At 38.2% G+C, this 72,089-nt stretch overlaps 1 protein-coding gene across 1 annotated transcript; it reads left to right on the forward strand.

Moving 5' to 3' along the window:
• The first annotated feature begins 3,653 nt into the window (after nucleotides 1-3,653).
• On the forward strand, nucleotides 3,654-52,169 carry LOC122801297 (vomeronasal type-2 receptor 26-like). Its single transcript, XM_044070843.1, has 3 exons — nucleotides 3,654-3,695; nucleotides 38,338-38,461; nucleotides 51,247-52,169. Exons 1-3 carry the CDS (start codon nucleotides 3,654-3,656, stop codon nucleotides 52,167-52,169), a joined length of 1,089 nt encoding a protein of 362 aa, XP_043926778.1.
• Nucleotides 52,170-72,089: the final 19,920 nt, after the last annotated feature.

Consider the following 72,089-nt stretch of genomic DNA (forward strand, 5'->3'; position numbering starts at 1 on the left):
TCCCACAGGGCTCAGTCCTGGGCCCACTCTTGTTTGGCATCTACTTTTCTGAAGTACAAGCAAACACAGGAGGGTTATGGCTGACAAAGTTTGCAGATGACTGCAAACTGGCGCCGTAGTTGAAAACACATCCGACACAGATATCCTTCAGAAGGGTCTCACAGAAACGGATAACTGGTGCCAGAGCCATGGCCTAAAGTTAAATGCCAAGAAATGCATAGTCATACCCTTCGGGAAAAATAAGGTTACCCCTAGCTACCATATAGGTGGCAATCCCTGAACACAGAAGAAGTTATTAGGGACCTGGGAACCCAGGTTGACAGTAGCCTTTCATTCGACACTCATATTGCTAAAGTAGTTAGGAAGACCTTCTACATTGCCCACCTTATCATGAAGGGATTCACATCTAGATCAAGGGAGGTCATAGTCTCCCTATACTCATCACTCATCAGACCAATGATCGAGTACAATGCCCCATTCGGAATGTATCTGACCCGACACTTGCAGCAGCTGGAGAGGCCACAAAAGTTCCTCACCAAAAGGATAAAGGGTCTCAAAAATCTGTCTTATGCTGCCCGACTGAAAGAACTCCAGTTATATTCAGTTGCTTACCGCTTGCTCAGAGGTGACCTATGCCTGACATACAAGGCCATGTCAAACCCAGATTTGATGAACATGCTTCATCTCAAAAAATCTAGATCCCTCAGAGCCACAAGGGCGGAGACTTAAACCTCGACACTGTTATTAATAGGACGTGCTGGAGGGATAGATTCATCACCCAAAGACTCCCTATGCTGTGGAACAAAATCCCGGTTTATGTGAGGCAGAGCACCTCGCTGGCCTTGTTCAAGAGGAATCTTGACCAATGGATGGGAGATCGCAGATACACCCCAGGGGCTACCTCAGTGTCACTGCTCGACAGAGGCACAGCAAAATAATGGGCATAGTTTCTCCAAACTAAAGGGGTGGCGTAAGCCACAAAACTATGGGCTAGGCTTATAAATGCCCTCGGGCAGATAGCCTAGTATGAACCTATGAACCTATGAACCTATGATTCTAAAGGGACACCCAAGATGACATTTATACTAACTAGGTGAAATATTACCACTAGGTGGCACCAGAGGGCTGCCACTTTTGTTTGAAGTATACCAAGATTGAAGAAAGAGTAAACATAGCTGCTGTTGGAGAAATTTTGGGGAGATGAAATCCTAGTTACAGACTTTGAGAGTAGAGGTTTGGATACAGAGATATTGGAGAACTTAATGAAGAAAAGAAAACCAAATGAAGCTGAGGAGATGAGCTGGAGTGCTGTGATAGGTCAAGTGCTGTAGGAACAGTCTGATGATGTTGCGGTACAGAAGCAGATTACAGTGGCTGAAAATTCAGTTTTAGAATATGCCTCCATAACTGTGTACTGTGGATGTCAGAAATAAAGAAAAAAACATATTCCAGTGCTGTAAGATGAGGAACAGAAAGCTCTCTACAGCATGAAGAGATGTATTTGTCAGCAGCAGAAGTGTAGCATCTTCTGAAAAAAAGGACCAGTGATAAGAATATAAAACAAAACCACTGTTAGTATTGCCAGGTATGACATTGTGGTCAGTAGTATATTTTATTCTGATTTACTTTGAAAGACTTAAGAGTTTTGATACATTTGGGATCAAAAGAATTTTGTGAAGAAACTTTTGAGTGTTTTCATGTGCAAAAAAATTTTGAGTGAAATAGAAAAAATAAAATAACATATCACTTTGGAATGACTTATTTTTCAGAACTTTTGCTTACATTTAAAAAGAAAACTAACTGTGCAGTTCAGAACTTCAGACATAAAAGAATTTGAACTTAAAACCTTTTTTTTTATTCTCACAATATGTGATAAAGTACATGACATAAATAAAATGTATAATATAAATGTATGGATGTGGTGGACAAAGTGTGAATTGCACAGGATATGTATGATGGAAAATGACAATATAATAGCAAATGAAGCAGAGTGACAAGGTATTGGACTCAACCAAACACTGATTTTATTCAGGGAATGAAACCTATTTGGTTCAGGGCTGTACCAAAAGAAGATGTGGGCAATGTGAGGAGCATGGTCATACTGCTAGCAACTGTAAGCCATTTTGTAAACAAGTAAGTAATGTCATGAGGTTTGACTGTGCTGTGCTGGAAAAAGAACAGGCACATGAAAAATAAACTGAGATGGAGAAAAGATTATAGGCTGGATTCTTGAATGCCTACACTAAGTGCAGACTAAGTGTAAACATCTTGTATTCAAGAACATCCCTACAACATTTTTGTGTTGTCTATTCACTCAGAAAGATTACATTAAATGTTGACATAGACGACACTTCTTGGTAACCTTTATGAATCCCCCACAATATTTAAGACTCAAGAGAATCAGTAGGAAAACTAAAATTAGGAGGAAGAAGGTGAGAGTTATGCTTGTGTTATCTAGTCACTCAGAATGGTGTACACTTAGTGTATACTTAGTGTATGGATTTGTGACTCTGGCCTAATATGTAGGGAACAATATTCAGGAAGAAAGTGAAATGGCTGATGTAAGTGAGGAAGATAATGGAAGAAAAATAACTGAGAAAGGAGGAGGACTAATGGTAGAAGAGATTCAGCTATAAACAGAAAAACAAGTATGTTGGGTTAGCAAGTGAAGAACAGGAAGGTGGTGACTCAGAAACAAGAGAAGTATAAGAACAGAAAAAAAAGTTAAATTGATTAGAGGGAGAATTTGAAGGAGAAAAAGAAGAACACAAGGAAAAAAAGATGCAAAAAGAGGAAGGAGTGGTTTAGGTATTTTTGGACTAAATGTGAATATTATAAGAAATTAAGTAAGAGGTTTAATGGATGCTAAATGGAGCAAAAGGAAATTTTATGTGTGCTGGATACAGGATGCGCTCAAAAGGAAAAAATTGAAGCTGCACAAGGAAAAAAAGATTATATGGCCAATAGAATATGAAAAGTGTTTAAAGTTAGGGGGGGGGTCAATAAGAAAATATGAAAATATTAGGTGTAAAAAATATGATACCATGAAGGATGATGACATGTGACTTGAAAAAAGGCATTATGTGAACCTAATAGTACTATATGCATTTTCAAATGTCAGAAAGAAAATAAATATTTGAAGAATTAAAAAAAAATGTGATAGTGAACATGTCAATAGTAGTGATTGGGGACTTTAACTGTAACATAAGACAAGGAAATGGAAATATGACACAAGATGTAAAGGTGATAAAAGAATTGATGCAATGTTGAAACTTGAGAAAAGGGAAAAAGTAGATGGATGTATGAAAGGGGAATTTTTAAAACAAGATAATTTGTGTTATGACTCAAGTAACAGGAAGTGGCAAGTGAGGTAGGCAAAATAGAGTTTTCAGAACGTAGGACAATATGGGCTGTATTAGGTGATAAAGAAAAAATAAGAAAATAAGGAAATTAATAAAATAATTAACAGGGATTATAAGTAAAAAGAAAGAAATGAAGTGGAAGGTAGTACAGTATGAGAAGAACATGTGGCAGTGAAGTTATTTTATAAAACCTGGACAGAATGGTGGGCAGTGTTTAAACAGAAATATAAAAACACTTTTTTGGAAGCAGAGAGAATAATAAAAAGAAGTAAAGTGGAATATGAAAACACAATGAAAGAGTTTGAGAAAAGAATGGGAGACGGAAGTGACAGAGTAAGAGAAATAAAAAATATATAGGAAAAACAAAGGAAAAATAAGACAATGCTGTGTAGACAGAAGTATTTTTAAAGAGAAATAAGGAAGTTTACCCTTCTTAGGTTCATAGGCTCATAGAAGGTTACATGGCTAACGGCCCTAGAACCCTTACAAGCCTAGACATATTTATTCTGAGTTGCTCCAATTGTTAGAGGTTAGGTGAGTGAAGTTCACAGAGGTAAAGGTCTATGGTAGTTAATACTGACTTCCTCTGTCCAGGAGGGACATAGACACCACCCCAGGAGTGAATTTCCCATCCGTTGCTCTAGGTTGCATTTGATGAGGGTCAGGGAGGGGTTCTGTTTCATGTGAACTGAAAGCTTGCTCCAGAGAGGTAGCAGTCTCTGGGAGATGTATCTATCTCTCCAGCATGACCTGTTCATGTAAGAAGGTAGGTTAACATCCCTGGAATGAGTGAGTGAGTGACCTTTGTGCAGTTTGATTTATGAATGTGAAGCATTTCCATCAGGGCCGGGTCAGAAACTGCCCTGTAAACCAGGCACCAGTTACCCTTTAGCAACCTGTAGGAGACAGAATACAGTGACAGGGCTTTCAGTTTTTTCTGTGTAAGACTTGTTTTGTGTACCCTGTATTTTTTTTTATGAGAAACCTCTGTGGTCTTTCCAGTTGTTGCAGGTGTTTGGTAAGGTACATGCAAAAGGGGACATTATACAAAATTACTGGCCTGATGAGAGCTGAGTATAATGGAATTATAACATCCTTAGATCTAGATGCAATGCCTTTACTTATAAGATGTGCCACATAGGATTTCCTTACTACTGTGGATATATGGTAGTCAAAGTTCAGATTGCTATTAACCTGAGTGCCCAGATCACGTACCACTGGGTCTACATTTAGAGGAGTGCTTTCTATAATGTAATTTTCAGGGATGCCAGCTTTCCAAAGGGAATAATAATGCATTAGTGATTGCTCCCAATTTGCAATCGTCAATAAACTTGGTAAGCCACAGGCCATCCAAGTTTGCCTGGATGTTTGAAAAATAAGGGCTCCAACAAAGAACCCTGTGATATGCCACTGGTGACTGGCTTTTGGGAGAGTTTCTGTATAATACCTGAGTGTGGGATTGTGTCAAATGCCTTGGCTACATCAAGATAGGTGGTATGCACTGCCTTTCCCTCATCCAAGGCCTTGGTGACTTTCAAAGAATTCAGCCATGTTTAACAGGCAAGATCAACCTTTAATGAATCCAAACTGGGTTGGGTGCAAAGTTCGGAGATTACCTATATCCTTGTTAATAAGGTCCATAATGATTCTTTCCATGGCCTTGCAGATGAGACTAGTCTATAATTCCCAGGTTCAGTTGATGGTTCCCCTTTGTGCAGAGGGATTACTGTTGTCCTCTATTCCTCCCAAACATAGCCAGTTTGCAGGCTGTGATTAAACAGGGATCCAAGTGGGTGGTCTGCTAGGTCATGCATTAAGTTGCTGAAAAGGCAACCTGTGATGTTGTCTGGTCATATTGATGCTGTGTTTTTGGCCTTAGAGAGCACCAAGGTGACCTGCTCTCATGAGATAATAGGCTGAGAAATGGTGGCAGGTATACTTTGAGGATGACTGGAGGGAACAGGGAGATGAAGTCTGCTCCAAATCTGTCAGCTAGCAAGTTGGCTATTACCTCCAGTTCAGTATGGATGGTGCCATCCGCAACCAGTTCAGTGCATAGCTGGCTGTTGCCTTTTAGATTTTGGATATAATTAAAGAATTCCTTGTGATTATCCTTAGCTAGGGAGGCTGTTCTTGCTTCATAATTAGCTTTGGAGGACTTGACAAGCTCTCTAATTTAAGCTAGAGAGGGAATTCTTCCTTTGCTGAGCCAGTTTCCTCTTGTTCTTGCACATTAGTTTTGTTATCTTGTTGTATAGCGCATTTGTACTAGGGGTCCAGCAGGGTGGCTTATTTGTTTGGCAAGACCTTGTTTTAATCTGGTCATATACAGCCAATTCTACACAACTGCTTAAGTGGTTGTACATGGCATTGCTGTACATCGCTGCATAGGAGTCCATGTTATCTGCATTTGAAATGGCTTTGATACTTCTTGTACTATCACTTAGTAGGAAATAATTTGTCTCAGAAAAGTTCTTAAGCATTTTTGAGCTTGATGGGGTATCTGGTCTTAGAATTACATCAAATGAAACTGATTTATGGTCTGATCTTACCAGGAAGGACTTCACATGGCGGGGGGTGCAGTGCTCTCTCATGTTAGTGAGTACTATGTCCAGGACATTTGAGACTCTTGTGGGTGTGCTGACTAGATGTTCCAGAGCATTTGCACTGACAAAGTCCAAGAACCTCTGTTTGTGGTTGTGTATGTTTCCCAGTCGATGGTAGGATAATTAAAATCATCCATGAGTAAGCTGTTGGGCAGTATAGCAAGTGACTCCAGTAAGTCCAGGTATGCTGTATGCTTTTCCTGTTTCATGGTGGGGGACTTATAGCTAGCTATGATGTGATAGCGGGCTTTACCTATAGTTAATTGGACATGGAGTAGCTTTAGAGAGTCATACTGTTTGACCAGTCTCGAGTTGTACTTGCTCTTAGTGAACATGGATGCACCTCCTCCTTTGGTTCTTTCACTCTCAGTTTGTGGTCTGAGTGCATGGAAGGCATTGTAGCCCTGCACATCCGGGGTGTTTTCCTCAACTTTGAACCACATCTCGGTGACTGCACAGATGTTAGCATCTTCCAAAGTGAGGAGTGCTTTCAAAGAGTGCAGTTTCTTGTTTAGACTCCTTGCATTAAGCAGCAGTACCTTGAGTTTATCTAGAGAGGATTTTGTTATGTTGGGAGGTTGATTATTTTGACACTGCTTAAAAAAGGCACAGTATGGGTGGCTAATGCCTTTGCCAGTATCCAAAAGCCTAACAGGTGTAAACCATGTTTGGCAAAGCAGTGTGGCCAGTCAACCATATCTTCCCACGCTGACAGATATTTGGTTCCCCTTGGACAGAAACTAGAAACTAAGTCAATTGTTAAAGTCAATCATTTTTTGTTGGTATTGTGGCATAATACATAGAAAAGGTAAAATGCCGTTTAAGGCTGCCTGTAACACATTATTTGGTAGCTCGGTCATGTCTCTCTTCAGTCCAGTGAGGTACAGGTGTAAGTGGTTGTCAGTATACATGAGACAATTGCTACATTACCTGAGGATGCCCGTGAATATCAAACTGACCAGAGAGATGATGGGAAACTGCCCATCCATGATAGCAGGCTCTTACTTTATGTTTTATTAGGGAAGGGAATGGATTAATTTGACAGGACTGTGCTGGTAGCTCTGAGACTACAAGAGGGACCTATATTTTGTATAGGCTAAGGTTAATCAATAAGCGCAAAAGAGTTGCTCCTTGAGCAGCAGAAAAGTTTGGAAGTGTTTCAGTAACAGCTGTTTAGGGAAAAACTAAGCTTCTACGCTTTTGTATCTATACAAGGGTACTACTAACCGCTACTGAGCAAAGAGTAGCATCATGCAAATGTGAGGCTTAAATACGAGCTTAAATATGGGCAAAGAGAAACAAGTTTTAAGCTAACTACCAATCAGGAAAGCACACAATAAGCCTTCCACCAGCAATCTCCAACTCATATAGGTTAGATCAGCGCAGTTCTGCCTCAAAGATGCAGAAAAACACCATCTTAATGTAGAATAGCTGGTTTGGAGCCCGTGTGTAACAAAACCACACAAACTACAAACAGCAGCCCTACAACTAACAGATACAATGTAATACAGTGCAATTAACTGCTTAATGCTGCAGCGGATAGTACAGTTTTTTTAACTACTAAAGTACAGTCACAAGATATAAGAGAAATACAAAATATACTTAGAACCCTTTTGTGTGTATTCCAGCTCACACAGACCAGATAAATGCCTACTATCACTAAATGAATAATCCCAGTCCTCCTAATGTAAAAGGAGTGTCCAGAGTGAAACACTACCACAAGCAAACTTCTGGATACAGATATGTAGTGTACTTTAAGCAGCATATAAAAGTGTGATTATTCAATAAAAGTACTTCACTTTGTATAAATGAGCAAAGAGTCACTCAATTGTACAGAATTTGTAAAGGCACTAAAAGCAGGATAAGTTGATTAATAAGCCCTCCAGCCAATAAAGCTACATACAGAATTTTCAAGTGTTTTCCCAACCTAAACATACCAGGCTACCTCCCAATGCACTAGATGGAAAATCCACTGACCACTTGATGTAAAAACAAGTGCTTACTAGAGTGTAAAAATATAGTACTTTATCCAGAAGCTAGCTAGATAATAAATTCAAAGCAAGTAAATCAGTAGAACAGACAAGAGGCAAAATGGACTTTTTTGATATAAGTACAAGGAAAGGTAAATAAATGATTCAAGATAACAACAGCAGTTAGGAAACAAAAGAAAGCGAAGGGAAGGTAAGATGGAAGGAATGTTAGATGCATATGGGTAGTAGAATGTAACAATAAGACATTATGAAGATAGTAGAAAAACATGTAAAAACAATGTATAAGAAAGAAGTATTTGAAAAGGGAAGTTGGAAAATAAAGAAAATTTTAGGGCAAAATTAAAGCTAGAAGAAAGAATTGGAAGATGTTATAAAAAAGGAAGGATCAGCATCATAGATAGGTTGATGCATGGATAGTATAAGGGGATGAATGTAAGCCAAAAAGAACTGTTTTGTAAATACTGAATGAATGGTTAGAAGAAGGAATAGAAGATGAAAGAAAGATAACAAAATGGCTAAGACCTGGGGGCCAATAACACTTCAAAATGCTGATTATAAATCTTTAATTAAATAATACACAAGTCTAGCTGTAATAATCCTAAATGAGGAGATGTGGTTAAAAACAGGCATTATGACTGGGGTAAGTCTATGGTTCCTGACTGGCTTATAGTTCTTGCTGGGTGAAGGGAAGGTCATGACCCTAATTAGAATGAGAGTCATAGATTGGATAATATTCATGCCAGCTGATTGGTAGGGAGGCCAAGTCCCTAATTAGAATAAGAGTTATGGATTGGCTAATAGTTCTGACAGCTGATTTGGAGGGAGGCTGAATACCTAATTAGAATATGGGTCATAGACTGGTTAGGCTGTTATTCACCTCCATCTCCTTGTTAAGGAAAATGATGATGTATGCCAAAGTACACTGGACCAGCACAAATGGGTGTAGGCTCTGACTTGACAGACTGTTTTGTTAGTGGAGTAAATATTTGTTGGCACTCTATAAGTGGTTTCCTACAAAAATAGTGTATCCCATTCTAAATCTTATAGCAAACGTATGACCTAAGCCAACACCTTTATACAGAAAATGGTACCAAGAGATGGCGCTGAGACATTCCTGCTGACATTTGTGTGAAGATAACCAGTGACTGACTGAGCCACCTGATGGTTCTAATCCATATCACAGAATTACAGAAGGCATCTAGATCTGCCATCTGACCTTGTTGATGACTATATGGCAGGGAAGACAGAAATCCTGGCTGCTAAGATAAGCATCACTATTAGGGCTCAGAATCTCCATGCATGAACATTTACAACTGGGAATTTAATACAATCGCAAATGTGTGATAACCTATACCTGGATGAAAAGTGTTTACAGTCTGAGAGCAACTGACTCATGCTGCACGGAGATACTAGTAATGAAAACCATTCTGTAGAAACTACTCTGTATTATCTAAAGATAGATGAGCCAGATATTTTCCATAACCATGGCACACTTGATAATCCTGATGAAAAGGCATTTTTCCCACACCAGCTTAGCCCCTCCAAAATCATTAAGCCATGGAGATAGTCTGCAAGACTGTTTTTTTTTTCACTGAAACAAAAAATAAATAAATACATCTAAGTTAGGCATTTATAATCCAGAACCACTACAAGTACTACCTATACATGAGGTGTAAAACTATGGTATCTACTTCTCAAGTATTATAAATGCAGTGAAGAGGGAAATTTATATAACACCTACTCCCTGCAATAACATTCCATGAGTTGCAATGTAAACTGAATTGTGGTGATATATCTAATATGAAAAGACCAGCAAATCAGTTTATCTGTAAGTCTGAATGTGACATATTAAACATTATGAATCAAGTGACAGTGCAGAAATAAAAAGGTTTGTAAGTGGAATAGATGAAAAAGTCTAGGCTGCCCAGGAATTTGGCAATATGGTGACTCTAGTTTAGAGAGTGATTATTAGTGAGAACATGCCCAGTTACTGAATCAAATTGTGCATAATATGTGTGTGCATAGGACATTTTAGGATTAGCCATCTGCCAAGCTTATGTTTTATACAAAGTATGGAGAACTCAAGCACTGTAGAGGCACAATAGCTTGACAGATGCAAAAAGCAATAACAGAAAATTACTTCCCTACATTAAGAATATGTTGCACCAGAAACTGCCAGTGTTCGATTAAAAAAATAAATAAAAATAGAAGGCAAAGTATGGTCTAATGGTGAAAATGTTTTTGCTCTCCTACATGCACTGGAAACCCAGAAGAATAACAGAAAAGAACCATAGGTGCTGATGGAAAGTTACCTGGGAGAGGAAGCTCTACAGTCATTATGATGAGATGGTGGACAAACAAAGATAGTCTGCAATGACAGAGCTTTTTTTTTTTTTTTGCTGCATTAAGAGGATGTCTTTCTTTCAAATGTATATTGATTTGTGTGGAATAAAAGAAGAGCCAAATGGCAGATTTCTTGCAGGAAGATTTTTGTAGAATGGACACAGGGATCAACAACATTAGGTTGTGTGTAAACAGAACTATTTTGACTTTGCACAGCAGCATTAGGGATGAAGGTATGTGAGTGTATGTAATGGGGCACAGTTTAGTTAAATGGCTTACTCAGAGTCAAATCCTGTATCTTAGATATAGGGGGCAAGATGTTTCATCCCTGCACCAACTACTAGACCTCCATTAGCTTTTTCTTTTTTTTTTTACTTTGGTACATCACTGAGGATTACAGCCAGTCAATGTCAGTCATTACATTTTCATGGTTCTTGTGATTCCAAAATAAACATGTTTATACAAAACCTTTTGTTCTGTTAATTTTTTAAGTGATTTAGATTATTCTGCTCTTATCTGTGTATAGTTTGGCAGAACACCTCTGATTTTGCATCATATTTATATCCTGTCCATAAGCAAGTCACATAACCAGACAGTGCTTTGTTGAAACTGGAAACTTGAGCTAAGTTCCTCAATGGTCCCCTGGACTGCAAGCATAGTAACTATCTATGAACTAGCACTGTTATGGTACAAAGGAAGGAAACTGACTGTAGTGAACATGAGCATCATCATATGAGCCATATTCTTTGGAAGTGGTCAGTGGTTTCCTTAATGTTGACAATGCATTTATTTAGCTGCAGATGTGATCCTTCCTTTCCTTAATGTTATAGTCTGTTTATTTATCATAAAATAAATTTCACTGCATGAAGTCTATGAGTTTAATGTTAATAGTTTAACTATGAAAACATTTTTAATTTAGTTTGTTTTTTTGCAGGCATACAGATGTGAAATGCACTGTGTTTGGGCTACATTAGTTTGTGTAAGACGTAGTGCAGATGAGTATGGTTATTAGCAGTTAAAGAGCTTCTTTCTATAGTACATGAGCCAACACCTTTATGGAGAAAATGGTACCAAGAGCATTCATGTGATTCCACCAAGTTACTTCACAAAACAGTCCCCCTTGGCTGCTCCTGAAAAGAGACACTTGTGTCCAGTGGGTTGTTCCAGGCTGTTAACAAATGTGTTATTTATTTGTGTTTTGAATTCCTGCACCCTTAGCATAGATGCTAATTAGTACTTCACCATATGCTCTTTTAGTATGAATCCCTTTAATGGGTTGCCAGATGCACCTTCACTAAATGTGAGTTTCAAGGCAATAGAAGCTCATTGTTTCTAATGCTGTCTATTTTCAATGTTTTTTTATTTAGAAACTGTCTGTCTTTGTTTTTTTTTTTTTTTTTTTTGCAAATTTTTAAATAAAAGTTTTAAATGAAATCTAAATCTTTGTGGTAATTGAGGCAAAGTGAGATACTGCCAGCCCAGCTATCTGGAATTTTGTAAATAATTATATGTCATTTGTGAATATCAACATGGTTCATATAAGATACTTGTGTTACAATTGTATTAAAACTGTATGTCATGTGTATATCAAGCTAGGTTTGTAGAGACATGTATGTTGAAAAGATATTTTATAAATTGTTTGTGCTTAAAATATAACCACAACATGCCCTACTGCAATAGAACAGAAATGTACATGCACTATTGTAACTGTTTAAATGTATATATTTTAACAGTGGAAACTGAAACACATGAGGTTAACTTCAGTGTTGCAAACTTCAGAAAAACAGCTGAAATTAAATTACTTTATGGCAGCAAGAGACACAATGTCTAAAACTAGGGAGCTTTCTGTATTGTCTTGGAAGTGTTTTGTTGTTTTATGACTTCCGCCATCTGCCTAAGATCTGAGGTCTATGTATTTTCACAGGTGGATGCTAAATGCTACCAGCTGCCATCAATGGTTGTTTTGAGCCTAGGAACTTGGAGTCAGATGGCAGACAATGATGTCATTCTGGAAATTATCCCAGCAGTAATATTTGAGATATTAATTTGAGATCTCTCTGAGAGAGCCAGCATTCTGTATTCTGTCTTGGACCTGACAAGATCCATCCACCACACATCTGCCTTGCTCTGAGTAAGTAAGTCTAGGGAACAGTATAATTATCTTAGATACTTGCATAGTCAGGAATATAGCAACACTTAGTTTAAATATTTTTTCTTTATTTGAAACTGTCCTACAATATTGTTATAATATTTCCTGTGGCTTTGAACTCTGATGTCAGTGTAAATATATACTGAGTATGTTCTTGTTTTTTTATTATTTATTATTAAAAACATTTAAACTTTACATTGTGGCTGATATGCCTAGAGATATTTAAGTTCTGAGAGTACTTGCATATTTATTTGGTGACACTGTGTACTCCATTCCTAATAGCCTTGCTCTTGGTCAAACTACCATTTGTACTAATGGTAACATTACACAGTAAGCTTGGACACCCTTTGTTAAGGGCCTTAAAGTAGCTGATAAGGAGTAAATGGTGGCAGTGAAAACTACTTTGAAGTCTGGGCAGAAGGGGGCATAGCTAGTAAATCTGTGCCAACATTTCCCAGGTGTGAGTGTGTGTGTATGTGTGTGTGTGTGTGTGTGTGTGTGTGTGTGTGTGTGTGTGTGTGTGTGTGTGCGTGTGTGCGTGTGTGCGTGTGTGTGTGTGTGTGTGTGTAAATCAAACCTCAAAAAGTGTGTGTGTTACCTACTTGGGCAGAGACATAAGGCACCAGTTGGACAGAGAGGGTGCTGGAGGTCTTGGCTTGGTGACTCAGCTGAGAGCTCAGTTCTATAGCTGTGCCAGTGGGGAGCCTTACTGGGGATCTGGAGAAAGAGGGAGAAACAATCACCAGACTGGTTGTGGTCTGTGTGCTCTTAAGGGAAATTGCACTTGATGCAGAGAGCTGCATCTGGAAATACTGTGTGTATACCTTGTCATCCTCCCAATGTATGTCCCCCACTGGTGTCAGGGGTGAGGATTGAGGGTCCTTTATTACTGGTCCAGAGGGGCATCACAGTAATTGTAAAAGTAAAGTAAAAAGTAGTATATACACTAATAGGATTGAACAGCGTTTATGGTAATGGGGAGAGTTAGTGCCAAGTAATAAGTTATTGGTATGGCTAGTGGGGGCCTGATTCATCACCCTCCATAGAGACACATTTATCCACAATATGGCTCTGTTGACTCTGGAAGTATGTGCTGCAATAACACAGCATTATTAGCCATCCATATAGATCAGAACTGCATTGGGTAATGTCAGAGAGTATAGTTATTCTTGATAACAGAGAAGACATATAGAGGTCAGATGAGATATAGATGTCCTGCATGCATGTAAGCTACCTCCCACCAAAATAAAACTGTATGTCATTTGCAATAATATTTCTGATTTTTGTATGCCTTGTGGAATGCTGAATAAAAGCAGCAGCATTTATATACTGTCTGTAACTGTTTTGCTTTATTCATTACACTAAAGAATGAATTAATTCATTAATATGCCTGGATTGTGTAATATAGTCTAAATGTATTGCATTTTAGTAATATGTTTTGCATTGCTTTCTTTACAGCTTATGGCTACTGCAAAGGGGTTGACATTTGCCATGTCCTATAGTCTGCATTATTTGGAATGATGATTACAACTGTCTGGGCTACAACATCCATTATATAGTCAGTGTTGCATATTACTGTGATACAGCCTTTTGTACAATATCAGGTTTAAAGGATTTCTGTATTATTTAAAAACTGTTACTCTGACAGTTAGCACAGATAAAGATATGACTTGTGAATGAACTGCTTCCTGTGGCAAGGGTGTAGTGTTTTACTCTTTCCGCCTTCATTTATCTAATGTGTGACAATGAGCAAGTCACTTAATGAAGCAATGCTTTGGAGCAATTGGGAATTTGGTTTAGGCTTCTTAATGGTCTTCAGCACTGCATGCCTACAAAATATTAACCTTTTTTGTTGATTGCCTCTCATTCCTTATTATATAGCTGATCTAGTTCAAGAAATGTTATGGTGCACCATTTTTTTAATGTAACATAGGTAATTTATTCTCCAATTGTAGCAGGCACTGCATTTATGGATGAAGCACTGAAATGTAAAGTTGTTTGTCAGCCGCAACCTCTGCATTAGTAAAAATTCTCTTTTATGTGGAATTATTCAGATGACTTTTACCTATGCAAAGATTGTGCATATTGACTTAGCATATTTTATCAGTGGTTAATAATTATTATGCTCTCTTAAATATTCTTCTATTTAAACTGTACTACACATGGCTGATTCTTATAGTATAATGCTAGTGAGCTTTATACAGTTTCAAGTACTACATCAAGTGGTACCAATAAAGTACATGTAATTCATGTTTTCATAATAGTAAGGGGTTTAACAGTCAAAAGAGTGACTATAACTGCCGGTAGAGTTCTCTCTGTGGATGAACATACCTTATGCTCTTATCATCTGATCATTGTAACCAGTCTTTAATATGGATTTCCAGGAGTAGTGTGCATGTGTGTTGGGGGGGGGAGTTTAAATAAGCTGAAGTACTTTGGCTACTGTGTGTTTGTGTGAAACAAATTTGAAATATGTGACTTTGGTTATTGTTATTACTATTATTATTATTATTATTATTATTATTATTATTATTATTATTATTATTATTATTACTACTACTACTACTACTTCTACTATTTTACCACAGACATCTGAGAAGGATGCAGTCAACAATGTAGCTGTAATTGCTGGGTTTAGCAGATGTCTGTGAATAAAAATGACTGACCCTGCTGAGCTAATAAAGTGAGAAAATCATTAGTCTGCCTTTGCAAGACTGGTTTGCATTTGTGTAAAACAAACTGGAATGCTTTAGTATAGCCATTTTTACCACAGTCTGACATGTGGCATGTACACAACTGGTAAAGTGGCTATAATTTTTGAGTATGGATATTGGTAAATTATAATGACAGCATTTTTAGTGGCCTTTTATGGTTGAAACGTTCTGCAGTGGATACTTTTGTCATTATTGGTTCATACATTTTCTTTCAGTGCTTACTGGAAAAAATGTTAAAAACTACAAATTTAAAATGCACTCTTCCAAATGTTGCTGCATTAAACAAGAAATCTAATTTAAATCTATCACAAAGGTAAATCAAAAACACATGCATGTGTGCATGGTCCTAAAATGTGTGCAGGTGACCCATGGTTTGAAAACAGCCAGGTGCCCAAAGTACACTTAATCTGGCACTGGCCAAATGCATTTTCAGAGAATGTGAGTTTCATTGCATTTTCAATTAATGTGAATTTCAAGGGATGAAACATTTACTGTTTTTCACATGGAAAACAGACCTAGCATGAACCCATTTTGTTTTATTTAGCAAATGACCATTAATGTTTGTGCTACAAAATTTGAAATAAATGTTTTAAATTAAACTGAAAGAAAAAAATTAAAGAAGAAATCGTAATCAAACTGACAGGTTTGAAAAGTCTATGTGGTAAATGGAGAGAGAGAGAGAAAGAGAGAAAGACAAGTAATGAGACACTGGAATTGTTTGGGGGAGGTCCATTAACTTGCCTAAGTCCCCATTTGACCATGACCTGTCTGTTATTAGTAAGAGACAGAATGATTAGTGATATAGGAAATGACAAAGCAAGGGGCAGGTGGCTTCCAAGAAGGCTGTACACTGATCAATAGCTTAATTTTAGCTCTGCCAGTATAAAAAAGAAACAGAGAGATAAGGGACAGTAACTCTGACAGTTTTAGTAAATTCAGTTGCTGGCTAGTATGTACACTGCCTGGATGCTAGCAAAGAAGAAACTTAAAGATCCTGAAAGAAAATCAACAAGAAAAGGTAAAGAGAAAACACTGGCTGGTAAAAATTATGTAGCTGTTCAGCAAATAGTCGTTCAAACTCCATCTTTGGTACAAGACATGGTTTCCAGTAATCTAGATGAAAAAAAAAAGATCAAACATTCTAAGAGCTGATTGAAATAAATGAAACACAGAAGAAATATATCACCTCAAATAACAAAATACAGGATAAATGAAAGAAGCTTTAAACAGCTATTCAAATGAAGAAAAGGCTGGCAAAGTATGAGATTGCTCAAGAAGAGATGTTTCAAAAAATGGTGCAGTTAGAGGGCAGAGCACAAAGGGAAAACCTGAGATTTTCAGGGGTACCAGAGAAACTGGAAGGAACAGGCTGTATTAATTTTATGAAAGAATAAATAAGCAACTGAACTGATATTCCACAGTGAAATTGGTTAATTGAAAGGGCACATTGTATGCATGCTCTAAACCTGGCGATGAGAAAGCAGCCAAGACCAGTATTTGTAAAGATGTAATCATACCAGCAGAAAGAGTTGATCCTGACAAAACTGTGGCAGAAAGAGTAAGTATTAAAAATTGCAGACATTAGATTTTGTGAAAAATGATTACTCACTGTACACCAGGAAGAAAAGATGCAAATTTATCCTAGCAATCAAGGAATATTGAGATGTAGATGTGAGGTTTAAGATGCTGTGTCCAGCTGTCATCTGAATATTTTTTTCCTGGAGGATCAGAATAATTTTTGATGCAGATCAGGCTAAAGAGGAAATAGAAAAGTTTGTCCAACAAAAAATCAACCAAAAAAAAGAAAGGGGCTTTGATTCTCATTCTTATGGTAATAAAGCTCATAGAGGGAGCTCTATGAGCTTTATTACCAGTATCTCAATGGAAAATGTTTGAGATACAAAAAAGCAAAGGAGTCAACAAGAAGAATTGGGAGTATCTTGGACTTGAACTTAAGCCTGGGGTTGGGAGACGGAGATGAACAGAAAGAAGACCAGCAGCACTGAAATTAGTGAATACATGTGAGATTAGAAAGCATGAATCACACTTGTGAAGTATGACTTTGCAAGAAAGTGGAAAGATTGGACTTTTCTTGTCTTTTTAAATATGTGGAGGTCTGAAAAGCATATACCCCACTCCATATAATTAGTGTTTGGAAAAACACTAAAAGGAAAGAGAAAAAATAATTGTAAGTGCAGCAATGCTTGTTCTTAACAGTATTTGTGTAAAACATTTTGTGATAGAACCCATATAGTAAAGCATTTTCAGTTATTGCTATATGTGATAAAGATACTAAAGTAAACCTTTTTGCCTTTTTTTCTTTTTTTAGTCTTAGGAAATGTAGGCATTACAGTATAAAAAGAGAAGAAAGCTAGAGAAAAGCATGTTTAAGTTAATATGCAGTAATCTTGGGTTGTTGCGGTGGGAGATGTGGTGTAAAAGTGGACAGATTATAATATATGTAGAGTTGATATGTTTTCTCTTACTTTTGCATGAGTGAATGTCTGGATTGAGACCATTGTCTTAATCTAGTATTTATTTACATTTGATTACCGGGTAGTGTCTGACTGGGCCAGAGACCAGTTTTCAGAGGAAACCCAGGGAGAAAAGCTCCAAAAAGTTACATGATACATAATTTGCAAAAATGACATACAGAACAGGTACTAGTAATGCTAACAGAGATTAAAAACTTACATGCAGATAAACACAAAATCATTATATCACAGAATTATAAACCATAAGTAAAGATCACTACTACAAATTCAACAACAGCTGTTTTATATATATATATATATATATATATATATATATATATATATATATATATATGTGTGTGTATATATAAATATATATATATATATAGATATATATATATATATATATATATATATATATATATACATACACATATATATACACACACACACATGTGTGTGTGTGTTCATATGTTTATATAGTAAGAGCAAAAATCAGTCAAAACAAGGTAGAAAACAGATCACTAAGGCTATAAGAGGCCAATACAGAGAAAGTGTATAAGAACAATGAAAGGCATGTATGTAAAACTTAGCCTGGAGATGTGGAGGAGCATAGCCAATGATTACAGAGATATTCTTGTGGAGACTGTTTGAAATTATGTGTATTAGGGGTAGATAGAATATGCTGGGGAAGAGAATTCCAGGCTATTTTGTGGGAGTATACAGAGTCTCTGTGATAGTTATGGGCTTTAATTACTTTGAGCAATAATTTATCAGCTGACCTGAATGAACTAAGGTTAGAATAGGGTTGAACATGGTCAGTTCGAGGTTAGGAGGGTGGCCTGATGGTTAAGGTGTTTGCCTTACAAACACAAGGTGCAAGGTTCGAGTCTCACAAGGGATAATTGTCTAAGCTTGCAATGGCTCACAAGGGCAGTTAGCCTAGTACTAACCTATGACAGTTATCAAGTTTATGGATGACTGGATGAGCAACTGATAGTTGATTTATAGATAGTACATAATGGAGCTCTAACCAGCCTAGATAGTGAAGAGCTGTGCAATGATGTATTCTGCAATACAGGTTTGAGGCAAATCTAGTTATTTTGTTATAGCAGGATTTGAGGATATTCAAATCTGATTTACAGAGGTTAGCAAATATTTGAGAACAGTAGCGATGGTTGGATAAGAGGTGTGATCTAGCTGTTGTTAGTCTGGCGTAGTTGGTAAGAAAGGGTTTTGCTCTACAGAGAGAACCAAGTTTTATGTGGACTTTTTTGATAGTTACTGCTATATGTTTTTTAAACATCAGGCCATTGTCAGTAATAACACCAAGAAGTTTTGTTTGTTCTACAGGTTCTATTTTTGTGCCTTTAGAGGGATAGATGGAGAGAGGTGGTTGACTGTTTTCTACAGTGGAGTTACTAAAGACCATGAGCTTAGTTTTGTTGGGGTTTAATATGAGTTGATGGGCAGGTAGGTAGTTTTCAATGTTTTGGAAGGCAACTGTGTTTTTTCTTGCAGTTCTTTAATAGAGGGGCAGAGCAGATGAGGGAGGCATCATCAGCATATTGGATGATTGAGGCAAGTTTGGTGGAGGAACAGAGGTCATTAGTAAATATGACAAAAAAGGAGAGGGCCAAGGATGGAGCCTTGTGGGACTCTTAACAGTGATGGGTAGTAGAGGGGAGTTTATTATCCCATAGGGAGGCTTGTTTTCAGTTAGAGAGACAGCTATGAAAATAGATTAGGGATTTGGAGCTGAAATTGTATGAGGCAAGTTTATTGAGAAGAATTTGATGTGATGCTTTATCAGAGATTTTTAACATATCAAGGAAGATGAGATTATTTCTGAGATGATCTATGGTATTAGTAAAACTTATAACAGCTGTGTTAGTACTATGTCTGGGTCGAAAGCCATGTTGAGTATTAGATAATAGGTTGTTCCTAAGGAAGTAGTCAAGGACCTGTTTGTTTAAACACTTTTCTAAGATTTTGGATGGAGTGAAAGAATGGCGATAGGTCTATAGCTGGAAATTTCAGTAGAGGAGCCACCTTTATGAAGTGGTATGGCATGAGATATTTTCCAGAGGAGAGGTACATACTGCTCAGAGATAGAGTGGTTTATAAGGATAGCTATAGGGTTGGAGATAGATGTAGTGGCTGGTTTTAGAAATTCACCAGGTAGATGATCTGCTGCAAGAGTGCAAGGTTTTAATTTACCTAGGAGATTTTTTATATAGCTAGTTTGAATTGGCTTAAGAGAGAAAATGGTGGAATTAAGGTTGGAGGGGGTGGGTATGGAAAGAGGTGAATTTGCTGTGCTGTTTAGTGAAGAAGTTATCTAGGTAATGAAGTGGGTATTGAATTGTGTGGCTATACACCCTTGAGAACTGTTAGTTGTTGGCACTTGGGTAGTGGGTTTTCCTGGGTTAAGCAGGAAGTTTATAGTTTGACATATTTTTGAGGGTTATTTTGGTATTTCAGTTGACATGATTGAAGGTATGTTTTTTACCTTTTTTGATTTGTTTTTTGGCTTGATTTTGCAGTTGATAGACAGTAAGATTGTCTTTATTTTTGTTTTGGTGGTAAAGAGTCCAGGCTTTGTTCTTTTGTTTGAGTAGAAGGTTTGTTTCTTTTGATAACCAAGGTAGCTGTTTAGCTTTCGTGCACCTTTTCCTAATTGGGGCAAGGTTATTGAGTATTTGCAGGAAAGCATTATTAAAGTACTGTAAGGCAAGGTCTAACTGTACGATTTTTAGAGGTGACCAGTCATATTGCTGTAGAAGTGTATTAAATATAGTGGGGGAGAAGTGTTTTTTATTGTGAATGTCATGAAAGGAAATGTTACTAGTAATGTGTGTATGTTTTATGATGATATAGGTTGTAAAGTGATCACTGAGAGTATGAGGAAGACAGCCAGAATCATAACTTATATTAGATTTGTTTGTCAGAATCCAGTCCAGTATATATTCTCTATTGGTATGCTATTGGTATGCTTATCAATGCATGTGGGGGTGGTTAATGTTTTGAAATAAGTTGTATAAGCTTATGAAGTTAGTGGGAGTTTTGGAGGAAGATGTACGCCAATCAAGGTTAAAGTCCCCAAGTATTATAGTTGTGTGGGTAAAGTTGGAGGATGTCCATCCTAGAATGTTTTCAATGTTAGAGAGTTTATTGGCAGAAGGAACATAGACAGCTATAGTGATAATGGACTTAGGGGATTTAATATCGAGATGTGTAGTTAATATTTCAGAATTGGGGAGATCTGGTGGAGAAGAGTTTAGTTGTACTAGATTTAGAGTGTCTTTAAACATTATGGCAGTGCCACCGCTGCATATGGTTAACCTAACCAATCTGAATATGCTATACCCAGTAGAAAGTATTTCCTCATTTTTATATCAGGTTTAAGCTAGGTTTCAGTAGTCATGGCTATATCTGGGGAGTACAGGGTAATGGCAGCATGAAATTCATGAACTTTGTTAATAAGGCTTCTGAGGTTGAAATTTGCTATTAGTAGATCTGAGTTGCATCTGTTTAGAACTGGATGGTGGGGAGAGAAGATAGTGGTGACTGGATTTACAGGGTAAAATGTATGAGATGGTGAGAAGAGTATAGGGCCTGGGTTAGGGTGAATGTCAGATTGTAGTTTAATTTGGTCTATATATACATCAAACCACCATGATATCTCCAAAAAGAAACATAAAATCCATGAACAGGAACACCACTGCAGGACAAAGCAAATTATTTTATTAATATATTCTGGTACCTTGGCTCCTTGCCTTCTACTGGAACATTTTTACAACACACTTTTGTCCCATTATATACCCCTTCTTCCAATTATTTTATTAATCGATTAACAAATAAAGCACTACTTGAATCAGTACTTAAAGTGAATAGTACTTTAAACATTTACAGACCTTCAAGCTATTGCACTTCCCCTTATAAACCTAATGGCATCAAATATTTAAACAATAAATGTGAATACATATTTTTTTAAATACACTTTTTAAACACTTTTTTAAGACAATATTAAATATATAACCATATATGTTGTTAAATATATTCAATGTTATCAAAAAACATGAAATGCTCAAACAAAGTAAAATCAGAAGAACAGGTCACACTCTTAGCTGGATGATGTTCTTTATTTAGTGCTTTCGTCAGTTAATAAAAATATTCTGAAGTAGTCATTGTTTTATTAACTGAGAAAAGCGCTAAATAAAGAACATCATCCAGCTAAGAGTGTAACCTGCTCTTCTGATTTTACTATATTAAATATTATATATCTTTAATATCTAACTGCCATAAAATGTTTTACTATATTATATAGTGCTGTGACCTCTAACTTCCTTATTATAATTTCAGTTACAATTATAAATATAAATATAATTCATATCCCAAAACATACAATTACTACACTTACATAAATAATCCAAACAACTCTATAACATATTATATGATACTTTTAAACAGATTATGTTAACTTTAATATTTAGCATTTTTTCTGACGTGCATTTTATACTTTTAAATGCATTCAAAAGTATTGTGGAAAAATATTTTCATACATGATGTCTAATGCCTACTACATTTTACCCCCTTATTTAAATACTCAAATTATTTTCCAAGTTCATTCCATTGGGATACAAAGTATGTAAATTAATGTTCATTCTGCTCTCTAGTCTGTTTAATTGTTTTTTAAAGTTTCCCCTGTTATTGATTAGTCGTGTTCCGGTTCGTGGATTTTATGTTTCTTTTTGTAGTTTAATTTGGATAAGGGAGCAGAGGGTAAGAAACTTTAGTTTGGAAACAAGTCTATAATGTCTGTATAGGGTATAAATACAGCTATGTAATAGTTAATACTTTCTGCGTGTAAGGAAGTAAATAAGAACACTGAATGTAATGAAAAGTTTTATTTTAGCAAATACATGTTCAGAATTAGTTAAAAAGTCTGCAGTTGAGAGCAGCTGTACATTTTTCTTATGTTTCCATGGAGAGAAGCTGACTATTGTGTTAAACAATAAAATACAGAGCAGTTTTAAGGCTAAAGGTTAATGTTTTCTGAATGCATGTAAGCTGTTTTTCACATCTGGGAGGGGAATAAAGATAATGCAAGAACAGACAGCAATTAGTATAAGTAGGAGCACAGGCTGTAACATGCATCTTAGCATGGGTAACCTTAATTTTAGATTAGGTCGTGTCTATGTGTGCAGCTGTTGATTTGGGACAACTGTTCCTATCGGTGGGGGGGATAAACTTGTTTTTTTGAATATGTTCATTGTTTTGTGTGCTTATTTTAATGTAATAGGCTATGAGGAGTTCTTGGGGGGGGGTGTTTTTTGAAGATTTTCATTAAACCAAAAAGTCTTGTCAAATGAAACATAGGTTCATATGGAGATGTCAAGAAAAATAAAAGATAAAACTGCCAAACATTATCGGGTATATGTAACACAAAAGCTGGAAACAGCCTTTTAAAAAGCTGTCATATATAATAGGTGGGAATAATATCTTATTATAATGCCTACCCTATTCATATTATTTTGGAACCTCACAGGTATAGACAAAAATGAAAGAGCATTATATTTTATTAAGAAATGCAGAGTGCAAATAGTAATGCTACAGGAGGCAAATTTGGAAAGAAGTGAGCATGTAAATTTGATAAAGAAAGGTTTTCTGGATAGTTATTCAGCTGAATATCTGGGACAAAGGAAAATAGGCATACTTACATTAATTGCAAGAGGAGCTCAAATAGTGATATAAGAGGATAAGAAAAGAACATAATGGTAGACTTGTAGTACTAAGGGGCTACTGGCAAGGGATGAGGATTACACTGGCGTGTATTTATATTCCACCTAAAACTGCTTCTATGGAATTTAAGAAAAAGTGGGGAGAAATAATCAGCTTTCAGCAGGGAATATTATTTGTAGGTGGTGACGGGAATTTGAGTTCCAACAGTCAGGATCTATCTGGGGGACCTAGAAGGAAAAAATATAACAGAAAAAGGTAGGTTTCTGAAGAAATTTATAAAGATATTTGGTATGGAAGATGTTAATTCAGTAGTGGGTACTCAGAGAAAATTTACATATTATTTCCCAAGGTACAATAACAGGGCTAGACTAGACAGCAATTATATTTCACAGGAGCATGTGCATTTAATTGAAAGCTTTGTCACACATCAATGCTGGCACTTCCCCACCTACCTCAGAAAAAGAGAGGAAGATAGGTAATAGGTAGTGGAAATTATTCAAGAGTTATTAGGCAAAATAGAAATTTATTTAGAACTTATAGTTAGTGAGTGAAATAAAATGAAAGTGGAGTTTTAAAATGGGGTAGCAATAAAAGAAAAAAAATATGGTTATGAAGTAACAGGAGTTACTTAGAGGAGTTGACAAATGTTAAAGTATGACAGAATATGAGGGCTGTCACAGAACAAGAAAAGGCATAACTTCAGAGTGCTAAAGAGAAGATAAGGGAGTATCCGGATAATATGCATGAGTTTAGAAAGGTTGCTGTTAAGCAACAGTTTTTTATAAAAGCACCAGAGCACAAAAATTTTAGCACAACAACTCAGGCAACAGAAAATATAAAGGGCTGTTCTCAAACTTAAGGAGCCTATAATAAGAAAAAATAACCATAGATCCTGCAGAGGTATTACAGAGATTTCAGAAATTATATGAATTTTTTTATAAAAATGTGTTTTTTTGTATGTCTTCAACTTTGTATATAATGTATGGTCACCTTTATTGCTTGCCTTTATATTTTGCTTATTTTTATTTTATTGTATTTCACATATTGTACTACTTTGTTATTGTCTGAATATTTGTAACCATTGCTCAATTTTTTAATTGTTTGATGTGTACTATGAAGATTTTCTCCCTGGGCCTCTGCTGAAAATGGGCTCATACCCAGTTGGACTTTCCCAGTAAACAAATGTCAAATAAATAAATAAATAAAGCAGAGAAATTTGGAAATCAGGAAAGAGCACAAATGGAAATATTTATAAAAGACATTATCATACCAAGGTTAGAAGTAGATGAGGCTCAACAATTAACAGTTATGACAGGAGGAGATGAGATAAAAATGGTGATGTACAATCTATAGGCAAGTCTTCAAGAATAGATGGTATTCCTATGGAAGGTTGGAAGCTAGGCATGAAGAAAGTAATAAAGATCTGAAAGGTTTCGTTTAATAGTATTTTAAAAGGAGAGAAAGCACCAGCATCCTGGAAAATATGTGGTGGCTGTAATGCTTAAAAAAAGTAAGGACAAATCATATAGGCCATTTCAATTTTAAACCATGATTATAATAGCTAAAAGAATGGCAAAGGTGTTGCCAAAATTGAAAAACATGGATTAATGTGGTTTTGTGGATGGGAGGAAAATATGTGGCAATAGTAATAGAACAATGCTGATTCAGAGGAAAGCAGAGTGCAAGTAAATACTGCTGTCATTGTTGGGTCTTGATGCAGAGAAACCATTCCACAGATTAATCTGGGATTTTTTGAGAAGAGCAATGGATGTATTTACATTCTATGATATAATAGTAAGATTAATTATAAGGATATACGAGGGATTAGAGCCAAAAATTAAAGTGGGAGGGTTCCTTTTTGACAAGTTCTGCATGAACAAAGAAAACAGGCATGGGTGTCTTCTTTTCCCCTTTGTTATTTACTTTATATTTAGAGCCATTGACAAAGAAAATAATGGACTCAGAAACTCAAGGATATAATTGGTATGAAAATCAAGAAAAGTTGGCTTTATTTGCAGATTATATTATTCTGTACCTGATCGAACCAGAAAAGGAGTTATCAATGTTATGGAACATCTTGAGACAGTTTCCAGTCTTTTTGAGATGCGGAATTAATGAAAATAAAACAAAGGCGATAGCTGTAAACTATGTATCTACAGATGAATTGATCCAGCAATATTTTTGGAAACATGACAAAATCTTGCCAGCTGGAAGATCAAAGGGGCTATTAACCTCTGAGATTTATTTAGGAGTATGGATTAAAAAGGATTCTGTTATGGCAACTAAGGATATGTGAAAAGAGACTAAACAAATGATAATACAAAAATTGAGAAACTCTAAGCTCTTGTTTATGGATATGGCTAGCAAGATACAAGCAGAAACAATGTTTTTAGTCCCTTTAGTTTTATATACACTGTGAAGATAGGCGAAGGCTGCCAGCCTAGCCAGATAGAATTTTGGAGATAATTCTGTCATTTGTAAATATTAATATAAGCCACAAGCTTGTTCTCTTAAATGAGAAAAAATGGTGTTAAATTTGGAAATGCAAAAATGTAACGACAGTGCACTCTGCTGTAACAAAGCCGACAAGTCAATTCTTTGATGTCAAAAACCCTGGAGCCGATATGTCTGGATGAAGGAATTCTGACTATTGTTTTGAGGCCAGAGTTAATGGCTAGAATTTGTATGTATAATTTATTTTATTGCTCTGGTTCCTGACCAGATGCAAGATCAAAGGGGCTATTAACCTCTGAGAGTCTGTCAGCCTGGGAACCAGAAAGAAGTGATGTAATCTGAAATGAATCAGTGGTACTGTGTTATCAATTTAAGGACAGAAAGAATGAGAGCATTAGAGCATTTGTCTTGAGAACATCCAACTCACCACTCTGCCTGTGTCTATATGTAAGTAGGATTTTTGAACTGTGTTTTCTCTTAGATATAGCTAGGAAATAGGAATATTAGACTAGTTTGTTTTTCTGTGCTGTCAAAACTTTTCTACTGTATTATTTTAAGTATTTCTCTGTTTTCTCTGAACTCTTGACTAGCACTGTGTAGTAAGAAGTATTGTATTGTGTTTTTATTTATTTATTATTAAATATTTTTTAAACCTTTTAACTGTGGCTGTTTTGTATAGAGATAATTTAAGCTCTAGAGTACATTGCATGTATATAGTGATACTAGCCAAGCCACCCCAATAAGCCTTGACTGTTTGGTTGCACTTACCATTTGGATAATAATATTGCACAGTAATAATTGGACACCGGAGACCAGAGTGTCTGTGTGATTGTATAAACTCTTATCTCAAAGTGTGTCTGTGTCAGCTACTTGGGCAGGGACATGAAGCACTGGTTGGACAGAAAGGGTGAAGGAGGTTTTAGCTTGCTGACTAGGCTGAGATCGGGACTCTACAGCTGTACCAGTGGAGAGAAAGGGAGAAACCAGCCCCAGATTGACTGTAATCTCTCTGTGCTCTTAAGGGAAATTGCACTTTACTGTGTGTGTGTGTATTTATTATCCTTTCCCTATATGGATGCCCCTCACTGGTGTTAGTGGTGAGGATTGAGGATCTTTGATTGCTGGGCCAGTGCACGGGCATCACATATTAATTGTTTGGCAGTGGTGGGATATCTACACCACTTATTAATTGGTTGGAAAATACTAATTGGCTTGTAGTGGTGTGGGTAGTGTGAATTCCTGTAGCTTGTGTACAGTGATCACTGAATATGTTTTGTACTTTAAATCAGATCACAATTGTTTTTTTTCTTTTGTTAGCTTAGTTAGTCAGGGAGAGCAGGCAGAATGTCAGCAGAGGAGCACGGAAAGCTGACAAGGAAATTAATCAGTGGTACTGTGTTATCAATTTAAGGACAGAAAGAATGAGAGCATTAGAGTATTTGTCTTGAGAGCATCCAACTCACCACTCTGCCTGTGTCTGTATGTAAGTAGGATTTTAGAACTGTGCTTTCTCTTAGATGTAGCTAAGAATTAGGAAGATTAGACTAGTTTGTTTTTCTGTGATGTCAGAACTTTTCTACTGTATTATTTTAAGTATTTCTCTGTGATCTTTGAACTCCTGACTCGCACTGTGTAGTAAGAGGTATTGTCCTGTGTTTTTATTATTTATTATTAAATATTTTTTAAACCTTTCAATTGTGGCTGTTTTGTGTAGAGATAATTTAAGCTCTAGAGTACATTGCATGTATATAGTGATACTGACCAAGCCACCCCAATAAGCCTTGACTGTTTTGTTACACTTACCATTTGGATAATAATATTGCACAGTAATAATTGGACATCTTTTCATAAGGGCCTTTGAGTAGCTGATAAATATTAGCTGGGTGGTGGTAGTGATTTCTACTGTATAGTCTGGATAAAGGGGCACAGCTGGAGAACCTGTGCCAGCCTTCCCCATGAGTGTCTGTGTGGTTGTATAAACTCTTATCTTAAAGTGTGTGTGTGTCAGCTACTTGGGCAGGGACATGAAGCACTGGTTGGACAGAGAGGGTGCTGGAGGTTTTAGCTTGCCCACTAGGCTGAGATCTGGACCCTATAGCTGTGCCAGTGGGAAGTCTTATTGGGGACCTGGAGAGCAAGGGAGAAACCAGCACCAGACTGACTGTGATCTCTGTGTGCTCTTAAGGGAAATTGTACTTTACTGTGTGTGCATTTATTATCCGTTCCATATATGGACACCCCTCACTGGTGTTAGTGTTGAGGATTGAGGCTCTTTGATTGCTGGGCCAGTGCATGGGCATCACATACATATCAAGCATATTTTATCAACTAGAGGAGAAGTTGTGGACAATAATTATTAAAAAGAGTTGAAGGAATTTAATTGAAAGAGGAAGAGGGCAAGGGTCAAGTGAGATGGGTTTATCCAACAAAACAGAACAAGGTGAGTTAGGATTATCTGAATTGAAGGAATATTTTAGAGCTGCATAGTTAAGACTCTTGCATAACACAAGCAGAAAGCTATAACTCAAAGTGGAAAGGGATGATGATGAAATGGAGAGAAGCTCAAAAAATAAGAAAAGAGTGGGAATGTTTTTAATTCAGATCCTTTAGGAGAATAATAACAGCCAAATAGAATACTATATTCACAAAGTAGTAGAAAGTATTATAAGACCTGCGGTGGTGGTGCTGCGGTAGCATTGTTGCCTCACAGTAAGACGCTGTCTGGTTCGATTCTCAGCTAGAACGTCTTCTGCATGGAGACATGTATGAATGGGCATACCTTCATTGAAGGTTGTGCATCAGGGCTGGTAACTCGGCACTTAAAAATCAACTACCAATCATTAGCAGACTGGAGTTCCGCTGTGGTGACCACTAACTGGGAAAAGCCGAAAGACGCAACAAAAGTAGAAAGTATTATAAGAACTAATCCAACACAAGAATGGAGAAAGGAGATTTTGCTGATAGGGGTGACTGCAATAGGGGTACAGAGAAGAGGCCAGAGGGGGATAGAATTTATTGGAGAAAACTGGCAAAGGAACCAAGGTATTGGGAGCAAATAACTAGAGAGGGAAAAGTAATAGAGTGGGAAAAGGACAAGAAGACATTTGGACTGCAGACTAAAGACTGCCTACCCTATCAGGGACTAATATCAGAGTATAGGTCAAGAGAAAGGAATGGGGGAATCATAAGTGAAAGACCTGTTCTGGTAGAGTTTTTAGTTGAATCTAGAAAACAAGCTGTTGTTTAGAAGGGGATACTTAGTAGGGCATATACAATATTGCATGATAACTACAGGAATCAATCAGAGGTGGTTAAAAAGACTGGGAAGAGAGACCGGATAAGTAATTCAAAAGGAAAGAATGGGAGAACATATGTATGGCACACAAGTGTGCAACAAAGTCTAAAAGATTTAGCATTTTTGCTTGAAAGTGTTGCAGAGGTATTTTTATGCCCAAGCAGACACCAAAAAATTTTTCCTCAGACAGATGGCAAATGTTGGAGGTGTGATGGGGACGAGTTATCTGGGTACATATGTTTTGAGAGTATAATGAGTTGGCAGATTTTAAAAATCCCCTACAGAGTATTCTATTAGAAATATTGGGTGACAAATAGGTGTAACTAAGGAAATTATTATTTTGAGCTGGAACACAGGATCTGAATTGCCTACACATAGTAAGGCCTTGTTAAGTTTAATTCTAATGACTGCCACAAAAGCAATTACTAGAAAATGGAAATCAAAGTCTAAACCAGCTGTATTTGAAATACTGAATATTGTAACAGAGATAAAAGAACTGCAAGGTGGATCTTTAGAAAAGGGAAGTAGCAAATTACAGAGATATAAATGGGAATTGTATGAACAATACACACAGAATAATATTCTGGAAGAGATGTGAGGTTTAAGAGAAGGCAGGAATTGAGCGACTTCTGTAATGTTGGACTAATGGTAGTTATATAAAAGGACATATGTGATGTATAATGTGTGTAACTGGAAACATTATAATATGGTTTGCTTTATATTAGTGTATGTTTGCCTTTGTCTTAAGTGATAATTTAATAAAGGTGTTAAAATATTCAAAGCACGTTTGACTGAAAAGTTGTTGAGGCTGAAAAACAATAAAAACACAAAATATCGAAAGTACATTTGATTCGGTGTTCAAATGACTGAAGACCATTACTATAGTGTTTCTAATTAGGAGCATGTAGAAACATGAATGCTTGACTGGAAAAGTTATTGTTTGTGTGTATATGCAAGTGTTCATGGGTTAGGTAATGGGATAAATATACTGTTTTTGCATTTTTGGAGACATGTATGTTCTGAGTACTTTTGTCTTGTGTAGTGGTACTGATGAGGAAAAGTTTTTTGGAACATAACATGCTCATGTTTGGTTACCATAACCCTAAATGCTACAAAAAAACTTCCACTATTAGCATCACTTCTAAGATGGCACTTTAATCTTGGTTTTGTAGTTGGGGTGTATGATATAGAGTATTTTTTGGAAAAAAAATATTCAATATTTTGATATAATGAGTTTTCAGTGGTTTGTGCTTTCAGTGGGTTTTTTTTTAGATATTTTGAGGTTCAATGTTTTGAGTTTTAGATATTTTATATATATATATATATATATATATATATATATATATATATATATATATGGGTGTACTTTCCTACAACAAAAATTAACTTTTTCGAAATGGGAAAATACACCCCCACTTAAGCGAAAATGCACTTTAATGAAAGTGCAGTTTCGCTTAAGCTCACTAGACCGAACCTACCGCACCACAATGGAGGACATTGAAAAATGGGCTATGTCCCCCACTGTGGTGCAATAGTCATGGATTTCAGGGTTAGGATACGGGTCAAGGTAAGGGGATAGCCCTACTAAATATCCCTTTACCCTAACCCTAAGGTCCGTGACTATCGCACCACAGTGGAGGACATAGCTCGATTTGGAATGTCTTCCACTGTGGTGCGATAGTCACGGACCTTAGGGTTAGGGCACGGGTCAAGGTAAGGGGATAGCTGTACTAACTATCCCAATACCCTAACCCGTGCCCTAACCCTAAGGTCCGTGACTGCTAGCCCATTCGGTCTAGTGGGTCCGCGAAAGTGCACTTTCACATTAGTGTGGGTGTACTTTTGAAGTTCAAAGTAGTGAACTTTTGTTCTGCAAAAGTACACCCATATATATATATATATATATATATATATATATATATATATATATGGGTCTACTTCATTTCACCTAACTTCCAGTTCACTGACTTTCATTTCACTGACCCCATTTCACTGAAATTTCATTTGACTGACACTTCATTTCACTGACAGTTCATTTGACTGACAAGTATTATTAGCAAGAAAATGGAATATGCCCCCTTCTCCACTGTAGTTCGACCCTGGAGTTAGAATATATAGTTGGGGGTGTGGGGGGCACAGCCCCACATTGGGGTGTGGGGCAGCCCCCACTTCATTTCATATGATATTGTTAAGTTTTGATATAATATTGCTTAGTAAAAGAAAAGTAACTGGGGTGCTTCGCCCCCCACACCCCCGGTTGTGGGGGGCGGTGCCCCCCACACCCCAACTATATATTCTAACTCCAGGGTCGCACTACAGTGGGGAAGGGGCATATTCCATTTTCTTGCTAATAATACTTGTCAGTCAAATGAACTGTCAGTGAAATGAAGTGTCAGTGAAATGAAATTTCAGTCATTTGGTCTCAGTCAAATGGGAGTCAGTGAATTGGAAGTTAGGTGAAATGAAGTAGACCCATATATATATATATATATATATATATATATATATATATATATATATATATATATACACACACGCACACACACACACACGCACACACACACACACACACACACACGCGCACACACACATACACACACACACAGGGGGGCAAACAATATTATAAAGACTTAACTAGTGAGAAAGTGGAGAAAGGAGGTTTTGCCAATAATAATACATACAATTAAGGGTACAGTAACAGGCAAGAGATTTCAGTGAGTAACTGGATGAAACTAAGAAAGGAACTCTATTACTGGGAGATAAGTTTGAATGGAAAAGTGATAGAGGGAGATGAAACCAATCAGGTGTTGACCTGAAAGTCAAAAAATGCCTTCCATTTCAGGGACTTTCGGCAGGATATACACAAGGTGGTTATTGAGAGAAAAATGAGCAGTGTTAGGGCTTTTAGTAGAATCAAGAACAGAAGATGCAATTAAGAAAGGGATAATTAGTAAGGCATATAAAATATTGCACAATAATTATACAAAAACAATCACAGGAGATTAAAAAGACTAGAAGTTAATAGTAGAAAACAAATTGCAAAAGAGCAATGGAAGAAAAGTTATAAAGCTCGCTCTTCGGTATACTATAAAGTCCAAAACATTTAGGATACCTGCATGAAGATGTTTACAAAATTACTTTTACACTCCAAGTAGGCTTTAGGGGATTTTCCCTCAAGTGGAAAGCAGATGTTGGACATATTAAGGGAATGAGAGAGGACATTGGCAATACATTTTATTTTTTGGGGAATGCCTAGATTTATCTGAGTTTAAGGACTCCCAACAGAATATCTTGACACAGTTGTTGAGGGAACGTATTATATATAACTTAGGAAATTAGGCTGTTGAGTTGGTGTCTAGGTTTAAATTTGTTGAGACATAGTAAGGCCTTATTAAGTTTACTGTTACTAGCAGCAAAGAAAAGCAATTACACAAAAGTGGAAAACAAAGATTAAACCAGTTATAAATGAAGTATTTCATATTGTAACGGAAATAAAAGATCTAGAGATTTAATGATCTGGAATCACTGAAAGATGAAGGAATTAAGTTTTTTAAGAATATATGATGCATTTAGGAATGATACAAAATAATGCTCAGATAGGTGATAAATTGGTTGGAATTGGTGTCCGTGTGTGTTATAATGCACAAGAATAAAAGAAAAGAGTTATGTTGGAAATGTTATATATAATTTATGTGTATGATAATGGAAAGTGTTATGATCGTTTTCATTGTTATTAATGTATCTAAGTTCATGTTGCGCATCACAAATGTGTTGTATAAATACATTTGCATATTAAAAAAAAAGAAAATGCTATTATATTTGTCTGTCCTTTGTTTTTTGTTCAGCAAATAGATTAAAGGTTTTACTGTAGACAGACAGCCTATCTGGTCTACTTAAAAAAAAAGTTTCAGTGCAGTTTAAAAAATACAGGGACAATGCAACTTGGATCTTCCATCCTCCATTCATTTTTGTGATGTAGTACCTTACTAGCTGAGCAATGATATTTATGAATTAATAGCATTTGACTGAACCAATTATTCAATGAATGAGGTTACTGCAGTCAGAGTTTTGCCATTGCTGTAAGTTACAATTATCTCAGGGTTCATTATGCTAAGTCTGGGGTATGGGAAAATCAACCACTTCTATGGAGGGAATGTGGGGCTGCTACCCACAGAAAAAGATGCTATTTCAAAAAGTGAGTTGCGCACTTTCTAACTGATTTACTTTTCAATGAAATGCTTTGGTAGACAAACATGTCTGTCTTAATGTGAAAGTGAATGGGTCATCTCATTACAAACATTGAATCTGTTGGGAAAGTGTATTTATTTTTAAAGCTGTATACATGGTTACTGGCCATTTTTGTGCACATGATATTTATGGGTTGTTACTGTTTGTTGTATTTTACTGATTGTGTATGATAAAACTAGTTACTACCCAGGTATGAACCATCTGAAAGCATGTTGCTTTCTTGCATAAGCAGAAACTTTTAAACAAGTCTGTTCTCTCGTAGAATGAGTTCTCAGTGTATTTATTTATTGTTTATTAAAGTAATGAAAGTCACAATTAGTACCTTCTTGTTATCATGTCTGGCTTAAGAACCTTAACCTAATTTATTTTATCAAGTCATTTAGTATATAACAGGAAGTGGAAATCAATCCACCTCTGCATAGTGGAGCATTTTCACAGTTTACTACATTATCCACGGCATTAAACTACTAGTCACTTAGTTTGTCTTCTACTCTGCTAACAGATGAAGGTAGTCCCAAATAAAGAGGAAAAGTGGGATACAGAATGCAGATCTAGACTCATACAACTGTCTTTGCTATGATGTCTAGTCAGTTTTTGGGTTCAAGTTTCACACCAGCATCATTGTGTCTGACAGTAAGTACAGACTACATAAATCAAAGGAGGTTTGTAGCAGTTAGGGAAAGGTGTATGGGGCCCACCCCAATACCATACCCCATAACCAAGGTAGTCTGTGTTATGGTTTTGGTGGATAAAACTAAAATAGCCTTATTTTTAACATCTACAGCCCATAGCCTATGACATAATAAATAAATCTGGCCGGTAGTTAGCATGGAGGGCTAAAGCTCTCACTTTTAATGAGATACTTCCTGTGCCAAGGGAACAGGGTTTAAATCATTCCACCTTCATTTGCCTACTGCATGACCTTAAGCAAGTTATTTAACCAGGCAGTGCTTTAGGGCAATTGAAAATTTGGGCTAGGTTCCTTAATGGTCTCCTGGACTGCATGCCTTATAACTACTTATAACTACTTATAGCCTATAACCGTTTGACAGATCAGATTGATTAGTGGACATACTGCCAGAAATTTTGTTATTAGACTGATAAAAACATAATGCAATGAGCAGAGCCATACCTGGCTCATCTAGCTTCCATTTTTATTCCCTATAATAATACCTCACCTCCACAGCTCTTCAAATGAGGAGCAAATACAAAAAAATAAGGACTTTGGCTTTTACTGTAGAGAGCCAATTAATACATTTGTACTAAATGGCTTCCTACAGCAGCCAAATCAACTCCTCCTCAGCACTTCAAGTCAAGAGCAAGAAAAAAATGCTTACGTTACTGGAAAGTGTCTTCTTCATGCTGACAAAGTAAACTGAGACGGTTTCGACTCCAACAAATTGGAAGAGTCAGCTGACACTGTGGAAAGATTATTTTTTATTAACTCAGGGGGATCATTGCCATAACTGTGCATATTCTTGAGCTATACTATTATATGAAGGACACTGCTCATATGGAACAGAATTGAAAAGTCCTTTGACAAAGCTGACTTGTTCCTGGTGCACCAGCCAATGCCAGATGTGTTCTATTCTCTTTGCTCTTTGACAGCACTTTTGCAATGACTTTTACCTCATTATTAAGATTTTGGATATCCACAATCCCCTCAACTCTTCAAGTAAAGAGGGAAAAAAAAGGACTTCAGCTTTTACTGTAGAAGGCTACTTATTGGATATCCTTACCACTGATCCCCCACGCTTCAAGTGAAGATAGAGAAAAAAGGACTTTGGTGTACCAATCAGCTCCATGCACAGATCCAACACCGCCCACCCCCAGATCTCCAGTTTTATATGAAACACTGAAATGCCTTTCTGTAACAGCATTTTGGTGCAGAAAAAAAGAATGCAAAAACTCCCGATCCTGCTCCCCTAACACTTAAACACCTAGAGAAGCTTCCCCTTCACCCTACCCTTGCTGCACTATTGATAATGAGACCTGACTATGAATAAGAAAGAAATGATTACTGAAAATAAATAAAACAGTTAACCAGCTAATTTGATATTAATCAACAGTCCGACAACTCTGTTTAGTAAGCAGATACATGCAAAAATTCAGTTGACCCATTTGATAACTTTTTAGCAATAAAAATTATTTATTAGATGAGCTAAAAACTGTAAGAGGATATTTCAGATAAACTGCAAATACCTGGATAGGCTACTAAATAACATAATTTACTATCTTTTTTTAATAATAGATATCATTGCAGGCAGAAGACAATCAAAGCTAGTAGCAGCACAAGCAAAACCCAGTTAAACTATGATCACTTCTTATAATAACTAGTATAGTCTTATATATGACTAGGGCAGCTAGACTAGCACTTACCTATGAACCTATGAACCTATATGTAACAGCATAAGTTGAAAAAGTAATGGTCACTCCTTACCTGAGCAACAAAGGTGTAATGCAACAGCACCATATTTATTGTCTGAGCGTGGAAGATTCTAGTCCTTACTGGATTATTTTTAGTCCATAGTACTGAATGAAAAATAGACATGTAATTTGTGATGTTATCTGTCCATTCGGCTCTTCCATAACATTTGTCTTTGTCTGAAGTAGTCTTGCAATACAGAACAAAATAATCTAAGTATGTATTTGTAGTTCCTATCAAGGTGCAGTCCTGTTGACAAATACAGAATAAATCACATCTTTTGGGTCCATTCTTTGTCTGCAACACTTGATATTTTGGGTATCTGATGACATTGGCATTTTTTAGACAGGATGTTAGTCTGGTACAAAGCTACTTTGATCATCTTTGCTTGTATAGCCAATCACTGGAAAGAGTATGTGCTGTGTTTCATCTTTCAACTGAGTTACCAGAGTATTTTAAAGTCCCCTTTTATCCTGATAGTATTCTACAAGACCAACCACTATCATTGTATCATTTGAGAGAAGACATTGAATATCTTGAATATTTCACGTAGATAATATTGACTATAACCTCAGTACCTATATAACACAGGTATCCAGCTTTAAATTAATTATTGTTATGCAGCTCTGTTTGTCATGTTAAGTCTTACAATAATATGGGAATATACCTTAAACACATCCCCATAATTAATATGCAAATCCATTTTAGTACAGAGTTCAGATAGCCATTCTAAAGTAGATTATTTTGCAAAATGAAGAGAATTATGATCTTAACTGTTTTCTGTGACAGTTTATAAAAATGCACACGTGGAAGATGCTAGTACAAGTTGTATTTGAAATTACACAATGAAAATGCATGTCAGATGATTGCATTAGAGAGGCAAAATCAAATTATTGAATGGCCTGTTACTCCTGAACCACTTAAATAAAGAATATGAAACCTATAGCCCATTAACTATAAATCATCAAAAAGTTTCTAAATAGATGCCTAATTTGCTGAAAAGTACTAAGATACCAAAAAAGCATACTTTGCATCATATCACAGATATACATACATCTACATACATAAGTAGTCCCCAACACATGATACCATTGCGGGCTAGTTAGACCCTCCCCCTCAGATGGCAGTTTAGCTTGATGTGGTTTTCTTCTCATCTGCTTAGGCCTCAGGCCAGAAGAATTACAGTTTAGCCTCTGAATTCTGTGAGAAGGTCATAATTAATTTAGTGTTTAACTGCTCACAGCTTGTCATCTACATATTCCAGTATGAGTTACATACAAACACGCAAGACTGTTGCTGTATATAAACTTTTTATGAGTTTGTGAAACTTCAGAGGCACTATATTTGTATACCAGTAGGGGCTTTCATCCATGATGGGGAGGGGGGTTATGTGGAGGTTACTGAATGAAAAAAAAAAACACTTTTTTTACAAGTCTACTATTTTTCCAGCAATTAGTAGCAAGTATATGAAACTTGAGCAATTGGTGTTCAAATTAATAAAGTACTGTAGATTCAGTAAGCAATGCAACAGTTAACATGTCTATATGGATCTTATTTCTATATTACTATCCCTAGTAGATGTAGACTTATTTTAAAATTGGCTGCAGATGCAACATGAATAAGACAATTACCACAAAATAAAGGACACCACTACCACCATGAAAATAAAAGCAGTGCCATTATGAATGCCACAAATGTTTTTCTCGGCAATCCAAATGGCATATCATTGATACAGGTTAGCCAACAAAACAGTAGCTCATAAATCACATATACATGCCTATAATCAGATAATCAATGTTGGAAATGTGTTTCACAGAATAAGTATCACTATTGTCCACAGGAGATGATTGATTCAGCTGGTTAGGAGAGCTTACCTGATATGTGTCCAGAAAGCCCAAGCTTACATGCCTGGTTGTACAGATGGCTAAAATAACAATAAGTAAATAACTGAGGCTACAGTACTCTGCAGACAGAACAAAGTGGCACTGCCTGTTGATTTCTACTCTAAATAAATGGATGGAGGCATGGATTATAATAAAAATGTATTATAATCTTCCTCATATTGTCTTGTTTGTTTAAATCAGCATGGTGTCCACCCTTTTTGGTTTCTTTGTTTCATATGTGTATCATAGGTTAAGAATAAGACATAAGTAGTATCTTGGGTAGAAAAGGTAATATTGTGGAGTAAACCCTGATATGGATACACAGTCACAGTTCTCAGTCTGTCTGTGTCATTAAATGTTATGATAAACAGAATGCACTGAAACACAGGTAAGCACTTTGATAAACATATTGATAGTCGTACTTAATGGTGACAATATTTTTTCTCAGTTAATGGAATTAATATAAAAAAAAGTAATGGCATACAGGAACATGTGTATCTTGAAAGAGCAGAGTGAAACTGTTGATTTAAATGTTCTCTGTTGTGAGAATAAAATCTTTTAAATAAGGGAGCACACTTCCACTTGGGATGATTAGACATTTTAGCACAGCATCATTTCATGTCATTTTTATTGATTTTGATTCCTCAGATCCCACAGTCTGTCTGCAGTGAAGACTGCTTGCCTGGTCACAGGAAAAGAAGCAGGGAAGGACAACCACCTTGCTGCTTTGATTGTATCCCATGCTCCCTTGGTGAAATTGCAAACAGATCAGGTAGGTCACGGGTCGCTTTCTTATATTAAAAAAATCTTTTTCAGCACTAAGGTGCATTGTTGCGTCATGTACTGAGATACTAACAATTTTCTTCACTCATGTATTGACAATAGCAGCAGTTCTCTAAGACTGTGATACATAGGAAATATCAATTTGCAAAGAAAAAAAACATCCTTTGTAAAGTTAAACAGAAAATATTGACAACAATAAAATGTTCATTTTATTTTAAAGAAAGTAAAGCTTTGTTCATATGATGGGCTGGTTACGTACTATGGCTAGGATTCACAAACAATCTAAAGCTTGTTTGGCAGACAAGTACAGCATATTTAAATGTGATAACGATAATATAAACAAATGGGTAAGGATACAGAGGAGATACATGTTCATAGGTTCATAGGTTCATAGGTTCATACTAGGCTATCTGCCCTGGGGCATTTATAAGCCTAGCCCGATTGTGTTTGGCTTACGCCACCCCTTGATTTGAGTATACCATGCCCTTTTTAAAGTTTAGTTTACTGTGCCTCTGTCTAATAGTGACACAGAAGTAATCCCCGGGACAAACCTACGATCCCCCATCCACTCATCAAGATGCTTCTTGAAGAGAGTCGGTGAGGTGCTCTGCCTAACATGAATTGGAATTCTATTCCAGAGCGAAGGGAGCCTCTGGGTTATGAATCTGTCCCTCCAGCATGTTCTATTTATTTCTGTGCTGAGGTTCAAGTCCCTCGAGCGCGTGGCTCTAAGGGATTTAGATTTACTGAGGTGGAGCATGTCCATTAATTCTGGGTTGGACATAGCTTTATATGTCAGGCATAGATCGCCTCGAAGTAGGTGGTATGCAATTGAGTAGAGCTGGAGTTTTTTTAACCGTGCAGCATATGGCATCTGTTTGAGTCCCTTGATCCTCCTGGTGAGGTACTTTTGGGGTCTTCCTAATTGCTGCAGGTGTCGGGTAAGGTACATCCCAAAGGGGCATTGTATTCTATGATGGGCCTGATGAGGGATGAATAAAGGGGCACGATTACCTCTCTTGATCTAGATGTGAATCCTTTCATGATGAGGTGGGCTATGTAGAAGGTCTTTCTAACTACTTTGGCAATGTGGTTGTCAAAGGAGAGATTGCTATCAACTTGGGTCCCCAGATCCCTAATTACTTTCTCTGTACTTAATGGGTTACCACCTATGTGGTAATTCGTGGGCACATTGTTTTTGCCAAAGGGTATGACTATACACTTTTTGGCATTTAGTTTTAGACCATGGCTCTGGCACCAGTTATCCATCTCTGTGAGACCTTTTTGAAGGATGTTTGTGTCAGCTGGAGAGTCGATTATGGCGCCCAGTTTGCAGTCATCTGTGAACTTGGTGAGCCATAGTCCTCCCACGTTGGCCTGTACCTCAGAAAAGTAAATACCAAACAAGAGGTCCCAGGACAGAACCTTGTGGAATGCCACTTCTGACCGGTTTCGAGTCTGACATGGCTCCAGCAACTCTGACTCTGTGGGTTCTATCTTTGAGCCAGTTTGTGACCCATCTTGTGACATAGGGGTTTATATTTAGGCTGGATAGCTTATCTATGATGCCCGAGTGGGGTATTGTGTCAAATGCCTTTGCGAGGTCCAGATAAGCTGTGTGGACTACCTTCCCTTCATCTATGGCCTTGGTGACTGTTTCAAAGAAGCCGACCAGGTTCAAAAGGCAGGATCTGCCCTTGACGAAGCCAAATTGGGTAGGATCTAGTTTTTGTAGGTCCCCAATGTCTTTGTTTATGAGTTCCATGATGATCCTCTCCATAGCCTTGCAGACTAGGCTAGTCAGGCTTATGGGGAGATAGTTTCCAGGGTCCGTAGAGGCGCCACCTTTGTGGAGTGGGACCACTGTTGCTGTACGCCATTCTTTGGGCACATATCCTGTAGTGAGGCTGAGATTGTACAGCAGATTTACTTGAGGGATGAGTTCTTCTTGGAGTTCAAGTAGGATGCAACCCGGGATGCCATCTGTTCCCATGGAAGCAGTGTTTTTTGCTTTGGAGAGGGCGGCCTTCACCTGAGCATCAGAGATGTTTGGGAGGCTGCACTCTGCCGGGATAGATACTTGCTCTTTTGGTGGGGAGGGGGTGGAGAAGTTTGCACTGAACCTGTCTGCCAGGATATTGGAGATGTATGTGGGTTCAGTGTATTTTTTGTCATTTAGAATCAACTCAGAACAAGTCTGGGAGTTGCATCCCAGGTTCCTAACATAACTGAAAAAAGCCTTATGATTGTCCTTAGTGTCCTGTGCAATTTTTCTCTCGAAGCTGGCCTTGGAGGATTTTATGAGGGATCATAATTTTTTGCTAGTACTGATCAGAGATGCCTTCCCTTTTAGGGATTTTGCTCTATCATGTAGTAGCTTCCACCTTCTGTTGTACAGTTTATTTATGGCTGGGGTCCACCAGACTGGACGCCTGCCTTTGGATGATTGGGTCTTGATTTTGTTTGGGATAGCATGATCCATGCATTCCTGGAGATGTCCGTAGAAAGCATTTATATGGGATTCTGCAGTTTGGGCCGTAGTTTCCACTGGCCCTGGGGCCTTGAAGGATTCCACTTCAGTTTTGAGAACTGTGAAGTTCACTTTTGAGAAGTTTTCACTGTGGTTTTCTGCGCTGGGGGTGGGGTCGGGATGTGGATATCCAGTGAAATTAATTTATGGTCTGATCTTACCAATGAGGGATATACTTCTGATATGGAGCATAGAGTCCCCATGTTGGTAATGATCAGGTCTAGTATGTTATCCCATCTTGTGGGAGTGGTGACTAGTTGTTCCATAGCATTTGAGTTTATAAATTCCAGAAACCTTTGGGCTAAGGTGCTGGGGCTTGAGTAATGCTCCCAGTCTATGTTTGGGTAGTTGAAGTCGCCCAATATAATGGTGTTCGGAGAGATCTTCATGTTCTCTAATGTTTTCAGGAAAGCCGAGTGGGATTCCTGACTTTGAGAGGGTGGTCTGTAGGATGCTATAAACTGAAAAGCAGTCTTGCCCACTGTCAGTTGCACATGGATGGTCTCTGATACTTCGTGCAATGCCACTAACCTGGAGGTGTGGATATCCTTGATAAATATGGAAACCCCCCCCCCCTTTGTGGTTCGGTCCGAGTTTTGGGGCCAAAAAGCATGATATGAGGTATAACCTGGTAGTGCTGGGGTGCTCTCTGGAGCCTTGAACCAGGTTTCTGTCACTGCACAGATATCGATGTTCTCCATACTGAGGAGAGCTTTGAGTGTGTGCATCTTGAGGTTAAGACTTCTGGCGTTTAGCAGCATTACCCTTAGTTTCTTGTTCTTTGTGCTGTCTATGGAGGTGGGTTTGACTTTTGAGCCTTGCCTAAAAAAGGCAGTATGGGGGTGGCAAGAGCCTTTGCCAATATCCGAAAGCCCAGGGGTGGCAGGGTCAAGCCGTCCCTAGCGAAGCAACGTGGCTTGTCGAGCATGTCATCCCAGGCTGACAGACACTGGATCCCCTTTGAATGACACCAAAATTTTAGCCAATTGTTAAAATCGATCATTTTGTCTTTATACTGTGGCATCATACCGGCCTGGGCTAAATGATCAGAGAGCTCCTCTATGTCTCTTTTCATGTAGTCGAGGGAGGTATGTCTCAGGTCATTCACGCCAGCATGTACAATAACTGAGTCATATTTGTATTTGCTTTGGAGTGACTGGAGTGCTTGCATTATGTGGCGGATCCTAGCACCCGACAGGCAGCTCACTGTGACCTTCTCTTTATTCAGCCTGGTGAGTGGGACGTCAATGTGTCTGACAATACAGTCACCTATTACAAGAGTATCAGGTGTGTTATTCAGCCTTAAGGGCTGTGATTGCTTGGCACACTGACTTTGTGTGCTATGTGTTGTACGTGTTTTGTTTTGGGGTAGCGTTTGCTTGGATGTCTGCTTTGGAGGTCTCTGTTGCTTAGGTAGATTTTTATTTAGAGCCTCCGAGTATGTTTTTGTGTTTTTATGTGTTTAGTTCGCTGTTGTGGTGGGTCTATGTGATACTGAAATTGTGTTGTGTGAGGTTACCTTCTCCTCCTGACTGGATACACCAGTTTTGAGATGAGAGAGCTCAGCCTCCAGTTTGGCTATATGGTTGCATCTCTCACATATATTTGAACCTGTTTAGAGGAGGAGAGGGTTGTCCGTGTACATGAGACAGTTGTAACATTGCCTCAAAATTCCCAGATTCACCAGCTGGACTGGAGAGGAAACTATTGACTGACCATTGGACATGCTAGAGTAATATAGGGAACTGAATTAAAAATGGACCAGTAGGGAACAAGGTAATCGTAGAGAGTATAAGAGTAAGTAGTGCTTATGGTTGATTAGTACTAACTTGTAAGATTACTTATTTGGACCAGTGAGGGGCCTTAGAATGAGAATATGGTGTTTAATTTGAGAGATAGAGCAGTTCCAAGGGAAAAAGTGAAGAGTAGACTTTGTGGAGCCAGGAATAGTTTAAACCCAATTAGACGGCGCTGCCCCATGTTGTGCTATGCACAAAAATGTGCAAAAACGTGCAAAAGAGGGTTTTAAGAGAGGGGAGATCAAGGAGTTTGGAATTGACCCAAAATGGCCAATAAAACTACAGTTTCAAGGCAGTAACCACTCCCACAGGGGCAGGCAGGCTGCTCAATGTTTATCACTGCCACTGATGAACACAGAGACTTCCCTTTAGCCCAAGCAAACAATGGCCTCCAAGAAACTTACAAACAGTTCAGAACAGTAAATCTGTAACTGAACTTTTTTAAATCTCAGAAAAGTGGGGAAAAAGCCAGATTTTTTTTTGTTTGTTTTTTTTAAGGAAAGCAGAGGTTCACAAGTATCAACAAGTTAGAACAGTGCAGTTAATTACCCCACACTTGAATGCTAGGCCAGAGACAGATAAAATGCCAGTTTTAAGAAAAAAACGATTTTAAAAATAAATGCACACAGGAAATTCAGTAATCAGCTGTTCGGGGAAAAAGACCAGCTATAAATTATGCAACACAAAAGAAAATGTTATCATGTACAACAAAAATGTTGGAAGATGCAACAGTGCTAGCTCCTATAAACCAACTTCACTTACTGCAGGCAGTACAGGGACTTATTCTTACAAGACAAGCTCTATGGCAGTGTACACAATGACACGTCCCTTACAAATCCAACTCTAACTGACCAGCAGATTATCGGTCACTTCTAAGTGGAATGTGCAATATTTGGATGGCATGAGGATATTCATTAAACAATAAAGAACCTGTAGATGTGATGCCAGCCTTCTTGGGGTCTTTAATCTTACTGTCTACTAGAAAAAATATACCACATGACAAGCAACTTCTAACTAGGCCTATGAAGGCACACTTATTTTTATTTTAAATTTGTTCACTGGGGTAGAACACATCAGAATTGACCAGTTTCAATCTCAACCCTGAAAAATGGGGGAAAAAAATCATAAAATACAGCCACGTTTCAATACAGTACATGCTAAGTAGATTACAAAGAAATAAAATTAAAATTCAGATTGAATTTTATGCATTATATATGCAGACTGTAGGCAGACACATCACTTTAACATATTTGTAAAAACAAGTGTATAGCATAGAAAATGGATAAGAGCTGCAAGGAATTTGGAGGGAAGAAGGTAAGAATTAGGTGGTAAAGATTATGTTGTGTGCCCTAATAAGAAACAATTACCTTTTGCTTGATTTTGAAGATGCTTTTTCATCTCTGTTCACCTGGAAGTAATTTAAGTAAAATAAGACTGTGTTGTTGTCATAAAATGGGAGAGAGAGTTTCATAAGGTCATATGGTAGCTTATTCAGATAGGTAGAGAATAGCAGAAGGAAAAGTGCTGAGGCTTGAGGGGCCCCCTTTTGACGAAGCGGTTCAGGAGTTAAATGTGACCAGAAAGTGGCAGTTAGAGAGATAGTTTTACAACTATGGAATGGTGTCTGTGCGAATTCCAGTTTAAGAAAAATGATATATGACAATGCAGTGATCAGCTAGATCAAATACTTTAGTATGAGCAAGGAATATGGCTCCTGTAATTATTTGCTTATCTACAGCTAACAAAATTTTGTCAGAGAGTCCAGAGTGCTATGACCAGATTAGAATCTATGCTGTTTAGAGGAGAGGAAGCTGTGTGGGTTTATATATTGCAAAAATTAAGTACAGATCAGCTTTTCAAGAATTTTCCTAAAGTGGAAACAGATACTTTGGGCAGTAGTGTGACAGTTTGGTAGGTTGCAGCTGTTTGGGTACAGGTATTGCTATGGCTGGTCTCCTGATATCAGGCATGTTCTTTTGTGTTATGCATAGGTCGTATATGTGTTGGGCAGAGGATATAATGTATTCCGTGGAGTGATATAAAATTAGGGATATATATCCTAATATTCTACAACCCCTTTTTAAACTTATAAAATTTGCTTATTGTATATACATTATAAGAAATAGAAGGCATTCCGTTACATTGATCATTGACTTAGCCTTAACTTTATACTGAACAAGTCTTGAGCTCTTACACCAAATCAGAGCTTTTGTTTAAATCAGTAAATATTTCAGTGCAAGTAACTTTTCAGAATTTAGTATCATGCCCAGTTATTGAAATATCTGTATACCTGGCTAGTGTCTTTGAAGAACTTAGAAATGCAGTGAAAGTTCTTGCTGCTCTAAAACTTTAACTGGAAACACAACTCATAGGGCCTTTATCTGGGATTCATGGCAATAGTGTTTATTTTCTTGTGACAGTCCTAGTTGCAACAGTTCTGGATGCTCACACCCAACTTGTAACACAGAGTCCATGAAATGGAAATTATGCATCTGAATCCCTACACATCTTAATGAATTTCTGACTTTTATGCTGTGGACCAGTGACAGATATGGCAACATCAGGCATCCCCCGTCTAAACAATATAGAGTTTAGTACACTGATCACACATGCACTTGTTCTGTCTGTCAGCTTGATTATTTCATGAAATTTGGGGGTCGCTGTTCCCTCTGACTGCACATACCTCAGTGGGACTCCTGCACATGCCTGATAAGTGACCATGTATGCACACCAGCCAAAGGTCTTATAACTGTCATGCAACCACTGTTAAAAGACAATTGGGAATACATGGTCACACAAGCTATTGTTGAATGGCTGACACCTCATTATGAGATGCTAGCAACTTAACAATAGCTTGTACAACGGCAGAGTCATGTACTATTTTTTAAAAACTATCACTTACAAGGGAACTGCACGAGCATTTGTGTTTTCACAAAGTGGAATACTCCCTCGTTTTCTGTCACAGTTAGTCTGTTCATCTTTGTTAAAGTGACTTTAAATCTGTCTGCAAGCTCACTGCTGCTTGTCACCACATGTCCTCTTAACACCTACACAGTCCCTGCATGCCTTATTGTTATTCATTTTCTATTTAAACAAAAAAGGAAATTTAGTACAAGGACTTCCACGTCTACTTAACAAGCTGAGGTTTCTGTTAGGTGCAGGACATCACTAAATGCTGACTATGAAACAAATTTTATTTTGTGATTCATTACACATAACAAAGGTTAGCTACAAAGGAATGAAATGATTCTATAAGAAGAGTTTGGCCTCTGTAGTCTATGCATGAGTAATTCTTCACAAAATATTACAGAACTGAAAGCTTTCCTCAAAAACTAGGGAAACTGAGCAGAGCTATTACAAGAAAACGGTTGTTCTGGCAACTGCTCTAGGGCCTTAGAAATGGTGAGGCAAAGTTACACTGAACTAATTATGTCATTCATGCCTAAATAATGTTCCTGCTTCCTCTGGTTTTCATCCAGTTAGTTGTTCTCTTCAATGTTTACTGATTTTTAACTTGTGATATCTTATCTCTACATGTGTTTACACCCTTTCCATAACCTTTATCCACATCTATAGACCTCCAATCCATCATCCTTGATGTTTTGTCTTTCCGCATTCCTTAACTCTTTTGAATGAAGCTCTTCAGCTTTCTATAACAGTTATGTTCTTGTGCTATGTCATCTGCATGGGAAATAAGTCATTTACAGTCACAGCATCCCAAAGTGTCAGTTCTTCTTTGCTGTGCCACTGAATGCATGCACATAGTCCAAGTTATGCACAATAAATTCTGAAATAGGGTCTCCATAATGGAATGAGGATAAAAGTCATAGCACATAAAATGCCAAACCCCAAAATTCTGCTGTGGTGCTAACTTCAAAATGGGAAGTGTTATAAAGGTAGCATGAGGACCAGTGAACGCAGCAACTTCAGCATTTAAAATGCTGTGTCATAGCTGTTACAATTGAATGTAACCTGTTAAACTCTAGAACATTTCCATTTATTTGACAAAAAGAATATGTTATAAAACATTTAGCTGCATACAGTAGCTGAAGTAATAGCTTCCTTGCTTCCTACATATGTGTTGCTATGAGCAATGGGAAAACAATTATTCTGTTAAGTTCAGTGAAACAGTTCCTCCTGAAAAAGCAAGATGACAAGGGAAGTGTATATTGATTGGGCTAAACTAATGTGCCACTTTTTTTATACAAAGGGTGGATATAACATAATTTAATAGTAAAATTTGTATATGGCACAAATCTGCATGCTTTGTCTATCTGAGCTGACATTCTCATCCAGTACATGGCATCAATTGGACACATTTAATTTCTTCTCTCCTCTTTGCCTTTCCCTCAAACCCTTGCCCATAGTTCTGACTACTCTGTCCCTGACCTATTCCCACTCCTTTGTCATCCAGTCCCTTAACTCATTTTGAGTAGCTCCTCCAGTTCAGCACAAACCATTCCCCTGAAATTCTACACGTTGTCATTGCCTTCTGATTCTTACCCTTACTCCAACACTGAAATCCTACATCACTTTATAGCCTTCTGATTCTTAACGTTTTTCTTAACTCTGAGCCACACATGAGTATCTTCACTGCTGGCTAACACTGCTTCCACCCAGATATCTATGTCCCTTTCCATCTTCCATGTCCTCTTTCCATGTCCAGGATTCTGTCCTTTCTGATATTGTCCCACATTCACTTGCTGAATACATTACAAACAAAGACTTCCGTCATATCTGACTCCACAATGGAGTTCAGGATCTAGCAGGTTGCTTCTACTGTGGTGTCATCGTCTTCATCCTCATATCAACTCCTTTTTCGCTCAGACAGTTTCATCCTCTTCATTGATATAGCCCAGGACCAACACACTTTACTGACCTAACAGGACTTACTCTTCCTCTACTTTACTTCTGTAAACGTGACCTACTCTAGGCCCTGACCCTTGCTTGACCTACTCTAGGCCCTGACCCTTGCTGCTCCATGATCTCTTTCATAAGATGATGTTTCTTGCAATCATCCTTGTCTCTGCCCCTGCATTTGATGCCCTTCCTTATAAAGATTGTAACTCTCCTGCCATCTCTCCACAGATATGACAGACTTAATTTCTAAACACTTGATCTTCTCCTGTCCTGATTCCTCCAAGCAATTCTCTACCTTTCCCTACCTGTCTCCCCTAGTTTGGCTCCTGCTTTTTTTTTTCTACCTGTCCCTTACCTGCCACTTCCTACCCACTCTGACCCTGTCTCCCAATCCACCTTGCTCCTCATCTGACTGCCTTGGTACAAGTCTTCCTATCTTTCTACTTGCACCCCCTCCTAGTTCCCTATCCCATAATAGTAAGTTCCTTCACCCCTGTTTCATTCTCCTACCTCCTGCCAAGACTACATGCCAGTACAAGTACAGATCCGTCAACTACACTGCTATCCCTCACCAAACACAATGGACTCCCTTTTCCCTCTGTTCTCTACCAACACTTCACCCTATGGCCCTATTTCTACCTTAGTTTTTAGCCTGTTGGTATGGTCTTGTAACATGGTAACAACCTAATGTACTATCAGTCAAATATTTCAGCTGACAACAACAGAATTGCCTGAAAGACCCATATGGTGCTTTTTCAAAGCAAGAAACTCTGGCTGTTAGAATCCTGTAATACCTCCTTAACACTAAACAGTTTTTCAGGATAAGAACAGCAGCTACTGAGCATGTACAACTCAGGCGTGGAGACAGTGATAAATAAGTCCAATTAGCATAAACAGCTGAAAAATACAGGTTGTGCTGCATTTAGTAACACAGTAGGGTCAGGGTGGGAGGAGAAATCTACAGCAGCATTTCAGTCTAAGTGCAGTCTAGACTATGCAGCTACACTACCTTCCTCCAGAAATTTATACATAGTTAACTAGTATGTAAACACATTCCACTTAACTTAATAAAAATGAGTGCACTAAAAATAATGTTTGTTTTCTGCATTAATATATCACTTCAAAAGATGAATGGTAAACCAAATGAATTTAATAAATATGAAAGAAAACCATTTTCTCATCTACAGAGTCTTGCCTAATGGCTTCCCTTGCACTACCTAATTAGCCTGCTCATTCCTGTCTCGGGGATGAGAGTCAGGCACTCTCTAAAGTGGGTGAGAGCCCAATGGTCCATTCATTCTCTAGGTAGAGGGCCTATCAGCATATTGATTACCACAGGGAGATGACAGCTGGGTGAACGGGACACAGCCAGCCTGCTAAGCCCAGTGAACTCCCCTGCTCTTCCCTTGAAGCTCTTAACCCTCACATTGGCTCTCTAGAACTCCAGCAGTGCTGCCGACTACAGCCAGCATGCGTACCCCTACCAGCATGTTGATTCCCAGCCCCTAGGCAGTACCTGCTCTGCAGGTGCTACACCCAGCATGCCCCCTGAGTATCCCCCAAAGTGGCAAGCAAGAACTCCAGCAGTGCTGCAAACTGCAGGTAGCATGCATGCCCCTACCAGCATGTTGAATCCCAGCCCCTAGGCAGCACATGCTGTGCAGGTGCTACACCCAGCACTCCCTCTGGGTGTCTCCCAAGTGGCAAACCAGAAGCACCTCCTTGCCCCCAAGATGAGTGAGCCAATAACAGCTGCTGAAGCCATCTTTCCTGACCCCCTCCTTCAAGCAACTATGCTGCTAATTGAATAAAGGTCATCTGGGTCTCAGTTATGGTTTCATCTCTCTGTACCACAAGAATAGGGGAAAATCAGTTTAACAATAAGAATGAATGCATTGCCTATTTACTCACCAGTTAAAGAGACAATCCATAAGAAACATTTTGTTATTTTTATGAAGAATTGTAGTGATTCTCAAAATTAACAAGGTCACAACAACTGTTCTGTACAAATGAGGGGAATTAAATTAAGAAAAAGTTACTCTCAGCCAAATTTATAAAACTAAGCAGCCATAAATATGTAGACCCAAGTATTCTAACTGGTAAAAAATGTAAGGAATGTGCATATTTTAACAGACCTGTTTTTGATGATAATGGCTATATATTTGGTTTATGGTCCAATCCAGAATTCTTGGAATAGTAGATAAATAGTGCCAGTAAATAAGAGAAGCAATAGCTGCTGCCATAATAAAGCCTGAGTAGATGAAAATGTGTCCTGCAATCTACTAGCCAGTGGCTTTACAGATGTCAGTCACCATAACCATATGCTAGGCTAAATCTGTACTGCCCATGATTCTGAACTTTACTTAGATGTTGTACAGGATTGAACTGAGGCCTTTGTCCTAGTAGACCAATCTCTACTATGACATAATACAAGGATTAAGCTTCATGACTCTACATACGTGCATTGGCTTGAAGACCACTTGCCAGATAAGCTTATAGTCAAATAAAAGGACATTTTATTCTGATAAAATAACTGTGAATATGGATGAGGCTTGGGACTGTATGTTCAATTTGCGTAATACAGGCCATCCATCAGTCAAAATGTAACAACAAATTCTAATTCAGTCAAATGAAGTGTGAGCTTTTGCATTTTTGAAAAGATAATCCAAATGCTAGTGTGAATAGAATAACAATAGAGGACTAATGAGCTGAAAAAGAATTCTGAAATTTTTGCAGACATGGATAGAAACTTCAAGAAGCATTGGGTAAATACAGGGCTAAACTTAGGATAATATGTTAAAAAGTATCACATGCAGGACACGGTTAGTGCTTTTTGCATCATATAAATCATTTTCCCCATTGCTGGAGTATAGCATGTCTGTCTGATTCTGCAATGGTAATAAGACTATAAAATGACTGAAATCTGGACAAAGAAGAGAAGAGAAGCTCACAAAGATTCTTAAGGTCTATAAAACAATAACTTTAAGGCCAGACAGATAATCTTTAAATTATATTTGCTAGCATACAAAAGGGTGACAAAATATCTTAGAACATTATGGAGAAATCTAAGAGCTGAATTTTCTATACAATGTATTGTCCACAAATAACAAAAGAGATAACCAGTGGCAGGGACAATGACATAGTCAGTGCCAAGTATTACAACAAGAAAAGGGAAACAGTAAATAAACAGAAAATAAGTCTTGGTCTGGAATTTGATAAATATTAATATGAGGAAGGTGGGCACATTATAATACTTTTAAAAAGTTTCTACATAACTATATGGATATAAAATTGTTAAATTTTAAGGGCTATGCCCATGGCCTTAATTATTCAATGCAGCACTAAATTTTACATCATTCATTTATTATGAAATAAAAATATATTATAAATAAAACTACACTAAAATGAGAGCTACTGCATTTGTAATACTGTACATATTAGTCATGTAAAAAATAATTTGGAAATCTTGCTGTAAGGCAATCTGTCTTTTGTTTGAAGATATTGCACCAGCTTGTTGTACTTTTTTATTTAAATATGTGACTATTCCACATGTTTTATAAGTTTGCTTATTTCCCTGTTTATTAGGTTCAAGTGAATGCATTAACTGCCCAGAAGATGAATGGCCCAGTGAAAGACATGACAAATGTATCCCCAAACTGACTGAATTCCTCACCTATGAAGAGCCACTTGGCACATCTATCGCTACCACAGCGATCTTCTTCTCACTCATTACTGCTTCAGTACTCTGCATCTTTATCAAGTATCGAGACACTCCGATAGTCAAGGCCAACAACCGTGAACTCAGCTACCTTCTTCTAGTTTCCATCATGTTATGTTTCCTCTCTTCTCTGACATTTATTGGCCAGCCAGTAAAGACAACATGCATAGTGCGCCAGACATTTTTTGGTATAATATTTTCACTTTGTGTCTCTTCAGTGCTAGCCAAAACAATTACTGTAATCGTTGCCTTCAATGCAAGAAAGCCAAACAGCAAGTTAAAAGATTGGGTGGGACATAAAATTCCCAGCAGTATGGTTCTTTTCTGCTCTCTAGTACAAATTATGATCTGCAGTATTTGGTTAGCATATGCCCCACCTTTCCCAGAAATTAATACCAGATCAGTAAACAAAAAGGTCATACTAGAATGTAATGAAGGGCAAACTCTATTCTTCTATAGCATGCTGGGATATCTGGGTTTCCTGGCTTCTGTCAGTTTTATAGTAGCTTACTTTGCAAGGGCACTTCCAGACACCTTTAATGAGGCCAGATACATCACATTTAGTATGCTGATTTTCCTTAGTGTCTGGCTAGCTTTTGTTCCAGCATATGTAAGCACACAAGGTAAATACACAGTAGCCGTTGAGATATTTGCTATTTTATCTTCTAGTGCAGGATTGCTAAGCTGTATATTTTTTAATAAATGTTACATAATTTTGCTGAGGCCTGAAAGTAACACCAGAAATTCATTAATTAGAAAGGGTAGATTAAATAAGACTCATATAAAATAACATTGTTGTGGTATAAATAATTCTTGTAATATAACTGCAAAGTAAACAATTTGAATACAAGGTAAAATTTACTGAATTATATTTTATTAAATAAAGTAATTATCTGCATACAAATTAATTAACAGACAGTAGATTACTGTTTAGCTCACTTCTGTTACTAGTCATGTATTGCAATATTTATTTTGTTATCATGAGTCTTGTCTCTAGATCATGTATTCTATCATATGTTTGTATTTGGCATTGGCAGAGGAAGAGTTTGATAAAATGGCATCTAAATGGTTCTTAACGTGTTATAAATGTTGTCCATGTCCTTGATTTATTAATTAGTAACAGTTTATTATACTTGACATTACAATTGAATCACATACCATCACACTTTATTCATACAACCTTCATACCAAATTTTCTAGATTTCAGAAAACCCCTTTGCTTCCCTGATTTAGACTTGCTGCACAGTTGCAGTGCCATGTACAATAGCTTGATAATGTGGTTTACTGCATATCTGACTTGCATGTTCTACTTTGTGAATTATGTAAGCAATAATACCAAAGTAGGTGGGCAGTATTAGGGAATACCAGACCACCCAGATGCATTTTGAGACCCAAAGGTAGAGGATCCCATTGTAATGTCATTATTCTCCAATACATATTCTGGAGGGTATAATTCTTTTCTAAAATGAATGTTTCTATGAATTCTCTAACCAGTTTTTTGCATGTGCCTGGAACTTATTTATTGGTCTTCTTTCTTAGATAAAAAAACTGCTTGTGTTTAACCGATCATAAGCCAGTGAATAAACGGACCATTTTATAAATGTAAATATATGCCATGGAAACCTTGGGTAACACCTAAGTGACCATCTTATGCAGAAGTACTACACAGCGTGCAGATTTTAAGAAAAGAAATAAAAAAGTGCTTTTTTTCAATTCTTGTAAATGTCTGAAATGATAAACAGTGCTAAAAGACAAAAATCTTATCTAGATGATGTCTTGCAGTGATTTCCTGATCCAAATATGTTAGGAAAATAGAAAGTAAACACAAAATGTCATCTGTTATACTTTCTGTCTGAATCAGCTATTGCTTCAGAAAAATATCTTTTTAATTTTGGACTTTAGTCAGCATTGCATTTGAAAATTATAGTGTATTTCTCATTATTTTTTCCATTTTTCATTTTCCATTTGTTAAACTTGTTTGCTATCTAATTATTATTTTCACACTGTTCATCTGCGTCTGCATTCCAATAAACTGTTTTTCTAGGGCATATTTAAAGAACAAGTATGCAGCATTTCTTAATTTCCAGCTGTTGGTTTTCATTTTATAATGCAGAACAGTTCATAGTAGAGTAATTTATTTTGATTGTTTTTTTGAAGTTGACTTGAACTGATTTACAGTAGGTATCTGATTAATTTGATGTGATTTATAGTTAGTGTAGGGAAGTAGAACAAGGCACATTAGTCAAGCCTGTCAGTGTCATGAATTTTTAAGTATTTGGATTGATGGCATAAGCATTCATTCTTAACATTTATTTTGCATTTAAAAAATAACTTGGTGTGAGCTGTTTCCATCTGAATGACATGTCTTTGTGATTATGCCTCGTAACTGATTAGTGATAAGTATGAACAGATTGCTTTTTGAAAGAATTTAGAAACTGAGTTAGGAAATTTTAAGGTAAATTAAGTGACAGAATAATCTTATTTGCTTTTTCAGTTTGTCACTTGTCTGTCATTTGCTTAGGTAGTCCAGGACAGTATAAGGAGACTACCAAAACTGCAGCAGAGATGGTGAGGGCAGCAAAGGCAAAAGATGAAAGGGAGAAAGCAGAAGGGCTCAAAAAAGGAAGGAAATGTTTTTAGGTATACAGCAAACAGGAAGAAGTGTGGGGCAGAAATGGCTCGGCTAAGCAAAGATGGCAGGGAAGGAAATCATGAGAGACTGAGAGATGTACAGGTACTGGATTCATCCTTTCATTATTTCTTCCCAAAGGAAAGCATGGGGAGAGTGCCATGCTAGGAGAGAGAGAGTATAGAATCGATTTAACAATGGACAGATATCAGGAAAGAAAAAGTGGTATTATACAGGGAACTACCTCTCCTTGGACAGGATAAAGAACAGGGACTGGATGGAATAATTCCCAGAAAATGCAGAAAGTTAGCAAACCTCCCAAAAGAGACCTGCAACAGATCACTGGCTAGTGCAGAAATGCCAGAGGACTAGAAAAAGTAAATGTACCCTTATACAAATGGGGGTGCAATGAAATCTGGGTAACTACAATCCTATTAGCATAATCCTGAGGGGAAGGTTGCTTGCACTTCTAGAGGATTATCTCCAGAAGAGCAACCAATATCATTTTATGACTAGAAGGACTTGCCAGTAAAAACTGATCCAGTTTTATGAATGGGTTACAGGTGAGTGTGAGAGGGCAGTACCGGTAGCTGTAACCTATGTGGCCCACACAGGAGGCTGATAGGAAAACTGCAGTGAGAGGGGGGGGGAGAACCAAGATGGAGGAACTGAGTAGTGGCATGTTGAAACTGTAGGACACACAGAGTTATGCTGAGATGGGCAATGCCTGGAATTAGGAAAAGGACTAGTGGAATACTCCAGGTGCCTGTCCTGTGTCCAGTACTCGTCAGTGTGTTTTCTCAGAAGCAGCAACTGAAATATCAAACAGGCCAACTTTTTTCTTAATGTCTCAGTCTTTAGGTACAGCAGTGGAAGATATGGGAAATGTGTAGTAAAGAATTGGGAAAGGCTAGCCCTGAGCTCCAACTTTTTATGGCTACTTGTTTACCCAGTAATTGTACTAATATAGCTTGTAAAGAATTTTTATAATCAGTCAAATCTGAACAGTCCCAGAAAACACGTTCCCATTTTCCTCTTTCTTCTTCTTCTTCACATATCGAACATCTATTCTCCACTTGAGGAAAAATCTTGTGAAGTCTACTTGGGGGTATAAAATATCTGTGCAGACACTTCCATATAAATATTCTGATCTCCCTGGGTTTTGTAGCATATTTCAATACACTGCAGATTTCTTCCTGTTGCTGTTTTGTAATTTGCCTATCTATTGTCCTCTTCCAGTCCCCACTTAACTTCTTGGACTGATTTTTGTAATTAGTTATAGAGTGCTTTTTATGCCCAACTGATTATGGCTTTTTTAGTTCCATTCTCTGTTCTTGGTTCCACCATAAACTTTACCAGAGATGGTATTTCAGAGTGTGCCACCCTTTCTGTGTCTCTTTGGCCTGTACTCCTCTATAGGTTGTCGATAAGGTAGGCAGTCAGTAACATGTGACTCAAACAGCTGTTTAGCTCTTTCTCACTTTACAGCCTTTCTAGTCTGGTTTATCTGTTCCCAATACCTTGGTTCTTTAGCTATTTTTTTCCAGTTAATTCCAGCCCTCTATTGTCTGTCTAATCTGTTTTTGATTACTATCTCAAAGGCAGGACATCTTTTCTCCTGTCTTTGACTTGTTTAGTTCTTAAAATATTTTCTGCCATTTTATGAATGTAATGTTTTGTGTACTTATTACATCCAGCACAAGTGCTTACATCCAGTAGGCTATTCTTTCTTTATCTCTGATATTCCTCCCTTGACATAACATCAGCTTTTTCCATTTGGAGCTATAGCCTTCTGCTTGTTATAAATATATATATATATATATATATATATATATATATATATATATATATATATATATATATATGTGGCCTTAAAGTCAAATATGGCACTCCTAATCTCCCTTTTCCAAGCGAAGACTCCATTTATCCTACCTGACTTTCCATTTTCCTTTCCCATAAAACCTCCTTCAGCTCCATGTTAACTGCTGTCCATAACTTCTTCAGGTTTGTATAAGTAAGCTTGACCTGTATGTTACACTACATGGACTAAATGTTGGCTTGATGATAGTTACAATGAAAGAAAAGATATGTGATGGATCTTTCTGTATGTAAATGGAAAAAATGGTAATATTGTTTGTCTTCTTTTCTATTAATATTTCTGTCTATGTCTTAACTGATAATTTAATAAAAGTGTTAAAAACCACTAGAGGACTAAAAACATTGCATGTATTGTATTGTCCAGATCCATAGTCATAGTTCTCAAGTCTCTTACTTTTATATTATCTTCTGTTAGTCCCCTACTAAGTATCTTTGGAAACCAGTATTGTTTCCTTTTTAACCAAAATGCCTAAGTATTTTACTTTATCTTACTCCCATAAATATGGATATTGCTAGACTAATTCAAGCATAGTTGTATAATTCATGATTTTTTAAATCCTGTCCACACTCTCCCATTCATTGGTCCTGTGGTTAGGCTGCTCAACTCACTAATGTAAACCATCCCGGGTACTCCCTCCCTGCCTTTAGGGTACAAAGACACCTCTGGCCAAACCCAAGAAGACACGCAGAAGTGTTGCCTACAGCCAGGTTGCATAAGAGAGCTACTGCTGTGTGGATTTCCCCACTAAAGACTTTGAATTAAACCGTCCTGGGTGCTCCCTCCCTGCCTTTAGGGTACAAAGACACCTCTGTTGCCTACAGCTAGGTTGCATAAGAGAGCTACTGCTGTGTGGATTTCCCCACTAAAGACTTTGAATTAAACCGTCCTGGGTGCTCCCTGCTTGCCTTTAGGGTACAAAGACACCTCTGGCTAAACCCAAGAAGACACCCAGAAGTGTTGCTTACAGCCAGGTTGCATAAGAGAGCTACTGCTGTGTGGATTTCCCCCACTAAAGACTTTGAATTAAACCATTCCGGGTGCTCCCTCCCTGCCTTTAGGGTACAAAGACACCTCTGGCCAAACCCAAGAAGACACCCAGAAGTGTTGCCTACAGTCAGGTTGCATAAGAGAGCTACTGCTGTGTGGATTTCCCCACTACAGACTTTGAATGTATGTAGCCTATGCCTAACTACTTGTGCACTACTCTATTAATACCCACATGTGCTAGCTGCCCATCCATATGTGTGTTTCTCAGCAGCCTACCGCAGACCGCTTGCCAATCTTCCCCCTCCGGTATCTCTCATCCCCAGAATACCTTACTATATAGAGGGACTGCTTATCCCTGCTTTACACTATCTCTCTCTGCCATTAGGTGGCAGCATTTTACCATATTAGCTAGTCTTACCACCTATCTCTTGACTTCTCCCATTATACCATACGCTGGTAGAATTCTTTAGGTCATATTCCCCATTCTACAGCTACTTCACACCCACCTCCCTCCCTGTGAAACTACCCACATGTACAACTACTAAAATAATTTCCTCTCAGTTAAAGTACTACTTACCTACTTGCTTTGGTTAATATCTCTGCAGTTACTGATACTTTTCCTGCTGTAGTCAGTTCTCCTGTGCCCTCCTCCTCCTAAGTATCCATCCCACCCACTTTCCACCCCTCTAGCTTTACCACAGCCTCCCTGCCTAACCCCTCCCCTTTAACAAGGTTTCCCACCTGGAAAGTTTACTACTAGCTGATAGGGTCTGAGGTGCCATTTTTAAATCCTGTCCACACTCTCCCATGCATCGGACCTGTGGTTAGGCTGCTCAACTCACTAACGGTAAATGTTTACCAGAGTCAACAGACAGCTTAAGTGTTTTAAAGCTTATTACCTCATTATTACTTGCTCAGATACATGGGTTCTAGTTCTACAATGGTCTAGGACAGCTTAAAGTGGTGTTTATGCTTGCTTACACATTAAAACTGCTTGGATACATAGTTGCTGGTTTACAGCGGTCTAGTGCTGACCGTAACACTACAGGCATATGTATGCTGAAACAGATTGAACTATAGGCCATTGCCACTATCCTATCTGCCTCTTAAAAAGGTTAGCGGAGTTAGTTGTGATGTTGTGTTTCTTTTTTCATTGAACTCAGCTTGCTGGCAAGACAACCGGCAAAGGACGCCATCAAGGGCATTTGTAGATAGCTAGTTAGGATCATTGTGCTGTGTATCAGCTTACTATTGGGACTAGAGGAGTTTGTCTGTGCTGTTGTGGGTATTATTTACTGAACTCAGCCAGCTGAAAAAAACAGCAAAAGGACACCAACAAGGGCGCATGTAGTATGCCAGTGGAGTTCATTGTGCCGTAGCAGCCTACTAATGGGGCTAGAGGGGTCCGTTGTACTGGTGTGTTTATTTATTTTTTTTATTGAATTCAGTCTGCTAGAAAGATGACCGGCATAAGGACGCCAACAAGAGGGTTTGTAGTCTGCTGGTGGAGTTTGTTGTGCTGTATTTGCTTGTTATTGGGGCCTGAGGAGTTCATTGGGCTGTTTTGTATATTTCTGATTGAACTCGGCCTGTTGGCAAGATGACCAGCATATGGGTGCCAACTAAGGCATTTGTAGTTTACTAGTGGAGTTTGTTAGTCTATTTCTGGGGTTAGAGGGGTTCATTGAGCTGTTCTGTTATAATTTTAATTGAATTCAGCCTGATGGCTAGATGACCAGCATAAGGACATCAACAAAGGCATCTGTTGTTTGCTAGTGGAGATCATTGTGCTGTATTTAGCTTATAATTGGGGCTAGAGTCGTCTGTTGAACTGCTCTGTCTATTTTTATTTGAACTCAGCCTGCTGGCAAGGCAACCAGGAAAGAACACCAACAAGGGGTTTTGGGGTATGCAACTAATGTTCGTTAGGCTGTCGCTCTATTATATTTAGCCCAAACTGATAACTACAATGACCAGCTAAAAACACCAACAAATGGGGGTATAGATAGCTGTTTTATTTAACAGCCTGCTATTGCATATGTTATAGGCACCTATGCTGCTTGCCTGAGTGCAAAAGGCGTTTTTTTTGCTTAGTGTATAGGGTTTTATGTTACTTATTAGCTGTGGACATGCCATATTGGCAGAATAGATCTCACACAGTAACAACTGCTGTTTTTGCAAGGTAAAGCTGATATTTCTCCCCTTTCCAGCTGGTATCCACACTGACATGAATTGCATATTTGCACTGCTTAATTACTGATACTGTACTTGCATGATTGCACTGCCTAGTCACTCTCATACATTGCAAATGTACTTTATGTGGATATGTCTATGTAACTAATATTCTGCTCTAATTGTTGTATTTGGTTACTGTTGCATATGTCTACCTAATACAGTTAAACCCTTCCTCCCTAAAGTGCTAGGGCACTTGTACTTTGCTTGGACTACAGTTATAGCATCATACAGTACAGAGTATAGAGTTGTATTTTGCTTGGACTACAGTTATAAGAGTTTATACTCCCTACCTTGAATTGTTGTATGGCCTTTGCTGCTTTTTCTGCAAGCTACCTCTCTAACCTTACTTTCCCTCCACATTTACCTGTCTCTGCACCTAATTCTCCTCACATTCTTCACTGACATTCTGCCTGATTTCCTTAACCTTTACCTGTATCTCTCCCAGTTACCTAACTCAATGTCTCTCTCTCTTTTTCAGTAAACCATCCCAGGTGCTCCCTCCCTGCCTTTAGGGTACAAAGACACCTCTGGCCAAACTCGAGAAGACACCCAGAAGTGTTGCCTACAGCCAGGTTGCATGAGAGATTTACTGCTGTGTGAATTTCCCCACTAAAGACTTTGAATGTGTGTAGCCTATACCTAACTACTTGTTCACTACTCTATTAATACCGACATGTGCTAGCTGCCCATCCGTCTGTGTGTTTCTCAGCAGCAACCTCCTTCTATGGAAAGAGAATAGCAAAGCTTTAAGTAATTGCTAGCTTTCTCTAAATTGTAAACTACTGACCAGTAGACTCCAAGCATAATGCCTTACTGTCCTCCCTGAATCACAACTGTTTTCCACAACTGCTGCTCCTCCAGGACAGTGCTGTCCCGCTCCATTCACTACGCTAACTTCACTCTCCTACCCTACCCCCATTCCCACCCACCCCTATTGCAATTAACCTTATAGTTGCTAAACCACTCCCTCCTCAGCTCACACACCCAATCAACCAATCAGATCACACCTTCAATCCCACTCTCAAACATATTACACCACACCCGTATTGTAAACTCCTGTTACTTCCCTGCTATCTTGTTCTAAATCCCCTACTCTCCCTCTCCCTCTTCCCTCTCCCCCACTACACAAGGTAACATTTAAAGGGAAAAGCAAGATACATAAAATGCATTCCCTACACCTCAAAGCAGCATTTTACACATTAACCATATTTATTCTTCACCTGTTTTCTATCCTTACATCCTACCACACACAACTTCACTTCACCAATCCAACTCATCGGCAAACATAAACTATAAACAATACACTACAATTAATCCAATTCCCTATATTTCCATACAACCTTACCCCAAACCATCAAGATTTCTACATAAATAAGAAACAAACGAACAAAATTAATCCCTATGTATCCCAGAAACAATATAAAATACTCCAAAAACTTCTTAAACTCTACCTGTATCTAAGGCAAACACTGACTCGCTGCTGGGATATACACCCTAACCCTGGACCCTCTATTCCATCCATCCCAACCTAAATCAATCCAACCCACTCTACAGTAGGACAACCTCATCTCTTCTTCTCTTAAACATTAATGCAAGAAGTATACTCAACAAAGTTCAGGACCTCCATGCCCTCTTGGCTTTATATAAACCAGACTTAGCTATACTAACTGAAACCTGGCTTAGACCAGAACATCATGATAACAAGATCACTCCCCCTGGCTATAATATTATACAGAAAGATAGGACAGTGGAAAAACGAGGTGGTTTAGCCATATTGTTTCAAAATCATCTCAATTTGGTGCAAGTTAGCTACAACCCTCATGAAGTCAATGGTACTGAACTCATTCTTGCCAAATTAAAACTAAACTGTAGCAACCATATAGTTTACATATATAAACATATACATATACAAACATATAGCAGGTGCCTACATCCCACCAGGAAACAACATTGCCACTATGGAAAACCTGGTACACTGGATCTCTCTCTCTCCCATCCACAAGAAACCATAATTTTAGGAGATTTTAATATAGACTGGTCCAACTGTATCAAATTCAACCCCACTACCCATATTAATCTACACAGGTTCACCCAAATCATAGACACCCCCACAAAAATCGATAAGAAATCCAAACGTCAATCCATCCTAGATTGGATACTCCTGTCTGACCCCACCTTAGCCCACCAATCAGGCTGCCTACCAGATAATCCGAGTGATCACCAACCAACCTATCTTATTAGGAATAAACCCTGCCAAAGTAAGCAAACCATCCTAAGAATAGTTCGCAATAAAAAGAACTTCAAAGCCAAAGACCTAAACCAGGAACTAAAATACTGTAACTGATCTCCCCTAAAACACCTATCCCTAAATGAAGCAGTAGACTACTTTAACTCAACCTTTCTCAAAATCCTAGACCATCATGCACTTTCCAGAACCATCAGAGTTAAGACTAACTATGCCCCCTGGCTAACAAAAGAAACTAAAACTATAATGAAGGATAGAGATAGAGCATGGAACCAATATCATAAACTGAAAACCACTACCACAAAACAAATCTACCTAGCTCTCTGGAACAAGGCCAAAAAAACTCATAAAAACTGATAAAACTCATTATTACAAAACCTTACAAGAAAAAAATGCTCACTGCCCTCAAAAATTCTGGGCCTCGATAAATAAATTACTTCACCCAGGTAAAACCAGCACTCCCACACCCACAATACCAACCAGTAATGAGGACATCCCCACCCAATTCAACAGATTCTTCACAGAAACTGTCCTAGCCCTTTCTAATACCCTAAATAGCATCTCCAACCCCACACCCTCTCCTACCCCTTCTATCCCTATTACACAACAAACTCTCTTTAACTTTTCATTCTCTTCAGCATCCACAAAACTTATTACTAAACTCCTCAAAAAACTATAACCCACCACACTGGTTGCTGAAAAACTTCCTGCTGATTTCCTTCAACTCACAGCTGAAACCATATCTTACCCCATATCTATTCTCATAAATAGATCAATATCTGAATGTAAAGTACCTAAGCTGTGGAAAATATCCCATATTATCCCACTCCACAAAGGTGGCAACTCCCTTGAGCTCACCAACTACCGCCCAATCACAATTTTATCACCATTATCAAAAATACTAGAAAGAGTAGTGCATACACAATTAATGCAATATCTCCTAGAAAATAACCTGATATCATCATCTCAACATGGGTTTCGACCCTCCCATAGTACCACAACAGCCCTACTCTCTTTCATTAACATAGTCAACACCCATAGAAACAACAGACAGTTTGTATCTTCTGTATTCTTGGACTTATCAAAAGCATTTGATATGGTCAACCACAGCATGCTGCTCAAAACTTTATCTACCCTTAACCTTACCTCACCCACTATATCTTGGTTCAACAGCTATCTATCAGACCGACAACAAGCAGTTCTGTGGCAGGACCAACTATCCTCCCTTCTGCCAGTATCCATAGGAGTCCCTCAAGGTTCAATCCTTGGTCCTTTACTATTCTCCATATTTACAAATCAAATAGCTGTATCCACCCCCTCTGCCTCTATAGTGCAATATGCTGATGACACAACTATCATATGTGCTGCCCCAACCTTAAGTGAACTACGAGCAATAACACAACACAACTTTACATTGACTGAAGCATGGTTTTCTAGTATTAAACTTATACTCAATCCCAAAAAAACAAACCTAATTCTCTTCACTCCAGGTAGATCTTCTGCACTAAACAATGATTTCAGCATAAACTCCAAAGATAATACCCTAATCACCCCAACATCACACACCAAACTCTTAGGAGTAGTAATTGATAACAAACTTAAATTTGACATACACATAGCCCAAACAATCAAAAATGTGCACAAAAAGCTTGGTCTCTTATATAGGAACAGGCAATTCATGACCAACCATACCAAAGCCACTATTGCTAGAACTCACCTACTATCCACCCTACTGTATGCCTCTCCAATCCTGATGAATCTTCGCCACAGCGAGCAAAACAAAATGACAGCTTGCTATAACAAGAGTGCCAGGTTTGCTGCAGGTGCCTCTAATAGGGACCATCACTGTCATTCCATCAAGCAGCTCAAATGGCTTGAGTTACCCCATCTACTTCTTACTACACAGCTCTCCATAGCCCACAAACTGTACTACATCCCTGACAAAACCCCCATACTACAAAATCTAATACAACCCTACACAACCACCCAAGTCCTAAGATCAACAGACCAAAATCTCACAAACATCATCAAACATAGGAATGAAGCTGGTAAAACTCTCTTTGCCTGTACAATAGCAAAAACCTGGAATTCACTTCTTACTCACATAACTTCGACAGCTTCTGCCCCTCAATTTAAGAAACTACTCAAAACCCACTATTTTAGCAACTGGCTGTGCTCATGTGACTCCCCTGGCTAATCTGCCATATAGCAGTAATACTAGGATACTGCTAAGGATGACCCTGTTCTGTCTATCCTCTACATTTCTTATTCCTTCCTAAAATTGTTTTATTCCAATGGTATTAACTTGTATGTCTGTAATTAAATATTAAACACACTCCAACATGCCATTTGTTTGCATTTAAAAACACAACTATGTGCTGTACATGAGCCTGTGCTGCAATGTTAGATGATATTTTATATGCGTGCATCAAGAATGCAAGGCTGTTTCTTATAATTGTATCTGTTTAGCAATTGTTTAAATGGAGCTTTTCTCCTCGGGCATCCGCTGAAAATGGACCTGTGACCAGTCGGACTTTCCCGGTCATCAAATGTAAAATAAAATCAAATAAAATAAATAAAAAAATAAAATATCTACTACCTTAACTTACATTCATTTTTTACACCCATATAATATTTATTTTTGCCTATCCATACATCCATCCATCTATCCATCAACAACTCTTTTTTCTCAAGTTTTCACATGGGAACTATATTTATGTATTTATTTATTGCATTTGTTTACTAGAATTATCTGAGTGGGTAGTGCAATATACCTTTTCAGCAGAAGTCCAGGGGAAAAAGCTCCATAACAAACAGACAAACATTTATATAATATATTATAGCTGAGCTAGCATGATAATTGGGCAAAAGATGTGACTGGTAAAATATTAAATAGTTACATACAGACATATAAACTGTCCCCTGGATTCAGCAAATGTCCGTGCAGGAATAAGTTATTCCTGCACAGAAGTGACGGTGGCTGTTCAGCATGGCAGCACGCCATGCATATGTATGAAAGCGCACTGCCGTGCTGTAAAACAGACAAGGGTCTGTGTACGAGTGCAGGGGGTGTGTCTGAGAGCAGTGCTCTCACAATACACACACCCCCTGCATACTAGAATTGCCGTACGGCAATTTAAAATGAGCGAGAACGGCAATAACAACCCAACCCATCAGGGTAAGAAATGTGGACAAAGCCATAAGGGACAATCGTCCCTACAAAGCCAGAAAGTTGCTAGAATAACAGGTTCAGCATTAGCATGGGTATTCTGAAGGGTACGTATTAAAAAACATAACAAATAATTTTTTTTTTGAGATATGCAATAAAGTTTAAGCATAGCTGTGCGGGTGTGCTCGTTGCTTAGCTACGCTTAGCCCAGCTGAAACAGCAGGATAAGTTAAAAAGCAATAGACATCCAGTACAAGCATAAGTGCAATAGTATAGTGGTTAGAGTGTACATCTTGCATGTAGTCATTCACAGTTCAAGCCTCACCAAAACCATTTCCATTTTGTATGTGTAAACACTACAATTGTAATTTATTTGTATATTTATTTAGGAAGTAACTTATTTTTCTCAACCAGAGTAGTGTATTAGGCCCAGATGTGAGGTGTCAGTGTAATAAAGTAGTAAAACCCCAATATAAACACAAGTGCCCCATACAGTATAGTCACACAAGAATAAATTAATCATAGCACATTGGGGGATGTCAGGGAAGGTAAATAAATCTATATTATGTAATGAATGATGAATCAATCCCATACAGGTGGTAGACCAATATAATAAAACATAAGCAATGCTGAGCATTGCACAGTTATGTTGACTAGGTGTAAGCATTGTGTACATATGAATACTAAGCAATGAATAGCCCAGCTAAGTGGATTTGCCCAGTGATAAGCAGTGCTGAACCTACCCCTATAAGCACTGCCAACCTTAGCTAAGCAGGTTTGCCCATAGCTTAGCTGAGCTTAGCAGTCTCAAAAGTAACCAATCACGGCAAAGTGCGGGAAATCAGCCCTATTTAAACCCTGTAGGTGGGAATATAGCACATAACTAGTTGGAGCTCATCACTGCAGACACCATGGCTGGAGTAGGAGAAGGTGTTTGCTTTCGTGCGCAATGCTGGGGCATTCTGGAGTCCAGGGTCATGGTTGGACTCCTTGTTGAAAACCATGATTTGAGACTGCTTCAGGGCCAGTAACAGGGCTCAGAATATAAAGCGGAGGCCTGGGACTGTCTCACACATGAACTCACCAGTGCTACTGGGATCCCTTGGACTGGTAAGCAGGTTCAGCATCACTATGCTGATCTCAAGCGGAGAAAGAGGGACCTTCTGGACCAGAGGGAACAAGACGCTCAGTCAGGGAATGCCCCAGTAGTGTGTAAGTATCAGTATCAATTGCTGTTTAAGATAGTCCAGGCTGTGTACATGATGGATAGGTAGTCATAAATATTTCTCTGTCTCCTGTACAGCTGCAACTGAGAGGACTTTGAACGTGGAGGCACATGGAAGCAGGTTGCAAAGGCTGCGCCACGAGGCTGGTAAGTACTGATCTAGCTGGCAGTATAATCAAAGGTAGTAGAATATCACCTGTCAGTGCTGTAATCTGTGTATTGTTTGAACTGAATAAAACTGAAATTACCACAGATAATGCTAGTGATATGCATAAAACAGTGATAACCTGTCAATAAAACTATACAACTCTGGACTGTTGTGTTTTATTTCCAATGTGTTAGTAGGAATTGGAAATGTGTATAGCTTTTGCACAGCAAATATGGCTCTGACAGCATTAAGTATATAAGGTTCATGTGGCAAACAGTCAAGTCTTGTACAACAGATTAAGCATAACAAAGTTCCCCTGCACTATGATCTGATAGCTGAATATTAAAAATGCTTGCTAACCCTTGTTCCCTGTAATGTAATATCTGAAAGTGTGAGTACACAGTAGAACAGCTGCCTGTCATGCAGGAATGTCAGAAGTACAAGGTCAGATTGGCCAAATCACAGACTAATAGGTAGAAAACACTCATACAAGAAATGGCAGTTCCTTTACAGCTTGTTCTGATAAACATCAGCATGGTGATTACTTTTTGAACAAACTGGCAGGGTTTGAATCCCGGGAGTGGTACTAAGCTGTCTGTATATTTCCACACAAGAATATGTGAGTATTGTTACAGTCAGGTAGTGAAAACACACATTTTCCCAGAGCTTTGGCAGTTAAGGCAGGCTGGATATTAACTGTAGGATGTGTCTCTTATACACTGTGTAGAACACACACTGGCCAGCCTCAAGGCTGCAGATGACAGCAAGAGACGTACATAGACCACTTAGTTTTCCCCCAAAAATGTCCAAGTGTCATGCCATTACGGCTATTGGTCACTGTCCCCAGCACCCATGGTGCTCTACAAAAATGAAGGTGGACTATGACATTAGCACACACACACGCAGTATGATTGCACATATCAAAACCGAAGATTGTTAATGTGTAGAAACAGTCAGGTAGTGTAAATCCAATTTTTTTCCACAGGTCTGGTAGGTAAGTACAGCTGTATATTAGGTGTACGAAGTTTGAACTGATAACTGTGTACAACAGAAGCAAAGAAAAGTAGAGAGAGAGAGAACTGCTGTGGGTAAGCCAACACAAACCATCAGTGCAGCGGACACACAACCTGTGCACTGAGAGAGAGCCTTACAAGACTATCTGCAAATATATAGAGCTGAGTATATTTTTCTGTATTACAGAGCTAAATTGTTGCTTAGATATCTGTTGTCTTACTGTTCTACAAATATACAGAGATCAGTATTTATTTTTCTGGTGTTATAATTTGCACTGTGATTCCTCACATCTCTGTAGAAACTGTCTTCCCCACCCCACCCCACCCTCATTTTCTGCCTTGTCTTCAGCTGATATAACTGTTTTTTTATAGCTTGTGTGTTGCTTAACTCCAGGTTCCCTTAATTTGACCTATTAAAAACAGTCTGCATTTAAATTGGAACCTGTGCACTGAGAGAGAGCCTTACAAGACTATCTGCAAATATATAGAGCTGAGTATATTTTTCTGTATTATTCTGTATTATAGAGCTAAACTGTTGCTTAGATATTTGTTGTCTTACTGTTCTGCAAATATACAGAGATCGGTATTTATTTTTTTGGTGTTATAATTTGCACTGTGATTCCTCACATCTCTGTTGAAACTGTCTTCCCCACCCCCATCTCATTTTCTGCCTTGTCTTCAGCTAACAAAACCGGGTTTTATAGCTTGTGTGTTGCTTAACTCCAGGTTCCCTTAATTTGACCTGTTAAAAACAGTCTGCATTTAAATTGGAACCTGTGCACTGAGAGAGAGCCTTACAAGACTATCTGCAAATATATAGAGCTGAATATATTTTTCTTTATTATTCTGTATTATAGAGCTAAATTGTTGCTTAGATATCTGTTGTCTTACTGTTCTGCAAATATACAGAGATCAGTATATATTTTTCTGGTGTTATAATTTGCACTGTGATTCCTCACATCTCTGTTGAAACTGTCTTCCCCACCCACCCACCCCCTCATTTTCTGCCTTGTCTTCAGCTAACAAAACCGGTTTTTATAGCTTGTGTGTTGCTTAACTCCAGGTTCCCTTAATTTGACCTGTTAAAAACAGTCTGCATTTAAATTGGAACCTGTGCACTGAGAGAGAGCCTTACAAGACTATCTGCAAATATATAGAGCTGAGTATATTTTTCTGTATTATTCTGTATTATAGAGCTAAATTGTTGCTTAGATATCTGTTGTCTTACTGTTCTGCAAATATACAGAGATCAGTATATATTTTTCTGGTGTTATAATTTGCACTGTGATTCCTCACATCTCTGTTGAAACTGTCTTCCCTACCCCCCCTCCCTGTTCTTGGTTGTAGTTTAAATTTGGTGGCTTTTGCAGTGCCCGCCCCACTGTAGATTTGATCTAGGACACTCCCCCAGTCCCATCTTTTTACTGCATTCTACCTAATAAACCCTTTCTGCACTTGCTTTTAGTCCTTTTTAATTTAATTACATTTTTTCAAACTGTGTGTGGACTAATATTGCAACATACTCAAGTGTGCCAGCTTGCACTGCATGTGAATTGTTTTTACTACTGTTTTTGCTACTTTTTTGAAAAAAAAAATTGTAAGCCCGTTTCCTACCTTTCCTGTAATTAGTGTTCCAGATACAGATTTGCTGTATCCAGGACTGTTTGTAAGCTTCTGACCCCCCCCCCAAGCCTTTCTGTGTTGGAGGGAAGCCTTCTAGCTTATCAGTGGGAGTGGTAAGCATTAGGTAACCTGTCTGCCACATAATGAGTGGTTCTGGCCCAGAATTTGTAGTTATTGGCCATTTGGGCGGTCTTCCATCTCTCTCAACTTTCTGATTTGAAGGCCTGCATTTGCAATTGTTTCTGTCCTGTAACTCCTGGGTCCATCTCATTTGCTCACTCAAAAAAAAAAAAAAAAATGTTATCTGCTTTTACTGTATTTGTGTTTCTTCCTACTTTATTTTGCTTTTGCGTCATCTTAATAGTACTCAGTTGTATTTATTACTGCTTGGTGTAACTCATTCTAAGCCTTTTAGTTTAAGCACTTGGGCTTCAAACCAGTTGTTTTACATTAAGAAGGTTTGTGGTCTGCACTGTAGTGGCAGAACAGGTAGCTTACATCCTTCTAAGTTGGGAACTGCTGATTGAGGGCTCAGTGTCTGTTATTCTAAAAGTGTATTAATTCTAGTTTAAGCACTTGGGCTTCAGGCCAGTTATTTTACATTAAGAGGGTTCGTGGTCTGCACTCTTGTGGGAGGAGAGGCTGGACTCTGCCCTTCTGAGCTGGGAATTTCTGGTTAAAGGCTTATAGTGCCTGCATATTTGAACTGCTTCTTACTGAAATTGGTACACCTTGTTTGCTGTAGCATAGTCTAGATCCAGGCCTGCTGAATCTAGCTTTGCTTGTATAACTTGAGCACTAATCCAGGCATTCTTTAAAGTATTCAATTGTATTTATTACTGCTTGGTAGTAATGTGATTAAAGTGTAGCTATCATTCTAAGTCTTTTGGATTAAGCACTTGGGCTTCAGACCAGTTGTTTTACATTAGGAAGGTTTGTGGCCTGCACTGTGGTGGCAGGACAGGTAGCTTGCATCCTTCTAAGTTGGGAACTGCTGATTGAGGGCTCAGTGTCTGTTATTCCAAAAGTGTATTAGTTCTGGTTTAAGCACTTGGGCTTCAGGCCAGTTATTTTACATTAAGAAGGTTCGTGGTCTGCACTCTTGTGGGAGGAGAGGCTGGACTCTGCCCTTCAGAGCTGGGAATTTCTGGTTAAAGGCTTATAGTGCCTGCATATTTGAACTGTTTTTTACTGAAATTGGTACACCTTGTTTGCTGTAGCATAGACTAGATCCAGGCCTGCTGAATCTAGCTTTGTTTGTATGCTTGTTGTTTGTTTGCTTGTTATTTCCCTGAAACGCTAATTCCACCTAAAACGTGGCTTTTCAGGGCTTCTGTGGATCCCTAGTGATATCTGCATTGCTTACTGTACTTATTTCCTTGTTTCACTTGAAAGAAAGTTACTGTTTGTCATTTTTGCATTTAAGTTACCTGTAACACATTGCATTTAAGTTACCTGGCACTTGCTCACTAAAGCAATTATATAAGTCAGCACTAAAAAATTAAAAGCACTACACCCTCACAAACCCCCCTTGAGTACCTTGTTCCCCATTGGCCCTTTTTTTCAATTATAAAGGAATTCCCAATACTATTCGAGCATGTCCAAAGGTCAATTGTCAATCTCCTCTCCGGTCCAGCTAGTGAATCTGGGAATCTTGAGGCAATGTTACAACTGTCTCATGTACACAGACAACCCTCTCCTCCTCCCTACAAATTCCAACACATGTGAGAGATGCAACCATATAGCCAAACTGGAGGCTAAGCTCTCTCAACTTAGTACTGGCATAACCAGTCAGGAGGAGAAGGAAACCACACTCACTACAATTCCAGTCTCACATAGACCTACCACGACAGCAAACCAAACACATAAACACACAAAAACATACTCAGAGGCTCTAAATAAAAATCTGCCTAAGCAGCAGAGACCTCCAAAGCAGACACCCAAGCAACCGCTACCCCAAAACAAAACACGTGCAACACATAGCTCACAAAGCCAGTGTGCCGAACAGTCACAGCCCTTAAGGCTAAACAACATACCTGATACACTTGTAATAGGTGACTCTATCGTCAGGCACACTGACATCCTGCTCACCAGGCTGAACAAGGAGAAGGTCACGGCGAGCTGCCTGTCGGGCACTAGGATCCGCCACATAACACAAGCACTCAGATCACTCCAAGGCAAGTACAAATATGACTTGGTCATTGTCCATGCTGGTGTGAATGACCTGAGATGTACCTCCCTGGACTACATGAAAAGAGACATAGAGGAGCTCTCTGAGCAGGTAGCCCAGGCCGGTATGACCCTGACCTTGAGTAGCATCTTACCCTCACCAAGAATGATGCCACAATATGAAGACAAGATGATCAATTTCAACAATTGGCTTAAGTATTGGTGTCATTCAAAGGGGATCCAATGCCTGTCAGCTTGGGATGACATGCTCGACAAGCCACGATGCTTCGCTAGGGATGGCTTGCACCTGTCACCCCTGGGCTTTCAGATATTGGCAAAGGCTCTTGCCTCCCCCATAGTGCCTTTTTTAGGCAAGGCTCAAAAGACAAACCCACCTCCATAGGTATCACAAGGGATAAGAAACTAAGAGTAATGCTACTCAACGCCAAAAGTCTAAACCTCAAGATGCATGCACTCGAAACTCTCCTTAGCATGGAGAACATCGATATCTGTGCAGTAACAGAAACCTGGTTCAAGGCTCCAGAGAGCACCCCAGCACTACCAGGTTATACCTCATACCATGCTTTTCGGCCCCAAAACTTGGACCGAACCACAAAAGGAGGGGGAGTATCTATATTCGTCAAAGATACCCACACCTCCAGGTTGGTGGCACAGCACGAAGCATCAGAGACTATCCATGTGCAACTAACAGTGGGTAAAACTGCCTTCCAGTTTATAGCCTGCTACAGACCACCCTCCCAAACCAAGGAACCCCACTCGGCCTTCCTGAGAACACTGGAAAATATGAAGGTCTCTCCAAACACCATTATATTGGGCGACTTCAACTACCCAAACATAGACTGGGAGCATTACTCTAGCTCCAACACCATAGCCCAAAGATTCCTAGAATTTATAAACTCAAATGCTATGGAACAACTTGTTACCACTCCCACAAGAGGGGAAAACATACTGGACTTGATCATCAACATGGGGACTCTATGCTCCAGACCAGAAGTGTATCCCTCACTGGTAAGATCAGACCATAAACTAATCTCACTGGATATTCACATCCCGACCCCACCCCCTGCCCAGAAAACCACAGTGAAAAACTTCTCTAAAGTAAATTTCACACTCCTCAAAACCGAGGTGGAATCCTTCAAAGCCCCCGAGCCTGTGGAAAATACGGCCCAGACCGCAGAATCTTTTATAAGCGCATTCTATGAACACCTTCAGGAATGCATGAATCATGCAATCCCAAATAAAATCAAGACCCAATCCTCCAAAAGCAGACGTCCTGTCTGGTGGACCCCAGCTACTACATGATAGAGCAAAATCCCAAAAAGGGAAGGCATCTCTGATCAGTATTAACAAAAAACTACGGGCACTCA

Source organism: Protopterus annectens, chromosome 4.part1 (genome assembly GCF_019279795.1).
Source record: "Protopterus annectens isolate FY-2018-M chromosome 4.part1, PAN1.0, whole genome shotgun sequence".
NCBI lineage: Eukaryota > Metazoa > Chordata > Ceratodontiformes > Protopteridae > Protopterus > Protopterus annectens.

What these genes read in the sequence shown, in the direction of transcription:
- LOC122801297 (XM_044070843.1), top strand. Translation starts at nt 3,654, where the DNA reads ATGAAAGAGTTTGAGAAAAGAATGGGAGACGGAAGTGACAGA. An exon ending in TGGGAGACGGAAGTGACAGA is followed by an intron (nt 3,696 to 38,337) that starts GTAAGAGAAATA and finishes TTGATTCCTCAG; the next exon opens with ATCCCACAGTCTGTCTGCAG. An exon ending in TGAAATTGCAAACAGATCAG is followed by an intron (nt 38,462 to 51,246) that starts GTAGGTCACGGG and finishes CCTGTTTATTAG; the next exon opens with GTTCAAGTGAATGCATTAAC.